This window comes from Triticum urartu, chromosome 3, assembly GCF_003073215.2.
Source record: "Triticum urartu cultivar G1812 chromosome 3, Tu2.1, whole genome shotgun sequence".
In the NCBI taxonomy this organism is placed as follows: Eukaryota; Viridiplantae; Streptophyta; class Magnoliopsida; order Poales; family Poaceae; genus Triticum; species Triticum urartu.
In genome coordinates this window covers 507,134,426-507,206,514 of record NC_053024.1, presented here as the reverse complement: position 1 = coordinate 507,206,514, position 72,089 = coordinate 507,134,426, and positions in this window count along the sequence as shown.

The following is a 72,089-nucleotide window of genomic DNA, read 5'->3' as shown; positions in this document are numbered from 1 at the left end:
GGAGCAATGAAGACTTTGGTTTTCTATATCTTCAATGGCATAAGCTTCAATGCTCAAGACTTCTTCATCAGGCAGTTGGCTGCATCTGGCTCCGACATCTTTGGTTTGAAGTTCTATGCTCCATGGGTAATGCGCCTTATCAAGCTTCACTCTGCCTTCAACTATCAGCCGTCTGCATGCAATCATCTTGTCTTCTTGCCAGAGGTTGATCTGTCCGTTGAAGCTATTTACCCAGAGCCTGCAAAGGATCCAATCTATCTTCACAATGTTGATCGTCAAAGCTTCACCCAGCCCATTGAAGGAGTTCAGGCGGTGTCTCATGTTTATCCCTTGGCTGGCAACACATGTGCCCCTCGCGCCCAAACTGAAGCCACTAGAAGCACCATTGCCCAAAGGCCTCGGAAGCGATCTTGTGTTCTCAATGACCGAGAGCTTCTCGTCGCTCTACATCAGAAACAGGATAAGCATCATGACTGTCTTAAGCATCATATGCAAAGCCTCTTGGTGGACGTCAATTGCATTCGCAATCTTGCCACCAAGAATGCCTTTGTTACACATGAAACCTGTCGGAGGTCCTGGAAGAGTTTGACATTGCTTAGTGCTGAAGCTGATCTGCAAGACGATGGCTTCACAAAAAGATTCAAGTTTGACTCAACTCCTCCAAGGAATGCTCATTTGCGTCGGACTCCCTCACTTGAAGACTCTGACTATTCTTCCTCAACTTCGACGGTGAATGCCAGAGTCATCGATGATCCAGATGATGCCACTTCACCACCTCCAACTTCAGCGCGTGTCAACACTGCACCAAATTGTTCTGCACCACCGGACCTCAACGACAACCCTGCTGCTTCGCCTACTTCTCATCGGAACGAGTAGAAAACTCTGTGTCTTCAAACCTTTTTGGTCATTACTGACAAAAGGGGGAGAAGCATATGAGTTGATAGTCTTCAAGCGGGTCCTTATGGGTGGTTGCTTTACTTTTTGCTACATTTCCCAAGTGCTTACAACTCTCGCTTTTGAAAATTTGGTTCGTCTTGAGTTGTAACACTTAAACTTGTTGGTCGTCTGCTACCTTTTCGACACTATGTGATGCGATGATAAATTCCACATGTGCGACGATAAATTCCGCACGAAGTCATCTTGCAGACGTCCATTTTTTTCATTATGCATGTCATTATCTTCGATATATCCTTTCATGCATGATGAATTGTCTTCATAAGTAGAAGAGGAGCTCCGCAAGTACAACCTGCCATGTGCATTTGCATTCAAAGGCAAAATACTTATATGCACATCTTCAGGGGGAGCCTTCCTGCTACTTACGAAGACAATACTTAAATTCTTTACAATTTCACATACTTTTATCCCCGTTGAAAACTTCAACCAGTTTGTCATCAATCACCAAAAGGGGGGAGACTATAAGTGCATCTAGTGCCACCCCTAGTTGGTTTCGGAGAATTCACGACAAACCTGGTTGATGGACTAATGTGTTTGTGAGAATTGCAGGATAACACAGGTAGTAGTCCCTCATTGATTCGGTTTACCTACCGGAGATGACCCCTAAAAATGCATGAAGACATTGAAGATAAAGGTGGTATGTGAAGGTATTCACATTGAAGACTATGACAAGAGAAGACATCGCGTGAAGGCTATGGAGCGTGAAGACTTAGTTGTTTCGTTGTTTCCTTTTCTTCTTTGTTGAGTCATAGGAACGACCGTACTGTTAAGTGGGGTCCAAGTGAACCAGTCAGAATGACTGAAGTGATGCTTAACGAAAATCCTATGTCTTCGAGCGAAGACAATGAGAGCAAATCTTATCCAGAGCTAGATAAGTCAGCTTTGCTTGTAGCTCAAGTAAAGTTGCCATGTGTGTTCGAAATCTGACCGTTGGAACACGTGTCAGTTCCTTAGTGACCTAGGGTCATTCCGGACAAATCAGGTCGGGTTGCCTAGTGGCTATAAATATCCCACCCCTTACACCATAAATTGGTTGGCTGCTCAGAGTTAGTGCACGGCTTTTGTCGTTTGAGAGCAACCCACCTCGTAGCCTTTGAGAGAGAAATCCTTGCGAGGACAAAGCCCTGAACACCCAGAGCCAAAGAGTGTTAGGCATCACTGAAGTCTTCCTGTCTGTGTGATCTGAAGACTTATTACACTTGAGGACTGTGAATCCTCAGCCGGTTAGGCGTCGCGTTCTGAGCATCCAAGAGTCATTGTGGATCGCCAGTGAACGAAGTCTGTGAAGGTTTGGAAGTCTACCTTGAAGACTTACCAGAGTGATTGGGCGAGGACTGGGTGTCCTTAGCTCAAGGGGAATAAGGTGAAGATGCGGTCTTCTGAGTTGAATCTCAGCCTCCCTAACCAGACGTACAGTTGTCACAGCAACTGGAACTGGTCCAACAAATCATTGTCTTCAACGAGCTGCTGGTTCTATCCTTCACATCTATTTATTTATAGTTGGTCCTTGTGAAGTCATTGCCTGTTTGCATTATCTTTTTGTCTTCACTGAGTAACTGCTTGTTCTGATTGGCTTCATACTATCTTCCATCCTGATCCATACTGCCTAGCTGCTATTAGTCTTTGTGCTTTCACTTCATTGAATACTTGACTATGGCTTGTCTAGTGTAGTCTATCTTCTGCTGCATGGTAATAGATTTATTTCTATCATTTCTCTTCGAAACTTCCATGTTTTGAAGACTTTCATAAAAATCGCCTATTCACCCCCCCTCTAGTCGATCACTAGCAGTTTCATGCCATCGCTCCAAAATTTTCAAACCAATCCACTAAGACATCGTCACCACACTGGATTACCACCATGTCCACCCACTGCACCCCAAAACAGAGCTCAGCGTCCACCTGCTGCACCGAAAAACATAGCTCCAAGCAGAGCTGCTGCATCAACTTCGACACTGCGACCACCAACGGTGCCTCGGTCAAAAGTCAACAGCAGGTACAAATCCTCCTCACTATTGCCGCCGCGAGATCCTCAACTACACAGATCTGCTATAACTCCGCCATGTCCAATACAACCCGGCGGGCTGCAAACACAATCGGGTGAACGACTCTACACACATGTAAGTTTATGTTCTGAAAAATAATAATAATAGTTGCAGTCCATTCAGATAACATTGTAGTGCACACTGATATTTCTTGTGAGGTTTGACCTAGCATCTAATACATTGGATTCTTCTGAAAACTTAGGAACATTGCAATGCTTTATTAAACTCGTATGCACTCCTCGTATTTAAAAAATAGAACAGAACAAATTATCTCATAGAGCATTGCACTTAATGCGGGATAAAAACATGCCGCTGAACCTCATACCTGCCGCTGGAATGAAGATCACTACGCACGACAAGGCATGGGACTTTTACAACAATTATGTAAGATGTGCAGGGTTTGGCATACGCAAGAGGGCCAAACACAGGACAAATGCCTACATTGTCTGCTCAAGAGAAGGGACGCACAAGCAGACTGTGTCAGATTATCACCGGAAATGTCAGAAGACATCAAAAAGGATTGACTGCAAGGCAAAGATTAGAGTCAAAAAGAGGAAGGATGGCAAATTTGTGATAGAAATGGTTGAACTCAACCACAATCACAAGATGCTGGAAAGCCCCAGGATGCTTTTGCACATGCGATCACACAAAAAAGACGATCCTTTGATAGACCAGTTAGTGAAAGACATGCAACTGGACAACCACACACACACTTAGATGATGTCAACACTGTCGCGTATGTCCGGTGGTCTGAAGTACATGGGACATACTAGCCGCGATGGGGTAAACAAGTAAGCACATCACAAACCATATCGCTTGAGCATCCTCTCGGTAATTATTTCCTATTTGATGAGATGAGTTTGCATTGTGTTTGAAAGTGCAGGAAACAAAAGTTTGCCAGAGAAGAGTCCCAAGATGACGTCAAGAAACTTCTGGATTTCTTCAAGAATATGCAGAAGATAAACCCAGAGTTCTTATATGATTATGACGTTGATGCAGATAACCGTGTAAGAAACGTCTTTTGGGCCAACGCAAGTTGCAAAGGATCGTATGAAGATTTTCGAGGTTGCGTTACATTTGACACGATATATCAAACTAACAAATTCCACATGCCGCTGGGAGTCTTTGTGGGAGTGAACCATCATCTACAGAGCACCATATTTGTTGTTGCACTCGTGCGATATGAAACAATACCGTCGTTCGAGTGGGTTTTCAAAACATTTCTGAGGTGTGTGAACAACAAGCATCCAATCTGCATGGTCACAGGTAAAAACAAAAAACAAACACCTGCATACTTACATTTGTTTGGTGCACTTATATTTCTTCCCTCTATCTTACACACACACACACAAACAACTTAATAAAAAAACACTATTTGTGCCCTCTCAGACCAGTGTTCTTCGATGAAGGCAGCATTAAAAACTATCCTCCCACATACTCTGCATAAGTTGTGTCGGTGGCATATCATGAAGAAGCACAAAGACCACCTCGCCTTGATGTATAAGGCGCACGAGAAACTTAAGGATGACCTCAATGCGGTGCTGAACCACCCACTAATGCCGTCAAAATTTGAACGAGCATGGAAGGACCTCATTCAGAGATACAACTTGCAAGACGATGAAGTGATGAATTCGTTGTGGGAAGACAGGCACGAGTGGATCTTGGCTTACTACAAGGAAATTTTTTGTGCTCGGATGACTTCCACACAGAGAAGCGAGAGCATGAACCGCATACTGAAGAAAAACTTTGTCAAAGAGAAGCATGATCTCCATCTGTTTGCTCAGCAGGTGGACAAGTGCATTCAGGCCCGGAAGGCCGTCGAGAACGCAGAGACAGTAGCAAATGAGGTAAACAAAATGTCACTCAAAAACTACTAAAAATATAACTACAAAAACAAACAATTTTTTCATTTATCTGGTTCGTAACAGTGCATTTCTGATCATGCAGTCAGAGGTAAAGACAACAACCCAGTTTGGGTTCAAAGTTCAACTATCAAAAGTTTATACAAGGGCAGTGTTTACAGATTTCAAAGAAACACTCTACCGTAGCACTACATCCAGAGCAGAACGGTGCCCTGAGAACCCGACAAAGTATCTTGTACACCACTACAATAGATCGGATGCATTTGACTGGGCAAGGCATAATTTCCAAGTGGTCGCCGATGAACAGAAAGGTGTCTACGAATGTGAATGCAAACTCTGGACACACACAGGTGAAACTCCTATCACAAAAAATTCTAGTTTCTGGTAGTCATGCACGAAAGCTCACTTACTAGACTTTAAAAGTCCACATGCATGACTAATTCACAAAACCAAATGAAGTTCACTTCTTTAAAAAGAAGAAATAACGAAAAAAATATGTGTTTATTAATTTCATGCAGTTCACTTGCAAAACAAAGAAATCATGTGTTGTCTGCAGGGCTCTTTTGCGTCCATGTGTTATGCATGCTTTCTCATTTGAGAGTACTCAAGATTCCTGAGGTGTACATCATGAATAGATACACCCGTAACGCAAGATCAAATGCGACGTTTGACAGAAGAGACTATGAACAAACAGCACCAGATGGAACATCGCTTTTTTGCCATAGAAAATTGCTGACAGAAATAGCAATGGACCTTGCAAACAGAGCGACAAGGTCCAACGCTGGGTGCCATAGAGCGTTGTCTGGTATGAGGGCACTGATCAAGGAAGTAGATGTGCTCAACGAAGAAGAAGAAGAAGAAGCAAAACTAAAGCAAGCAGAGAAATCCCAGCATGACAATAATGCCGAGCAAGTAGAAAATACCGAACACAGCGGAACTGGTGCTATCAAAAAAGAAACAATTCTTCCACCTCCTGTTTCAAACACAAGAGGAAGGAAGAAAGGGGGCGACGCAACCCATAAAAAGGTTGCATGCAGGGAGAAAAATGATGACAAAAACAGTAAGCCACAGCCTGAGCTGGACAGTGATGGTCACCCACTGGGAATAAGAAGGTGCAAGACATGTAATGAAATCAGAGGCCACAATTCCAGGACATGTACAAAAAGACATGAACAAGAAACACGAGGACATGGCGATGCATAAACAAACAGAAATTCCACTCACAACACTAGGAAATGGACGAAACCGAGACATTGTAGCATCTACAAAAAGAGGAAGAGGCACAATTCAAGAACCTGGCCCAAAAGAACAAGATCAGAAAATGAGGAAGACGAGGAAGATGAAATCAAAGAAGTAGATGGTGACACAACTGGAGAAGAAATGGCTTATGAAGAAGCAGATGAAGAAGAGGAGGAGGAAGAAGAGAGTGAAGAGGACGAAGAACATGAAGAAACTGAAGAAGCGGTGGCTTATGAAGAAACAGATGATGAAGATGAGGCAGAGCAAGAAGAGGAGGAAGAAGAGAGTGAAGAGGACGAAGAACATGAAGAAATAATGCCAAAAAGACCACCACAAGGGAATGCTGCTGTACAGAAACAACCGAGAACAACACCACTTTAAAAAAAACAAGGTAGGAGCACGAAAGGATGCAGTTCACAGCACTCAAAAACAAAAGCAGCCATCATCCAGCACGCGGGGACCAAAGAAGGATGCAGTTCACAGCACTAGAAAACGAAAGCAGCCATCAACAAGAACGTGGGAGCAAACAAGGATGCAGTTCACATCACTGGAAAACGAAAGCAACCATCAACAAGCACGCAGGGAGCAAAGAAGGATGCAGTTCACAGGACTCAAAAACAAAAGCCACCATCAACCAGCACGCGAGGGACTACAAACACAACGGTGCAGAGACAAGAGCCAGCAACACCGCCACGGAAAACAAAAGAAAGTGTGACATTAGATACACTCAGTCACCGCGGAGAAGCAGCTGGTTAACGACCAAAATAGATGAACTTCAATAAATTAATCATATGCATAGCAGTTTGCTTATCTGTATGACTTATGTGTCAGTTTAAATTTCATGTAAACACAAATTTCCCACTAACTATGAGTTATTCAACTAAACCATCTAAAGAAAAATGGTGTATATAGTATACCATATATATAGCAGTCTAGAGTAAAACTTTGACACATATTAATCCAAAAAGATGTAAAAAATGCAGCATGAAGTTTGGAATAATAATTGAAGCGGTTCAGATCACAAAAGTGCTTATTACAAAACACATCAAAAGGATGAAGTGTTCGATACGCAAAAGTACTTATTACAAATCAACCTCATAACCTTAACCAATCACGTCAAACGTGATTCTAACCTTATGATCCTTGAGTTCAAAGAAGTTGAGGACAACAACTTGCTCAGACTTCAGGCCACTATCAATGACAAATTCCTTCCACCCTTTCTGCAAACACAGCCGCCCATCAATGCCTACATGGTACATGGCTGGTTTAAGGTGTCCATTACCAAGAACAACTTGGAGAATTCCTTTCTTCTTGAGCCAGAGATACCTAATAGCTCATTGGGGAATTTCTGCAAAAAAAATAGTACAGATTAAACGCAATCTAATGTGCAGTGCGGAACTTGCAAACAAGAAGTACGCTTACAACTTTTATGAAGTTCTTGAGACTACCTGCATGTAGTACAAAACGTACAAGCGGGGAAAATTGTGGAAACTATTACTTCTCATCTAGTATCTAAGCAGTTCACATATTGTAACCATGCAAAATAAAACACGAGCTCCATGCACATAAGCAAAAAAATAAAAACAAGATATAAGTACGAAGTGCAGTACACTTCAATAAAACGAAATAAGTGCATTCCTAAAAAACTAGAAGTTCAGACTAGTATGGAATTATATAAAAAAAATAGAAAACACAAAGAAAAAATCAGATTAAGCAAAAAATACCATCTTGTACTGAGTCTCAACATCTGTTGGCGTAAGCTGATGGACAAAAGGACTTGTGCGGCCAAGGCCATGGCGAAGCAGGGCGGAATAGACCGCAGAAACGTTGATGTGGCCCATATCCAATCCTTCTGTGAATACTGTGCCATATGCAAGCTGCCCCGCTCGCCCAGCTCGGCCCAATACCTTCCCCCCACGACGAGCATGACGGGTCTGCGAGAAAGCTGAGAAATCGCAGTGCGTCAGCACACCACAACCATGTCCACAACAGGAGAGATTGACGCAGGGGCCTGGAGCCATCACAACAAAAACCTAGAAAATGAAAAAAATAAAGAGAGGCTAGAGAAAGGAGAGAAGTTGCGGCTAGAGGAGAAATGAACTGTAAAGGAAGGGTAGAAGTTGGCCTACATTTATAGGAGAGGAATGTAAGAAGGTCAAAACTAAAAATTAAAGGGGAGTTAATGAAAATTACGTTACCGAGAATGAAGGACAATCAATAAAGGTTTATGTTACCAAAGAAAAAAGTCTTACCAGGAAGTTCTACAAAGACTTTGACTGCAGAAATTCCCACGAACTAACCGCAAATCATTAAATAATAATTCCCTGGAAAATCATAATCCACAGACCATTTTATGTGTGCAGTTCTCCAAAGTCTTACCAGGAAGTTCACTATATGTGTGCATGAAGTACAGTACATGCTCAAAATGAAGCACAAAGAAAAGCACTTTAGCGCAGTGCACAAAAGCAGAATTAGTGCACCTGATGTAGTCCTTAACTGTAAGCCCTGCAGTCCGTAGCGTTGGCATAACCAGTCACAACTTTAGCACAAAGAAGCATGCATGCAGTGCAAAATGTGTCCACCAGCAGCACAGGGCCATGGCGAATGCAGTGCACATAGAGGCAACAAAGCAATGCACACCCGTACACTAGGAAAAATGCTACGTAAGAGGGAAAAACAATAAAGATAAATGCTACCAATGCAGTGCACAAAAATGTAGCACAAACATGTGTAGTATGGAATGCGTGCACATGCAGTACATAACCCTGATCAATGCAGTGCACGGATGATTTGCTAAGCATGCACGCCTCTACATTGAAAAAAAATACTTAAGATAGAAAATACAAAGAAAAAATTGACCACCACAGGTGCATCTGGCACCAGCCAGTCTTGTAGTAGGTCAGCGCCCACCGTAGGCAAGCCGTTCTAAGCCACAATGCATGGGGTCGGGCGCACATGGGCCCACAGGTCAGAGAGAATAGAGCAGCGAGCGCCGTGCTTAAGCGCCCAAATAAGTAACCAGAGGAGTTCGATACGGCTGCCTCTCCAGCGCTTATAAACAGGTCGGACGCGCCTTCCGCGGGCGAGGTGGGACTAAACACTGGGCCGCACACACAGTGCACCGGAAACCAGCCGCGCTCACAGGCTGACTTGGGCCCAATGCGTCTTCACTCCATGAACACAGGCCCAACAAGACCCACTAAGAAAAAACAATAACTTCAAAAAAATTGGGCCCCCAACCCCCCTACCCCTCCCGTACCAGGGACTGCAGTAAGTATAGACATCAAAACAGATGCAGTACGCAGCACTAGAAAAATGCAGTGCATTTCGTTACATGAAGCAGTATGATTTAGCAATCCAGTTCCGGATTACGTACATGAATAAATACACGGTATAGAACACTGTGAAAAACTCGTAAAATTGCGGAATACATTGTACTTTATTCAGGAGCTGCAGTAAGGACACGCAAAAAATACTATGTACTACGCACCTGTACACAGAATGTAGTTCTCCGTTGCACACGATGCAGTTCGGAACTATAATCAATGCAGTTTCATTATCACGCAAGATACATATAAACGTGACAAAATGCCCATTCGCATAGATAGTGGTGGTTAAAAAAATTACTGATCAAAAATAAAAAAACAATGTTAAAAAACACCACGTTCGCATACAACCACCCAATCGGAGCGGTTCCATCGCCACAAGCCCACGATCACAAACGCAACACCAACCCACGATCTGCACAAACCGCATCGTCAGCAAGATCGTGCAGTTCATCCGATGCGGCCATCCCACCCCGCGCCCTCCCCATAAATTCAGACCACTGCCATAGGCCTTCTCATCCACAACAACACAAGTATCCATTGCGCTGCCACAAAATCGCTCCATCACATCCATCTCCACGCAAAACACCAAGCCCTACTACCGGCCATGGTGTTCGACGATGAGTACAAGGACGTGGAGGCCCACGGCAACACCAAGTTGCACGTTATCCACACCAATGACAAGAAGCAAATGGCGATCACCCTCGCGCAGTACGAGCGCCACCTCAGCCTCCAGCGCCACAAGATCGTCGGCATTGATCTCGAGTACAACAACGAGCCTGAAGTGACCTAGAAACCCACCCTCTGCCAACTCTCCATCGGCAAGAAACACCCGGTGCTGCTCTTCCAACTGAGCACCGCTGAAAGGTGCACCGTCTTCGACAACTTCCTCGCTGACCACAGGTACACCTTTGCAGGCTTCTCCATCGACGGCGACAAAACCAGGCTAGAGCGCACCAATCTGGAGGTTGCCAACTTCGTCAACATCCAGAAGGAGTGGAGGGTGCCCGAGGCAACCAAGGAGTTGGACTCCCTTGGAGACATCTCCGGCATGCTCATCGACGACTACTACAACAACATGAAGAAGAAGATCACCGACGACGAGCACAAGCGCTGGCCCACCCTGCCTCTGTCCATGAAGCACATCAAGTACGCGGCAAAGGACGCCTATGCAGCGTACGAGATATGGAACCGCATCACCCTCACCCAGGACGGGCTTCACCGTGCAAAGCTGGAGAAGGAGGAGGCCCCCAAGAAGCGCACCAGGAGCAGCTGGGGATGGGGAGACGCTAACTCGTGAATAAGAAGATGGTGCCGGCCAAAGAGCCAACAATGCAAGTGTCCTTTTGGAATTATCATCAAATTTGCTTTATGTTGTTTGCTTACGTATCGTTAGTTTGCTTGTGATCATCGTATCGTTAGTTTGCTTGTGATCATTTGCTTTTGCTAAACTTAGTTTGCTTGCCATGTAGAATCGCTTGTAATGACGTAAACTTTGATTATGTTAGATTGCTTTCTGTTGAACTTAGTTTGCTGATGCTGAACTTTTCATACAGAATGCCTGTGATAATTTGTTTTCTCTTGTTTGCTTATGAATCATTAGATTCGAGCAGTGCACAAAACGAAAATAAGATGCAGTGTGCAAATAGAACGCATGCAGTGCAAATTGTGTATGAATGCAGTACAGCCTCTGTCAAATGAAGTTTACACACACCCAACGAAGCAGTGAACGCCCCTAAATTTGAAAAAAAAGAATAAATAAGAGCAAAAACACAAAAAGAAAACAATGCGACCTATATATGTAGTGCAGAAATATATGAACCTGCAGCAGAGAAACATAATCAATGCAGTACACGTATGATTTACTAAGCAGTGCACTCCCCTACATTGGAAAAAAGATTACATAAGAGCAAAAACATGAAAACAAAAAATGAGAACTGTGCATGTACTACGGAATGCGTGCGCATGCAGTACAGAACCCTAATCAATGCAATGCACGGATGATTTGCTAAGCAGTGCATGCTCCTACATTGAAAAAAATGTAGTGCAGAAATATACGAACCTGCAGTACAGAAGCATAATCAATGTAGTACAGTATGTTTACTAAGCAGTGCACTCCCCTACATTGGAAAAAAGATTACGTAAGAGCAAAAACATGAAAACAAAAAATGAGACCTGAACATGTAGTACGGAATGCCTGCACATGCAATACAGAACCCTGATCAATGCAGTGCAAGGATGGTTTAATAAGCAGTGCACGCCCTTACATGAAAAAAATACATGAAAGAAAAGACAAAGAAAAAAAATTGACCACCACAGGTGCACCCGTCCCCAGTCGGTCTCGTACTAGGTTTGCGCCCACCGTAGGCGAGCCGCTCTGAGCCACAATGCATGGGGCCGGCGCACATGGGCCCACAGGTCATAGAGCATAGAGTAGTGAGAGCCGTGTATAAGGGCCCAAACAAGTAACCAGAGGAGTTTGATACGGCTGCCTCGCCAACGCTTATAAACAGGTCGGGCGCGCCTTCCGCGGGCGAGGTGGGACTAAACATTAGGCCACACACAACGCACCGGGAACCAGCCGTGCTCACGGGCTGACTTGGGCCCAAATGTGTCTTCACTCCCCGAACACAGGCCCAACAAGGCCCACTAAGAAAAAAAATATCTTCAAAAATCAAACATCAAAGAAAAATGAGAAACATTTTTTAAATGAATAACAACAACAAAAGAAAATGTACGTGGGCACTGCCAGAAACTACAGTTTGCTATTAATAAATAAAATGCAGAAAGCCCGAAGTGAACGTGTAACATCCCAAATTTTCAATTTGGAATGTTATACATTAGATCATCAATGCATATCATATTTTATTTGCTTTTGGTTTTGATCCTAGAAAATTCTACGCAACTCAAGGATCCACGGAGAGAGTTGGGGATTTCGTTATTTTCATATTTGAGTTTTCTCAAATTTTGAGAATAGGATCGTTTGATTTTATTTATTTTACCATCAATTATTTCTATTACAAAAATATGAGAGAGGGAATAAAATGACTTTCCCGAAATAAAAAATATTGAGGATTTAATAAAAAATCAAATAAGATTTTATTTCGTAGTGTTTCGTTATTTTATTTGAATTAAGGAAAAATGTGCGTTTTTCAAAATTGCATTTAGGCCCCAAATAAATGTTCACCTTGTGCGACTTGATTTTAGAAGCCTGGGAAAATTTATTTCAGGATTTTTGGAGTCCGTTTAGTATTTCTTTTTATTTTTCTTCTACGCGTAATTATTAAAAAAACGAACCGACCTACGGGCCGTGTCCGACCCGGACTCCGGCCCGACTCGCCCTTATAAGCCGGGGGGGAGGCCCAGCCGAAGCCAAACCCTAGCCCGAGCCGCCCCCAGCCCTGCCCACCGCCGCCGCCACCAGCGCCGCCGCCGCCGCCTGCCACCAGCGCCGCCGCCGCCTCACCGCACGCAGCCCGAGGTTCGCCTCGAAGTCCGCAACGTTTTTTTATTTTTTTCGAAAAACCATTCGGTTTTTCCGTCTGTTTTTTTAGTTTTGTTTTTTTAAATAGATCGGTTTTTCTGATTTATTTAATTAGCGAGCGTCCGTCCGTTCGTTCGTTCTAACGAACGTTTGTCGTTTTTCTTTTTCTCGGATTTAACCCGCGATTTTTCTGATCGCGATTCCTGATCCGATTTTTGTTTTAGTATAACTTTTCGCTCATTTATCGGAATCAGGCGATTCAAGCGCCTGGAGTTTCGTCTCGAAACCCTCTATCCGTTTAACCAACTTAAACAAGTTTTTGCTACTGTAAAAATTGCTTTAGATCCAGATTAGTATAACAAAGTTGTTTTCTTTCGCCGTTTGACTTTCGTTGCTTCGTTCGATTTGATCCTTTTTGCAAACCGGAGTTCTTAAGTTGAATTTTCTGGTTATATCTCTTATTCGAGTTTTACCCGTGCATTAGATGAGTACTTATTGTGCGCTTGTTTGTTTGCGTTGGAGTACCTGGAGTGCGCCGCTTGTTACTTCGAATCACTAGGTTTCGCGGATCATCAGCAAGGCAAGTAACACTTTGATCATATTTTTTCTACTACCCAGTTTTAATGCATTAGATCAAATCCTCAAACATTGCATGGTTAGGATCTAATTAAATTGTGGGATGGGAAGTAATTGAGGTAGTACCTATTACCTGTTTATTTTCAAACCTTTGGGAGTTACTTCTACGTGTGCTTATTATGCCATGCTATGCTAGTAGACGTGGATTGGGTGAGTGATATCCATGATAGATGTGAGTTTGTTAATTAAAGGTTTATCTAAGGTGGCAACTTAAACACACATCTGGGTGGATTGAGGCACCTGGGTAATCCAGGATTTGCCTGTTTTCTTTTGGACCGCCACCCAGGCTCAAAGGGATCATGAGATTATTCATACTAGAAACTTCTGTGTGCAGCCACAAGCTATTATGGGCTCTAGCATAGTTGACTAAGTCGTGCGAACTCTTACAGTGGTAGACTAGGAGATGTAGGGGATGTAGGTGGTACGGTCTACCCGATCGTAAGGTGCGAGCGCTTCTGAAAGACTATGTCTCGGTCATCTGTCTTCTCAAACATCATGTAGTGCGAGAAACCAAACGGAGGCGATCGAGTCTTGTGGGGAAAAGTGCGCAAACCTCTGCAGAGTGTAATAAACTAATCATGGTTAGCCGTGTCCCCGGTTATGGACATCTTGAGTATCTAGTACCTGGATTATCATGTGAATCTCAACATGTTACTCTAAATTAATTTTGTTGGGTTTGTAATAATGATGATGTTTAATTGGGATTGAGAATGCTGTCAACCATTCTCAATGTTTAACAACTACCATGATAGTTAAATAAATTTATTCCTTTGGAGTAGGGAAAAATTGGCTTTACGCAAAACTATAACCATAGAGCTTTCCACCAGCCAAATATGCATATAGTATAGCTATTTCATTCCATTACTCTCTATGTGTTACATTGCCATCATATTCCATGTGCTGACCCGTTTCAGGATGCAACGTTAATGTTGCAGACTTTTCAGACGATGATTAAGGAGTTTTAGGTCGTGGTCCTATACTAAGTGATGTTGTTGGAGTTGATGGACTCACTTATCTTCCAAGCCTTCCGCTGTTATTGTTATTAGATGGCCTTAAGCCATATTTATTGTAATAAGTTCTCTATGGAGACACTCGATGTAATAAGTGTGTGATTGCTACTCTGTTATAAATCCTTCGAGTACTGTGTGGTGTCAGCATTACTGATCCAGAGATGACACCGGAGCACAGAGATCAGACTTTTTGAGGTCTGGTCGCTACAGAGATGGTATCAGAGCACACGTTGACTGTAGGACACGACCACTAAGCTAAAGACCTAGATCACTATTCACTCTCTTCTCTTCTGACTCCTCATCTTTTCTACTCTTTTAGGATGGCGGATGCAAGGAACAAGTTCACACAACCGGATGAAGATACACCCTTTGGACGTCACTTGAAGGAAGTCACTAGATACCTGAACATAGGAGTACCCAGCTTCACCGGAACCTACAACGCCACTTTACCTGAAGAAGAGCGCTGGAGGATTCAAGTTCAAGTTCCAGGAAGGACGTTCATGCCAGTCACTGAGCCCATAGAGTTTTCTTTTGATGCACCAACTTGGAATCTAGGAAAGAGCATGGCAGCTCACATTGCCATGGGACGCATTGGAGAAGTCTACCGCAATGATCTCAAGGATACTATCTACCAGATTTGTGGACGCCGAGATGAGCACTGGGAGATGATCAGCACCAGGAAGGATAGATCAATTGCAGCTTTTATCCAGGAGTTAAACCAGCACATTCGACGTTAGGAGAACCAGATGTGCGCCGACATGATAGATCTGAAGAAGGCGAGGACAAGAATCAAGGAACTGGAGGAAGAACTCAAGGCTACACGTGAAGATTATGAAGAAGAAATTGAAGTATTGGTGGACAAGAATGCCGACCTAACAATGAAGATCGGGATATTTATGGGAGGCCCTACACTAGTAGATGAAGACGAAGAACCCAAGGAGATACGCCCGGAAGACTACATCATCATTGACGACACCGATTCGGATCCAGATGATAGCGAGGATGACTATATTGATGAAGCTGGAGCAGATATCATGGATTCTGCAACCGAAGAATATTTCTAGTAGACCACCTCATCAGTAGTAGTAGTAGTCCACCATGTAAATATAGTAGTCCGAGCACTTTTGCGATAGTTAGATCGATTGTATGCCCTTGTTTGATTGAATGAAGTGAATTGTTTGATTTTGCCTCATGTGCATATGGGTAGTGTTTTCTCTATAGACCCCCCTCTATTCTTACATCTCATCTTTTCTAAAACCCTCAGATGCCTCCAAGACGTGACCCTGAATTTACCTTTCCAACGGAGCTCACCCAGTTGATCCAGCAGCAGAACACATTGATGCAGTTGCTAGTCCAGAATCAGAACCAGGGGAACAACAACAACAACCCGCCACCACCACCACTTGTTGATCATTTAGCCCATTTTCTTAGGCTGAATCCGCCGGTGTTTTACAGTAGCACCGAGCCGATAGTAGAAGATGATTGGCTCCGCAAGACAGCTAGAGAGTTGACCACAGCAGGATGCACAGATGCGGAGAAGGTGAAGTTTGCCGCACATCAGCTTGAAGGACCCGCAACATCATGGTGGGAGAATTTCACAGCCACTTTCCCTGTCGACACTGTCACATGGGACCAGTTTCAGTAGGCTTTTCGTATAGCCCATGTTTCAGCAGGAGCTATGGCCATGAAGAAGCGTGAGTTTCGCAACTTGCGCCAAGGAGGCCAGACAGTTGGCCAGTATGTGGAGGACTTCAGTAAGTTAGCACGTTATGCCCCAGATGACGTTGCTACGGATGTAGCTAAGCAGGAGAAGTTTCTGGAAGGACTGAACGATGAGTTGAGCATGCAGTTGATGGTAGCAACCTTCAACAACTACCAGGAGTTGGTACATCGTGCTCTTATGATTGAAGGGAAGCAGCAGCAAATTGAAAATCGCAAGAGGAAGTATGGACAAGGGAAGTACAATTCAGGAGGTCAGCAGAAGCCACGTTTTACCCCTAGACCGGGAGGACATTTTTAGCATACCCATGGAGGAGGTAGCTTGCACAATCACAATGGCCCCAGGAACGGTAATGGGAATGGAGGAAGCAACGGCCAGAATCACACTAACCCATCAACCCCAGCCAAGAAAGACCTGAGCCAAGTCACTTGCTTTAAATGTTCGAAGATCGGACATTATGCCAATGAATGTCCTGAATTACAAAATGGAAATAGCAAGGGAAGCTCTGGGAAGAAGCCGAACCCTTTCAACAGGGGGCAGGTGAACCACATTAGCGTGGAGGAGGTTGAAGCTCAGCCTGATGCAGTAATAGGTAAGTTTTTGGTTAAGTCACTTACTGCACTCGTTCTTTTTGATACTGGTGCATCGCATTCATACATCTCAAGGGGATTTGTGGATAAGTATAACCTGTCAACCCAAGCCCTTAGGTCACCCATGTTAGTAACCTCGCCTCGAGCAGAATATATGGCTAGTCGATGGTGTGATCAGTTACCACTAAGGATTGGTAACTATGTTTTTCCCTCAGACCTAATAGTATTGGAATCCCAAGGATTGGATGTGATATTAGGCATGGATTGGTTATCAAAGTATGAAGGGAACATTGAATGTGCCAGTAAGTCAATTTTACTTACCACCCCAAAAGGGAGAAGGATCAAGTATGTATCCTGACATGTGCCAAAGAGGACTCAAGTAAATTGCTTAACAGGAGTTGTGCAGGAGGAAGTACCAATAGTGAAGGATTTCCCTGATGTATCGGGCATGCCACCAGATAGAGACATTGAGTTCTTCATTAAGCTATTATCAGGCAAAGGGCCAATATCGAAGAGACCATACAGAATGCCTGTAAAGGATTTGGTGGAAATTAAGAAGCAGATTAAGGAGTTACTGGATAAGGGATATATTCGCCCAAGTTCTTCACCTTGGGGATCGCCAGTACTTCTAGTGGAGAAGAAGGATGGATCGTTAAGGATGGTTGTTGATTATCGTGGATTGAATGAAGTAACGATCAAGAACAAGTACCCACTACCAATGATCAATGATCTATTTGATCGATTGCAAGGAGCTAAGGTATTTTCCAAGATCGATCTGCGATCAGGATACCACCAGTTGAAGATTCGAGAACAGGATATTCCTAAGACAGCTTTTACCACCAGGTATGGGCTGTACGAGTACACCGTTATGTCATTTGGTCTGACTAACGCACCTGCATATTTCATGAACATGATGAACAAAGTGTTTATGGAGTTCTTGGATAAGTTCGTCGTAGTGTTCATTGATGATATCCTGGTTTACTTGAAAAATGAAGAGGAGCGTAAGGAGCATTTGCGTTTGGTTCTTGGAAAACTCAGAGAACATCAATTATATGCCAAGTTTAGCAAATGTGAGTTTTGGTTGAAGGAAGTAGGACTCCTCGGACACGTTATATCTGGAGAAGGTATAGCAGTTGATCCCACTAAAGTTGATACCGTGACCAAGTGGGAAGAACCAACCACCGTGGGAGAGATCCGGAGTTTTCTTGGACTCGCAGGATACTACCGGAGATTTATTGAGAATTTCTCAAAGATTGCGAAACCTATGACTAAGTTGTTGAAGAAAGATACCAAGTTCATATGGACGGAGGAATGTGAGGCTAGTTTCCAGGAGTTGAAGAAACGTTTGGTTACCTCACCAGTGTTGATTTTGCCAGACCAATCCAAGGATTATGAGGTGTATTGCGACGCTTCACGTCGAGGACTTGGAGCAGTGCTTATGCAGGAAGGGAGATTTGTTTCATATGCCTCACGACAACTTAAGCCTCATGAGTTGAATTATGCTATGCATGATTTGGAGTTAGAAGCCGTAGTGCGTGCACTGAAAACTTGGAGACATTTTCTGATTGGAAACCATTGCGAGGTGTATACAGATCATAAGAGTTTGAAGTATATTTGTCAGATTTCGGGTTCTGGCAGACCCTTGAGGTTCGAACACTGGGGTGCGCGCGGAGATTTCGCCTCCTACCTACCTGCACCCCTCCGCCTTGCAAAGATCTAAACTAAGGAAAGAACGACACAAGAGACACAGGGTTTATACTGGTTCGGGCCACCGTTGTGGTATAATACCCTACTCCAGTGTGTGGTGTGGTGGATTGCCTCTTGGGCTGATGATGATGAACAATACAAGGAAGAATAGCCTCGCGAGGGTCTGTTCTTGACTGGGGCGATGAACTGCTGGGAGGAGTTCAGTCACCCTTCTCTCTCTCTACCTGATCTTCTCTATCCTTTGATCCCTCCGGCCCGGCTCTCTTTTCCGTCTCTCTCTCTGCCTCTCTTTTGCTCTGTGGGCAGCTGGTCCTATTTATAGAGGCCCTGGTCCTCTTCCAAAGTATCGAGCGGGAAGGGAGCCAACAATGGCGGGCTAATTTGAAGGAGGACAGCTAGTATCAACTATCCTGACAAAAGTAGTCTTCGCCTGCGCAAAGCTCTGGTGATGACGCCGTCTTGGGCTCCATGGTGACCTCCGTCTCGTAGTCCTCCTGGTCTTGGTCTCGTTGCACCTAAATGGCAACCTTTGCCTGATCCCTCGGTACTCCATGGCTGCGCTTGCCCCCTTTGCGCCAAAGAGCAAGGGAGGACGCTGCGCGGGCTGGCACCCGCCTGGCGCCCCCGGTCGTCATGGCTTGCGTCACGGGCACCTCGTGAGGTACCCCGCCTTGATCTCTCCGCCTCCTCGTGAGCCAGCCTGATGAGGCCGCGCCTGAGGAAGCTCTGCATCGTCCGCCCCGCGAGGCTTGGTCCCTCGCGAGGGTCTTGGGTTCGGGTTGGTGAAGATGGGCCGCGCTGGGCCCCCCTTTGAGCCACGCCGCAGGCCACTGGCAGGCAAGTCTGGGGACCCCCGTTCCCAGAACGCCGACTGTAGCCCCCGGGCGCAAGGCGCGCCCGGACTTGGCCGTGTAGGGAGGCGGAAGGGCAAGAGCGAAGCGCCGCGGGCCCTAACAGCCTGCGGCCTTGGGCGCCGCGTGGCGGTTGATTGGACGTGGGCGGCACTGTTCCCCCACGCCCTCCTTATTTTGCGCCATGCTAGGCGGACCCATAGTCGCACACAGCCGTTCCCCTGTTTGGTTGCTCGAGCGCCCTCTGTCCTTCCTCCGCTCGAACTCTGGTTTCTGTTTCCAACTCAATCTTGAACCTTCCCCCCCCCCTTCCCATCGCCATGGCTCCGACGAAGAAGGGAAGAGGGGAGAAACCCGTGTCTCCGCCTTGCCCGCCGCCGTTGGCAGCCCCCGTCGAGGGCTTGGGCAAGGTCAGCTTGGCTCTGGCCACCATCTTCAATGAATGCGGGAGGACGACGGCCTGGCCCGCGTCCCACTTCTCCATCGGCGGGATAGCCACCGAGGTCCCGTATTTTGCCACGCCCTGTGGGCAGGTCTGGTTCCTCCCTTTTCTGATTTCTTCAATGTCGTGCTCTCCCATTATCAGATCCACATGAATCCATCGCTTCTCCATCGGCGGGATAGCCACCGAGGTCCCGTATTTTGCCACGTCCTGAATCCATCGCTCTCCTTTCGGTCTTCGCCTTTGTCTGTGAGGCTATGATGGGCATCCTTCCTTCGGTTGCCTTGCTGCGCCACTTCTTCTCGCTGCGCCTTGTTGACCCTACCCAATGCTAGGCGTGTGTGAGCTTCGTTGCCGCGCCTGAGACGGCGGCCTATGGAATTGACTTCAAGCTCCCTCCGCCCACGGCTGGGTTCCACGAGCGGTGGCTGTATGTGGATGCTGGGGGTGCCCAGTCCCTTGCTGTTGGAGCCAACTTCACCTGTTGTCCCCAATTCGGGCTGGGGCCAGGAGACGCTTGAGAGCCCCCGGCTCTCCTTCGTCTGGCATTGCTTCGCGTTCTTGAGGTTGCTTGCCGTGACAGCGCCCAAGGCGGCGAAGGAGTTCCTGCTACGCCGCGTTGCTCCTCTCCAGCGCCACTCCCGCCGGATGTGGGCCTTCAGCGGGCGTGATGGTCGTATGAGGCTCCAAGAAGAGGACCTGATGCCTGAAGTGCTGAGGGCGGTGCTCTTGACCCTGACGGGGGACCCCAACCCTGGCAGCATCCAGCAGGGAGGGGCCTTGCTGTACCTCTGCCAGAGCGGGGGCGATTTGGTGAGGTAGATGCCTATCTTCGATGAGTGGGGGCCGCGCCCTGCCGGCCTCTAGGGGCCTCGCGAGAACCCAGTGGTGGTGGACGCCCTTCCAGTTGGCCGAGGCGGCTCTTCCTCAAGTGGCGGAGCAGGGAGGCACGAGGCGCCGGAGGCCGAGGGGGCTCCCGGCGGGGTGACAGCGCCGGGCGAGGCTCATGAGGAAGCAGTTATCGGGGCCCGTGCCGCCAGGGCTGAGGGTGACAAGCAGCTGCCCTCTGCGCCTACGACCGAGGCCACCGAGGCTCCGGCGGCTTCTCTTGGCGAGGCGATTGGCGGCGCACGTCAGGCAGGCGCCCCTAACGCAGATTGTCTTGACGCTCCATCTCCGTCGCAGGTTGATCCCTGCGCCCGACTCCTAGGCCGCTTCCGCGTGGACTTTCAGGCCCTCCGGAAGAGAAGGGAGGCCCTGGGCGATGATTACCCTTGTCGCCTGCTAAAGTGTAGGAAGTACTTTGCCACTGATGAGTAAGCCTTCTCTTTTCCCAGCTCCCGATCCTTCTGTTGCTCTTACTGACTCTTGCTCCGCAGGCCCCTTCTAGCCGAGCTTGCGGAGACGGCTGAGGAGCTGTCCCTCTTGGCTTCGCCCCCTCCACCGCCCTCAAGCGCTCCAAGCAGTGGAGCCCTTGTGGTGAGGGCGACTGACGAGGCGAACCGTCCCGAGGCGTATCGTGGCCCCGCGCACCTCGTGATCCTTCGCGGGCCTTCTCGTGGCATAGCCAGCCTGCCGTGGGCTTCTCGCCTGGTCGTGGACTGCAATTGGCTGAGGCGCTTCCGGCGCTCTTCACCTGGGGACGTGCTGGCCCCCGGCCAGGCTTCTGACGCGGCGTGCCCGGCCGTCGCGAGGGTGCCAGCCCCCAGCCCAGAGGGGGAGTGCTGGCTCGCGGCCCCCGGCGCTTGCTTGGGGCAGATGATGGTGTGGAGGACGTGTTCGAGCGTGCTCGGGAGCGTCGCGCTCTCCGCCAAGGATTCCTTCGAAGGGCGGCTGACGCGGTAAGCCTGCTTGGAGAGGAGCTTGCCGATGAAGACGCGCGCCTTGAGGCCGAGGGCCTGCGCCTGGCTGTAGTGAGGCGCGAGCTGGAGGGCGCCATCGCCCTTGCACATCGTCAGCGCGATCTTGACGACGCAGAGGCCAAGGCGTCGCTGGTGGCCTCTCGGGAGGCCCGATCTTGGGCCGCTGAGGAGGCTCGGGAAGCTGACCGGCGACGAACGGCGGCGGAGGAGCGGGCTCGGGAGCTCCTGGCCTGGTGCCACTCACTGGAGGAGCAGGTGGAGCTGCGCGAGGCAGCTCTCGCGTCGATGAAGGTGGCCTCCGGCGACTCAGCAGAGCTCCAGAAGCGTGAGGAGGCGCTGACGCTGGAAGCCGCCGAACGCACCCGTGAGTACGAGCGTCTGGAGACGAGGGAGCGCTTGGTGACGCAGGCGGAGGATGATGTTGCCGCACGGGAAGCCCGCGTCCTGGAGGAGGTCGGACGTCGAGTGGCGATGGCGCATTTGAACCTCGAGCACGAGTTCGACGAGAAGCTGGGGTTGATCCGGGCCGAAGCTGAAGGCAGGACTGCTGCCTTGAGGGCCAAGCTGGAGGAGGCGACGCGGCGGGCCGACGCTTTCCGGGCCGCTCTTGAGGTGGCGCAAGGTGAGTTAACCGCTTCCCAGGCCGAGGTGCTCCTTCTTCGCCAGCAGGTGGAGGAGGCTGATGTCGTCGCGGGCCAGAACGCGGACGAGATCCGTCAGCGGTGGATCCTGGAGCATGAGCACGGCCCCATGCTTGCCACGCTCCGGGAGAGAGCCAACGCAGCCTTGGGAAACATTTGCGAGGCGGCTGTTGGTGAGCCGCATGCAGTCAACTATGCTGGCAATCTTCAGTTCTTCACTGACGTGGTGACGCAGCTGGAGGCGCAGTCGGTCAGGGCTGACAGGTTGGTGGAGGAGAGGAGCCGCGGCCTGCTTGGGCGCGCCTTTTCTCGCGTCTTCAGCCACCTCCAAGACATGGATCCCCACTTTGATTTTGACGCCGCCATCGCCCCAGTCCCCTAGGCTGTCCGAGGCGACCTGGCGCGCTGGGTGGAGGACAATGTGGACGCTCTTATCAGGGCCTTCGCTTCAGACAACGACGACGCGATCATGGCGGCCGACGAGGGCGGTGTGGTGAACGGCCCTGACGCCGCTGGCGGCGACGCGGACAGCGATGGCGAGTTCAGCGACGCTGGTACTCTTGAGAACGCATTGGGAGATTCATCCGACTGATTGTGCATCGCTCCTACTTCCTTACCCTGCATGAATAGAACTCGGGTTTTGGCCTGATTGCAGTGAGAGCATTTTGGAGGGGGAGCCCCTTATGTAAAACTTGTGTTCATCGTATCAGTAGACGCTACATTGCCCATGCGCCCGCACCAAGTGGTTGGCCCAAGCGACGCGCTAGTCGGCTAGTTTACCTTTGTCTCGTGCTGGCCCTGAGGCAGCCCGCGGGGGGTTGTGGTGTTTCGAGTGTTCCCTGATTGGGTTCGTAGGATCTGCAGTAAAACATCCTCCTGGGAGGTCACGTCGGCGGCAGTCTGGGCTGCGCGCAAGCTAGGCCTGACCTGGCTCGCGAGGGGCTCGCGAGGGGAGGAAGCTGAGGCGATGCGGTAACCAAAACGCGAGAAATTGCCCGAATGAGACTAAGCACCCCTTCCCCGAACACATGCAAATCTCAAATTCGAATCCAACTTGAATCCAACGAGGGAAAACGGCAACCAATGGGAAAAGCGACGAAAGCAAACAAAAGGCTGCGTCCGGCACCTAGTCTAGTCTTGGACGTCTTCTCACCAGCGCGGAGCTAAGTGCTGCCACTAGGCGTGGGAGGGAGCCCCAGGGCCTGAGGCCGGCACCCCTGAGACTCGGGGGCGTGTACATCCCCACTCATTATTACGTGAGAGTGTCACGGGGCGGCGAGCTTCACAGGCACTGGGCCTTCTTCACAGGTACTGGCCTTGCTTCATATCGCCAGATGAGGGCCCCGCCTTGCGCCACACTCTACTGCCATCGACGACGACCGGAAACCAGGACGCCGCCGATGGGGTAGAGCGGTCGCCAGCGGTTCCCCCGACGACCACAGGTCCTCCACCGGGGGCAGGCCCTGAGGCACCTCCCCAGCCGAGGGCCTACCTCCTGAGAGCACCTTGCTCCGAACGCCGCGGTGGTGATGTCGGAAACCGACCCCTCTCCTGCAGCCCCCTGCGCCCTCCTCCCGAGGGGCAGGAGACTGTGGGAGCGGGGCAGCTGCTCGCTGTGGCGACCTGCACCTCCTGCGATCCATGGTTAGCGTACGCCTGCTCCTGAAAAATCAGCGGTACCCGATAATCGTTGGCGCCATCGTGGCCTGTGGGACCGTCCCGGGGCTCCCGGAAAGGCTCAGCTTCTGGCGCCTCGTCCCCCCAGCTTGGGCTGAGGAGCGAGCCTTGTTCGCTCTCGTGTGGGTGTCCTCGGTCCATCATGAGGAGCACGTATTCCTCCGGTGCCGTCATCCCGAATGCCACATTGTAATGCCCCGCATGCCACGTGGTCCTGCCTGACGCGCCCACCGTGGGGTGGCAGCGCGACTGTCCACTGGGGTCGCGGGTCACGTCGAGTCCTTCTTCTTCGCGGACCGGGAGCGGGGGCAGCGCCGCCGCCGGTCCGGCGTTGATGGCTTCGCTGGCGTTGGAGTAGCCTTGGAGCCCGCGGGCGCACGCAGAGCCCCCGCGCGGGCCGCCCTGGGCCTGAGATGGGAGCTGGGTGGAGAAGGGGTGAGCCCCCGAGGCGGCAAAGCCCAGGAGCTTTGCCACTCGCTCGAGCAGCACGTCATGGCCGCCCTCCAGCAGCCTGCACTGCAGCAGCTCTCGAGCCACTGTGAGTGCGGCCCTCGAGTTCGCCTGCTCCCTGTGGGTGTACGGTGTCGTGGTCGCAGCGTGATTGGAGGCCCTTGCTGCCGACCGCGCCTGCTGCGGTGTGAGAGCTGTCGGAGCCTGTCCGCGTCGCCCACGGCCCGCAGCGCCCTGCGGACCGCGAGCTGCCTGGGGCACGGGGTCGCCCGAGGCAAGCGGCTCTGCGCGGGCGGGCCACGCCGCCCACGGATCTGGGTTGCCCGCCTGGTCGCCGGACATGGTGATGACGACGCGACGGGGCGCGAAGCGGTAGAAGGTGGATTCCGGCGCACCCCTACCTGGCGCGCCAAATGTCGGATTTCGGGTTCCGGCAGACCCTTGAGGTTCGAACACTGGGGTGCGCGCGGAGATTTCGCCTCCTACCTACCTGCACCCCTCCGCCTTGCAAAGATCTAAACTAAGGAAAGAACGACACAAGAGACACAGGGTTTATACTGGTTCGGGCCACCGTTGTGGTGTAATACCCTACTCCAGTGTGTGGTGTGGTGGATTGCCTCTTGGGCTGATGATGATGAACAATACAAGGAAGAACAGCCTTGCGAGGGTCTATTCTTGGCTGGGGCGATGAACTGCTGGGAGGAGTCCAGTCACCCTTCTCTCTCTCTCTACCTGATCTTCTCTATCCTTTGATCCCTCCGGCCCGGCTCTCTTTTCCGTCTCTCTCTCTGCCTCTCTTTTGCTCTGTGGGCGGCTGGTCCTATTAATAGAGGCCCTGGTCCTCTTCCCAAATATCGAGCGGGAAGGGAGCCAACAATGGCGGGCTAATTTGAAGGGGGACAGCTAGTATCAACTATCCTGACAAAAGTAGTCTTCGCCTGCGCAAAGCTCTGGTGATGACGCCGTCTTGGGCTCCACGGTGACCTCCATCTCGTAGTCCTCCTGGTCTTGGTCTCGTTGCACCGAAATGGCAACCTTTGCCTGATGCCTCGGTACTCCGCGGCTGCGCTTGCCCCCTTTGCACCAAAGAGGAAGGGAGGACGCTGCGCGGGCTGGCACCCGCCTGGCGCCCCCGGTCGTCATGGCTTGCGTCACGGGCACCTCGTGAGGTACCCCGCCTTGATCTCACTGCCTCCTCGTGAGCCAGCCTGACGAGGCCGCGCCTGAAGAAGCTCCGCATCGTCCGCCCCGCGAGGCTTGGCCCCTTGCGAGGGTCTTGGGTTCGTGTTGGTGAAGATGGGCCGCGCTGGGCCCCCTTTGAGCCACGCCGCAGGCCGCAGGCAGGCAAGTCTGGGGACCCCCATTCCCAGAATGCCGACAATATTTTCACACAGAAGGAGTTAAACCTCAGACAAAGGAGATGGTTGGAGCTCATCAAGGATTATGATATGAAATTGCATTATCATCCCGGGAAGGCTAATGTAGTAGCTGACGCATTAAGCCGTAAGAGCCATGTCAATACGTTAATGACGGGAGAAATACCAAGGGAGTTAGCAGAAAATCTTCGTGAGTTATGCTTAGAAATAGTCCCGAGAGACTATGTAGCATCATTGGAGATTCAGTCTACATTGATGGATAAAATTAGAGAAGCCCAAATGACTGACAAGGAGATTGCTTCTATTAAGGAGAAACTTAGCAAAGGAAAGGCTAAAGGATTTCGTGAGGATGAGCACGACACCCTATGGTTTGAAGACCGTGTTTATGTGCCCAATGACCCGGAGATCAGGAAGTTGATACTGCAAGAGGCACATGATTCACCATATTCGATTCACCCGGGAAATACCAAGATGTATTTGGATTTGAAGGATATTTTCTGGTGGACCGGAATGAAGAAGGATATTGCGGAGTACGTAGCAGTTTGTGATGTATGTCAGGGAGTGAAGGCAGAGCATCAGAAGCCAGCAGGATTGCTGCAGCCATTGCCGATACCCGAATGGAAGTGGGATAAGTTAGGCATGGATTTTATCACGGGATTACCCAGGACTCGTTCAGGCTATGACTTGATTTGGGTTGTAGTTGATCGATTGACGAAGGTAGCTCATTTCATCCCGGTAAAGACCACTTACACCAGTGCTAAGTTAGCAAAGATATACATGACCAGGATCGTATGTCTGCATGGAGTTCCGAGGAGTATCGTATCAGATAGAGGAACCCAGTTTACCTCAAAGTTCTGGAAGCAGTTGCATGAAACATTGGGAACCAGGCTAGAATTCAGTACAGCTTTTCATCCACAGACAGATGGACAGACCGAGAGAGTCAATCAGATTTTGGAGGATATGCTGAGAGCTTGTGCGCTAGATTATGGATCTAGTTGGGACGACAATTTGCCATATGCAGAGTTCTCTTACAACAACAGTTACCAAACCAGTTTAAAGATGGCCCCTTTTGAAGCCTTGTACGGAAGGAGGTGTAGGACACCGTTGTCATGGGACGAAGTTGGAGATCGCCGGTTGTTTGGACCTGACTTGATTAAAGAGTCTGAACAGAAGGTGAAATTGATTCGCGATAGGCTCAAAATAGCCCAGTCCAGACAGAAGAGTTATGCAGATTCTAAACGCAAGGAGACAGTTTACGAAGTTGGAGATAGAGCTTATCTTCGAGTATCACCACTTCGGGGAACAAAGCGTTTTGGGGTTAAAGGAAAGTTAGCACCACGATTTGTAGGACCATATCGAGTTTTGGAGCGTATGGGATAAGTGGCCTACAAGTTGGAATTGCCCGAAGAATTGTCAGGAGTTCATGATGTGTTCCACGTTTCTCAGTTGAAGAAGTGCCACGCGGAGATGGCTGACATACCGTTGAGGGATACAGTGCCATTGGAAGCAATCCAGTTGGATAACAATTTGACCTATGAGGAGAAACCAATTAAGATTCTAGAGTATGCCAGTCGAGTCACTCGCAGCAAGGTTATCAAGTTTTGCAAAGTTCAGTGGAGCCACCACACGGAGGACGAAGCCACCTAGGAACGGGAGGAAGATTTACTCAAGGACCATCCTCACCTATTTTCTAGCCAACCCGGACGCCGCCGCCTCGCCGCACGCAGCCCGAGGTTCGCCTCGAAATCCGTGCCGGTTTTTTTTTGAAAAACCGTTCGGTTTTTTTAGTTTCGGTTTTTTTAAATAGATCCGGTTTTTCTGATTTATTTAATTAGCGAGCGTTCGTCCATTCGTTCGTTCTAACGAACGTTCGTCGTTTTTGTTTTTCTCGGATTTAACCCACGATTTTTCTGATCGCGACTCCTGATCCGATTTTCGTTTTAGTATAACTTTTCGCTCGTTTATCGGAATCAGGCGATTCAAGCGCCTGGAGTTTCGTCTCGAAACCCTCTATCCGTTTAACCAACTTAAACAAGTTTTTTCTACTGTAAAAATTGTTTTAGATCCAGATTAGTAGAACGAAGTTGTTTTCTTTCGCCGTTTGACTTTCGTTGCTTCGTTCGATTTGATCCTTTTTGCAAACCGGAGTTCTTAAGTTGAATTTTCTGGTTAGATCTCTTATTCGAGTTTTACCCATGCATTAGATGAGTATTTATTGTGTGCTTGTTTGTTTGCGATAGAGTACCCGGAGTGCGCCGCTTGTTACTTCGAATCACTAGGTTTCACGGATCATCAGCAAGGCCAGTAACACTTTGATCATATTTTTTCTACTACCCAGTTTTAATGCATTAGATCAAATCCTCAAATGTTGCATTGTTAGGATCTAATTAAATTGTGGGATGGGAAGTAGTTGAGGTAGTACCTATTACCTGTTTATTTTCAAACCTTTGGGAGTTACTTCTATGTTTGCTTATTATGCCATGCTATGCTAGTAGACGTGGATTGGGTGAGTGATATCCATGACAGATGTGAGTTTGTTAATTAAAGGTTTATCTAAGGTGGCAACTTAAACACACATCTGGGAGGACTGAGGCACCTGGGTAATCCAGGATTTGCTTGTTTTCTTTTGGACCGCCACCCATGCTCAAAGGGATCATGAGATTATTCATACTAGAAACTTTCGTGTGCAACCACAAGCTATTATGGGCTCTAGCATAGTTGACTAAGTCGTGCGAACTCGTACAATGGTAGACTAGCAGATGTAGGGGATGTAGGTGGTACGGTCTACCCAATCGTAAGGTGCGAGCGCTTCTGAAAGACTATGTCTCGGTCATCCGTCTTCTCAAACACCATGTAGTGCGAGAAACCAAACGGAGGCGATCGAGTCTTGTGGGGAAAAGTGCGCAAACCTCTGCAGAGTGTAATAAACTAATCATGGTTAGCCGTGTCCCTGGTTATGGACATCTTGAGTATCTAGTACCTGGATTATCATGTGAATCTCAACATGTTACTCTAAATTAATTTTGTTGGGTTTGTAATAATGATAATGTTTAATTAGGATTGAGAATGCTGTCAACCATTCTCAATGTTTAACAACTACCATGATAGTTAAATAAATTTATTCCTTTGCAGTAGGGAAAAATTGGCTTTACGCAAAACTGTAACCATAGAGCTTTCCACTAGCCAAATATGCATATAGTATAGTTGTTTCATTCCATTACTCTCTATGTGTTACATTGCCAGCATATTCCATGTGCTGACCCGTTTCAGGCTGCAACGTTAATGTTGCAAACTTTTCAGATGATGATTAAGGAGTTTTAGGTCGTGGTCCTATACTCAGTGATGCCGTTGGAGTTGATGGACTCACTTATCTTCCAACCCTTCCGCTGTTATCATTATTAGATGGCCTTAAGCCATATTTATTGTAATAAGTTCTCTATGGAGACACTCGATGTAATAAGTGTGTGATTGCTACTCTGTTATAAATCCTCTGAGTATTGTGTGGTGTCAGCATTACTGATCCAGGGATGACACCGGAGCACAGAGATCAGACTGTTTGAGGTCTGGTCGCTACAGAGATGGTATCAGAGCACACGTTGACTGTAGGACACGACCACTAAGCTAAAGACCTAGATCACTATTCACTCTCTTCTCTTCTGACTCCTCATCTTTTCTACTCTTTTAGGATGGCGGATGCAAGGAACAAGTTCACACAACCGGATTGAGGCACCTGGGTAATCCAGGATTTTCCTGTTTTCTTTTGGACCGCCACCCAGGCTCAAAGTGATCATGAGATTATTCATACTAGAAACTTCCGTGTGCAGCCACAAGCTATTATGGGCTCTAGCATAGTTGACTAAGTCGTGCGAACTCTTACAGTGGTAGACTAGCAGATGTAGGGGATGTAGGTGGTACAGTCTACCCGATTGTAAGGTGCGAGCGCTTCTGAAAGACTATGTCTCGGTCACCCGTCTTCTCAAACACCATGTAGTGCGAGAAACCAAACGGAGGCGATCGAGTCTTGTGGGGAAAAGTGCGCAAACCTCTGCAGAGTGTAATAAACTAATCATGGTTAGCCGTGTCCCCGGTTATGGACATCTTGAGTATCTAGTACCTGGATTATCATGTGAATCTCAACATGTTACTCTAAATTAATTTTGTTGGGTTTGTAATAATGATGATGTTTAATTGGGATTGAGAATGCTGTCAACCATTCTCAATGTTTGACAACTACCATGATAATTAAATAAATTTATTCCTTTGCAGTAGGGAAAAATTGGCTTTACGTAAAACTGTAACCATAGAGCTTTCCACCAGCCAAATATGCATATAGTATAGCTATTTCAATCCATTACTCTCTATGTGTTACATTGCCACCATATTCCATGTGCTGACCCGTTTCTGGCTGCAACGTTAATGTTGCAGACTTTTCAGACGATGATTAAGGAGTTTTAGGTCGTGGTCCTATACTCAGTGATGCCGTTGGAGTTGATGGACTCACTTATCTTCCAAGCCTTCCGCTGTTATCGTTATTAGATGGCCTTAAGCCATATTTATTGTAATAAGTTCTCTATGGAGACACTCGATGTAATAAGTGTGTGATTGCTACTCTGTTATAAATCCTCCGAGTACTGTGTGGTGTCAGCATTACTGATCCTGGGATGACACCAGAGCACAGAGATCAGACTGTTTGAGGTCTGGTCGCTACAAAACGTGCAAATGCAGTCCGCGACGCCAAACAATGCAGTTCTCCACGTGGAAGCACGAAGTATTCTTTTTTCTGAAATGCAGTTCTCCTTCTACTGCATTGCAGTATGGCTAAAATGAAGAATGCAGCCCTGTTAGTTAAGCAAAGCATTCTGTTATAAAAAAAGAATTGCATGAAAGAACTCCATCAAGAAACTACATGTGCGTACATCTGTATCAATCCTAATCCGATATAATTCAGTGCACGAAGAATAAATTTCACTTCCATGCAGTACACTATGTGGATGTACGCAGTTCTGTTCTGATAGCAAAGAAGTGCACTTAATAGGAAAATTCACCGAAAACATAATCATCACATTTTCTGACAGTTGCGTGCATGCCTGAACAAGTCACGAAAAAAGAGGACACAACGTTCCGGATTTCCAACGCACTAACAGAGCCTCCTCATAGCAGAACCTCTCTATAGTTGACACGTAACTAAAAACAGAACCCCACGACGCTACCACCCCGCTCCACATCTCCCACGTCCTGTCAAGGAGAGCAGAGGAGAAAACACAACTGCTTCATACCCCAAAAAACCCCATTGCATATTCTTCTCCAAAATTCCTTTCACCAACCTCTTCTCTCCAGAACAAACACGAGAGAGCAGAGGAGAGTCATGGCGGATGCACCTCTTTACAAGCAGCGCCACACGTACACCAGGGAGCTCCACGACGTCGACCTCCGCGGCAACCACAAGCTCCACATCGTTTGCACAAGCAAGGGTGAAGACGTAGACAAGATGTTGTCCACGCTCAGGAGGAAGCTCAGCGGAATGCCGTCAAACTAGTCGGCGTTGATGTCGAGTACACGCACTACGTGAAGCCACAGCGGGCAGCAGTGCTCGAGCTATGCGTAGAAAAAGAATGCCTTGTCTACCACATCACTGCAGCTAAAGACAGGTTAGAATAACTATCAATCTGTAGTATTGATTGTCAATATTGATTTTAAATTTTCTTCACTGCAATCGCCAATATTTTAAACTTTGGTTTCATTTTTGAAAAGCATGGCATATGAATTCATTGACATTTTTCATCTGGCTCCATGTATGTCACTCATGTGTTCAATTCTTGAATTATATGATCTAGCAATACACACAGTTTTATTTTGTTTTACCAAATACAAACTATTTGACTGAACAATAGAAAACTGCAACATTACTATACAAAACATGTATGAAATTCAGTTCAAGAATACAATCATGCACAAAACATGCATTGTTTATGCAATATATTATCAGATTTACTAGTTATGCTGAACAAAGTATTAGCAACTACTCAATGCAACAGATTCAGATATTCATATTGCAGTTCAGTTTCAGAAAAAAAAACATTGGTACTTCTAAGAAAATAAACTATATTCACTCTATACAAACATCTTGCAGGCCAATGGAACTAGACAAATTCCTCATGAATGGTGAGTACACCTTCGTCGGATTCGCCATTGAAGGAGACAAAAGCAAGCTGAAGCTATCTGGTTTGGAGATCAACTCCGACAACTACATTGATATTCAGGTGGAATGGAGAGACCCGTACAATAAAAAGAAGTTTAACTCTTTGGCTGATGTTGCCGGCAGGATGATAGACATTCACTACCATGACATGAAGAAAAAAATTAACCGCAAGGAGGACCACACTCTGTGGGGATTTTGCCCACTGCCAGAAAAGCTTATCAAGTATGCAGCAATAGATGCATTCGCAACATATGAGTCATGGAGAATCATCTATGATGTCATCATGGGTCTGGACAGGGAAAAAAGAGACAAAGAAGCAAAGCAGAAGAAGAACAAGGCTGTAATCCAATACAGCAACTAGAAATAATTCAGGGCTATGTTTTAGTTTCACTTTACTATAGCCGTTGTGTTGTTCTTTGTTTCATGTATGCAAGCTTTTGATTATGTCCATTGCTTCATATCGAACTTTTCTTTTGTAAAAACAATGTCGTTTTAGAATTATCGTTAAACTTTATTTCTGTTGTTTGCTTTTGTATCATAGTTTGCTTCTGATCAATTGCTTTCGCTGAAATTAGTTTGTGTTAAAACAAGTATCCAGAAAACTTTGAAAAATTTAATGTGTGATACCAAAACATACTATTCACATACAAAACATATTCAAAAACAACGTTAAAACGATTAAGTAATCTGACTACAACTCATAGATTAATGCAATTCATAATGCTAAAAAATAAGTATTACACATTTGTACACATGCAGTCCACAAAAAGTAATTATCGAAAAAGAACATTAATATTAATATTTATAAAGAAACGTGAATACAGTTCACATAAAAAATATAAGGCAGTTCACAAAGTGTATACATGAAGTGCAGTACATGCATAAATGCAGAACGAAGGGGCTGTAGCAACTTTCGTTCAGTGCATGCCGCGTCGCCGCCTGCTCCAGATCATTTCAGGCTCGGCCTCGCAGGGGGGTGGGGAGGGGGGTTGTGCTAACGCACGCTTATGAACTTAATACTCTAGATCATGTCATCTTGCTTAATTTATCCCTCTACATCATGTCATCTTGCTTAAGGCGTTACTTTTTTCTTATGAACTTAATACTCTAGATGCATGCTAGATAGCGGTCGATGTGTGGAGTAATAGTAGTAGATGCAGGCAGGAGTCGGTCTACTTGTCTCGGACATGATGCCTATATACATGATCATACCTAGATATTCTCATAACTATGCTCAATTCTGTCAATTGCTCAACAGTAATTTGTTCACCCACCGTAGAATACTTATGCTCTTGAGAGAAGCCACTAGTGAAACCTATCGCCCCCGGGTCTCTTTCTCATTATATCAATCTCCATCACTTTATTATTGCTTTTCTTTTACTTTGGTTTTACTTTTTACTTTGCATCTCTATACCAAAAATACCAAAAATATTATTTATCATCTTTATCAGATCTCACTTTTGTAAGTGACCGTGAAGGGATTGACAACCCCTAAGAGTGTTGGTTGCGTTGAGCTATTATTTTTGTGTAGGTACGAGGGACTCGAGCGTAGCCTCCTACTGGATTGATACCTTGGTTCTCAAAAACTGAGGTAAATACTTACGCTACTTTGCTGCATCATCCCGTCCTCTTCGGGGGAATCCAACGCAGTGTTCAAGAGGTAGCAAGAAGAATTTCTAGCGCCGTTGCCGGGGAGTCTGCGCAAAAGTCAACATACCAAGTACCCATCACAATACCTATCTTCTGCATTACATTATTTGCCATTTTCCTCTCGTTTTCCTCTCCCCCACTTCACCCTTGCTATTTTATTCGCCCTCTCTCTCTATCCTCCCTCTCTCTCTATTTACCTCTTTTTGCCCGTTTACTTTTTGTTTTCTCATGTGTTAGTTGGCTAGCTTGTCGTTATGTCAAGTCCTTTACCTTCTGCCTATATGTCTAAAATTGGGGAAATTATTGTCGATATGGAAAATAATAATATCATGAAAAATTCTGATGCTCCTGCTAAAGAACCTACCATCTTTCATACAAAAATATTCCGTGTTGGTGGTGCTAATATTATTGGAAAAGGAGTTATTCAAGATTTCTTTACTTGTGCCGGTGCTTTACCTTCTATGGGTAGTTCTATCCTTCACAGAACTAGTAGTCTTGCGGACGCTATTTCCATGCTTGTAGTTGAACTTGAAAGACAATTCATGCACATGCATCCTTCCATACAAAGGATTTTTCTGGAATTTTCTAATATTGAGCATTCTTCTGTTAAGCGTGCCGCTACTATATTTTTGGCTCACGAGTTTAGATTCATAATAAAAGGAGCCAAAGGAATCTTTGCGCATTATAGGGTGGACGCTTTCCGTCCTCCCATAGAGGCTATCCTCTTTGATCAAGAAGAAATAATGCGTTTTCAATCTCTAGACTATGTTGCTTTCAATGAAAATCTTAGAAAAAGGGTTCCTACCAATGTTTTAGTTGATAGAATTTCTGAACTTAATGATGATTTTGCTATTCGAAATAATGAACTAGGATATTCTCTTGAATATAGGCACACAAAGTTCTGTCAAAAGAATGCTTATAATGATGAATTGGTGGTGCATTATGAAGGACCAAAGGAGGAACCTATACCTCCCAAGGTTAATCTTGGGGACTTTTGTCCCGTTAAATTTAGCCCTTTTGATTACTTTTGCTTGCCTCAAAGAAAACTTGTTTCTGAATGTAGAGAATAGGAAATGAGTTTTAATAATCTATCTTACTATTATGGCAATACCTAGATCTATCCTTGCTTGTTATGCCTAGCTAGGGGCGTTAAACGATAGCGCTTGTTGGGAGGCAACCCAATTTTATTTTTATTCCTTACTTTTTGATCCTATTTAGTAATAAATAAATTATTTAGCCTTTTTTTTGGTTGTGTTTTTTGTGTTTAATTAGTGTTTGTGCCAAGTAGAACCGTTGGGAAGACTTGGGGAAAGTCTTGTTGAACTTGCTGTAAAAAACAGAAACTTTAGCGCTCACGAGAACTCCTGTCATTTTTATTTGGAAAGTGATATTTAGTTAATTCTTTTTGAATATGATTAATAGATAAATTCCTCACGTCCAGCAATTTATTTTAGAATTTTTGGGGTTCAAGATATTGCGCTAGCTACAGATTACTATAGACCGTTCTGTTTTTGACAGATTCTGTTTTTCGTGTGTTGTTTGCTTATTTTGATGAATCTATGGCTAGTAAAATAGTCTATAATCCATAGAGAAGTTGGAATACAGTAGGTATAACACCAATATAAATAAATAATGAGTTCATTACAGTACCTTGAAGTAGTATTTTGTTTTTTTTCGCTAACGGAGCTCACGAGTTTTTCTACTTTAAGTTTTGTGTTGTGAAGTTTTCAAGTTTTGGGTAAATATTTGATGGATTATGGAATAATAAGTGGCAAGAGCCTAAGCTTGGGGATGCCCATGGCACCCCCAAGATAATCTAAGGACACCTAGAAGCCAAAGCTTGGGGATGCCCCTGAAGGCATCCCCTCTTTCGTCTACTTCTATCAGTAACTTTACTTGGAGCTATATTTTTATTCACCACATGATATGTGTTTTGCTTGGAGCGTCTTTTATGATTTGAGTCTTTGCTTGTTAGTCTAACACAATCATCCTTGCTGTACACACCTTTTGAGAGAGCCATACATGATTTGGAATTTGATAGAATACTCTATGTGCTTCACTTATATCTTTTGAGCTTTATAGTTTTGCTCTAGTGCTTCACTTATATCTTTTAGAGCACGGTGGTGGATTTGTTTTATAGAAACTGTTGATCTCTCATGCTTCACTTAGATTATTTTGAGAGTCTTAATATCATGGTAATTTTCTTAAAATCCTAATATGCTTGGTATGCAAGATTAATAATAAAACTTTCGTATGGGTGTGTTGAATACTAAGAAAAGTTTGATGCTTGGTGATTGTTTTGAGATATGGAGGTAATAATATCAAAGTCATGCTAGTTGAGTAGTTGTGAAATTGAGAAGTACTTGTGTTGAAGTTTGCAAGTCCCGTAGCATGCACGTATGGTAAACGTTATGCAACAAATTTGAAGCATGAGGTGTTATTTGATTGTGTTCCTTATGAGTGGTGGTCGGGGACGAGCGATGGTCTTTTCCTACCAATCTATCCCCCTAGGAGCACGAACGTAGTGCCAAGGTTTTTGATGACTTGTAGATTTTTGCAATAAGTATGTGAGTTCTTTATGACTAATGTTGAGTCCATGGATTATACGCACTCTCACCCTTCCATCCTTGCTAGCCTCTTCGGTACCGTGCATTGCTCTTTCTCACATTGAGAGTTGGCGCAAATTTCACCGGTGCATCCAAACCCCGTGATATGATACACTCTTTCACACATAAACCTCCTTATATCTTCCTCAAAACAGCCACCATACCTACCTATTATGGCATTTCCATAGCCATTCCGAGATATATTGCCATGCAACTTTCCATCATTCCGTTTATCATGACACATTCATCATTGTCATATTGCTTAGCATGATCGTGTAGTTGACATAGTATTTGTGGCAAAGCCACCGTTCATAATTCTTTCATACATGTCACTCTTGGTTCATTGCATATCCCGGTACACCACCGGACGCATTCATATAGAGTCATCTTTGTTCTAGTATCGAGTTGTGATCATTGAGTTGTAAATAAATAGAAGTGTGATGATCATCATTATTAGAGCATTGTCCCAAGTGAGGTATAAAAAAAGGCCATAAAAAAGAGAAGGCCCCAAAAAAGAAAGTCCATAAAAAAGAGAAGGCCCAAAAAAATGAGAGAAAAAGAGAGAAGGGACAATGTTACTATCCTTTTACCACACTTGTGCTTCAAAGTAGCACCATGATCTTCGTAGTAGAGAGTCTCTCATATTATCACTTTCATATACTAGTGGGAATTTTTCATTATAGAACTTGGCTTGTATATTCCAACAATGGGCCTCCTCAAGTGCCCTAGGTCTTCGTGAGCAAGCAAGTTGGATGCACACCCACTAGTTTCTTTTGTTGAGCTTTCATACATTTATAGCTCTAGTGCATCCGTTGCATGGCAATCCCAACTCCTTGCATTAACATCAATCAGTGGGCATCTCCATAGCCCATTGATTAGCCTCGTTGATGTGAGACCTTCTCCTTTTTTGTCTTCTCCACATAACCCCCCTCATTATATTCTATTCCACCCATGTGTTATGTCCATGGCTCGCACTCATATATTGCGTGAAAGTTTATATGTTTGAGATTACTAAAGTATGAAACAATTGCTTGGCTTGTCATCGGGGTTGTGCATGATGAGAGCATTCTTGTGTGACGAAAATGAAACATGACTAAACTATATGATTTTGTAGGGATGAACTTTCTTTGGCCATGTTATTTTGAGAAGACATAATTGCTTAGTCAGTATGCTTGAAATATTATCATTTTTATGTCAATATGAACTTTTGTATTGAATCTTTCGGATTTGAATATTCATACCACAATTAAGAAGAATTACATTAAAATTATGCCAAGTAGCACTCCACATCAAAAAATCTGTTTTTATCATTTACCTACTTGAGGACGAGCAGGAATTAAGCTTGGGGATGCTTGATACGTCTCCAATGTATCTATAATTTTTTGATTGCTCCATGCTATATTATCTACTGTTTTAAACATTATTGGGCTTTATTTTACACTTTTATATTATTTTTGGGACTAACCTATTAACCGGTGGCCTAGCCCAGAATTGCTGTTTTTTGCCTGTTTTAGGGTTTCGAAGAAAAGGAATATCAAACGGAATGAAACCTTCGGAAACGTGATTTTCTCATCAGATAAGATCCAGGAGACTTGGACCCTCTGTCAAGAAAGCCACGAGGTGGTCACAAGGGTGGAGGGCGCCCCCTAGGGCGCGCCCCCTGCCTCGTGGGCCCCTCGAAGCTCCACCGACGTACTTCTTCCTCCTATATAATCCACGTACCCCCAAACGATCGGGGACGGAGCCAAAAACCTAATTCCACCGCCGCAACTTTCTATATCCACGAGATCCCATCTTGGGGCCTATTCCGGAGCTCCGCCGGAGGGCGCATCGATCACGGAGGGCTTCTACATCATCATCCAAGCCCCTCCGATGAAGTGTGAGTAGTTTACTTTAGACCTACGGGTCCATAGCTAGTAGCTAGGTGGCTTATTCTCTCTTTTTGGATCTCAATACAATGTTCTCCCCCTCTCTCGTGGAGATCTATTCGATGTAATCTTCTTTTTGTGGTGTGTTTGTTGAGACCGATGAATTGTGGGTTTATGATCAAGTCTATCTATGAATAATATTTGAATCTTCTCTGAATTCTTTTATGTATGATTAATTATCTTTGCAAGTCTCTTCGAATTATTAGTTTGGTTTGGCCTACTAGATTGGTTTTTCTTGCCATGGGAGAAGTGCTTAGCTTTGGGTTCAATCTTGCGGTGTCCTTTCCCAGTGATAGAAGGGGCAGCAATGCACGTATTGTATTGTTGCCATCGAGGATAACAAGCTGGGTTTTTTTATCATATTGCCTGAAACTATCCCTCTACATCATGTCATCTTGCTTAAGGCGTTACTCTATTTTTAACTTAATACTCTAGATGCATGCTGGATAGCGGTCGATGAGTGGAGTAATAGTAGTAGATGCAGAATCGTTTCGGTCTACTTGTCTCGGACGTGATGCCTATATACATGATCATACCTAGATATTCTCATAACTATGCTCAATTCTGTCAATTGCTCAATAGTAATTTGTTCACCCACCGTAGAATACTTATGCTCTTGAGAGAAGCCACTAGTGAAACCTATGGCCCCCGGGTCTCTTTCTCATTATATCAATCTCCATCACTTTATTATTGCTTTGCTTTTACTTTGGTTTTACTTTTTACTTTGCATCTCTATACCAAAATTACCAAAAATATTATTTATCATCTTTATCAGATCTCACTTTCGTAAGTGACTGTGAAGGGATTGACAACCCCTAAGCGTGTTGGTTGCATTGAGCTATTGTTTTTGTGTAGGTACGAGGGACTCGAGTGTAGCCTCCTACTGGATTGATACCTTGGTTCTCAAAAACTGGGGGAAATACTTACGCTACTTTGCTGCATCATCCCTTCCTCTTCGGGGAAATCCAACGCAGTGCTCAAGAGGTAGCAGTCCCATGTGTGCTAACATTGCATGTGCACTTTATAAAAAATGCAGTAGGAGAAACACAAAAAAGCTTTGCACTTGGCGAGAAAAAATGACATACCACTTCAGTGCAATCTGAGTGGTAATCACTCCTGCGCCACTTTGTCGTGACATCAGCATGACCAGTGTACTTCCTAGTGTCATGGATATCAAACGTCTGGCGATGCTGGTTCATCGTGTATAAGGAATAATGACCATCCTTGGAGTGCGGCATCATAATCTGTTCACATGAAAAACAAAAAATGGGATGAAAACTTATTTCGACACGTAGCGCTAGAACCACTATTCCAAAAATTAATTATAAAAAGAAATGCAACAAACCAAAAAATAACGACGGGAAACAATGAACTTACCAGTTTTGCATCCAACAGGTTTACATCGTCACTCACAAAAACCTTGAACCGGTTAACTGCATCTTGTAAAACAAACGAGCTATGCACCTAGCAACACAAGGTTTCCTTCGTCATCTCTCGTCACAAAGGTTTCCATCTGAAGAACATACTGCAAAGAAAAAAGAACAAAGAAAGGACATGAAAAAAATAATAAACAATGCATGCAGGCATGGACATAAAAAAACCAGTACAATAGAAAAAAATTACAGCACACGTTTACCGTGATAAATAAACTAAACCCATTTCAGGGTCTTGCTTCCAGTATTTGATGACAAAATCCATGAGATATGAATCCATTAAAGCTCCTTTGCCAAATGTATTATAGATATAGGCAACAGTGTAAGTATCAAGATCACCAAAAGGACTGTTCACCATAAAGAACGCATTCCTGCAGTAAACATACAGAGATGGGATCAATAAAATTAAAATTAAAAACAAAACACACAAAAAGGATCAAAGGGCACACACATGAAACTTACTTGTGGTATTTGGTTACAAAATCTTTGCTGGGAACAAGATCCTTTATTTTCCTCGCCTCATCAATATATTTGAACCTCGGAGGCTTCAATTTCTCTATAGAGCATCTCAACTTAAAAGCCCTCTCACCTGCCCTCTTGTTCGAAAAAACTTCAACGTCAACCACAGGAGGACGATTAATTGCTGCACTCTGAGTCCTCGTGATGCGAGTCCTCGTGGAGAGCTAGGTCGAGAAAAACTTCCACCATCAGGTCCAGACGCCACAACTGTGTTCAAACCATCTCCAGCCAAAGAACCAGAATTATCTGGAGAGATTTCAATGGTGCAATCAATCATAACCACATTAGAACCCTGGGACTCGAAAAGTGACGTACAACCTTCATGAACCCCCCATCAAAACCTAAAAACGTGTAGAAAAAACATGGAAACACTCAGCACAAAATACAAAACCAAAAACATGTAATACATCTCATTAAAATAAAAAAATGTAGTTCACTAATGAATAGAATGCAGCACAATTGTCTACAGCAATGCAGTCCACTTGTCTATAGCAATGCAGAATAAAAAAATGTATACAACAATGCAGCCCACTTGTATACAATAATGCAGCCCACTTATAAAGAACAATGCAGCTCGCTTGCCCAAAAAATAAAACACATCTCATTAACACAACAAATAAATATACACATACATTCTAAATCACGAACTTAACTAAACAAACTATTAAAAAAAGCTCGTAAGAACCGGAAGCAAGCAGTAAACAAAAAATAAAGGAAGGAAGGATAAAGAAGTTCAGTAAAACAACCTTTATCTGCAAAAATTAAAAGTGATGTTAAATCAAGGGAACACTTTCTCGATGTAGAGCATGGCCTTTCTGATGTAGCCAATGTGCTCCACCCCAAACTGAGCAACTCAAACACCATCCCAAGTCAGCAGGAATTGAAATACATAGAATCCACAATCATGCCTGCAATAAAAGAATAAAAAACATCAGTTTCACAAAAATGAAAATTAAAAAAAACTTGAGCAGTATGGTGAAGAGGGGTTGTACGGAACACACCCATTAGGCTGCATTGGGACAATGACATGTTTCAACACAAATCCATCAAGTGTAGGAGGATTTAGCGGCTCATCAGAACATGAGCTTCCTTCTTTCCATGCACACTTGATATTTTTAACCATCCTCCTAAAAACCCTGATCGCATCAGGGCTGCCAGGTTTATTGAGTGAGTCAAGAAATTCAAACCGCCTTTCTTTCACATTTAACACAACTACACAATAATGACCAACGCCATCCCTCGTATCTGGCGGATCAAAAGTTGCAAAAAGGACCTGTTCGAAGCACGGTAATAAATAAAATTATTATAAGAAGAAGAAACAGAACACTGTAAAAACAAACGCGCAAAATATAGTTTTCGACACATAAAAACGTTACTCACCATATCCTTTTTATCAACACGCTCCTCGGCTTTTGAAGAGAACATCATTTTAACACTCCTACCTACAGTACCACCATTCCAATTATTTGTCTGCCAATACAAAACTCAAAATCAAATAGTGCTCAAGAAAACATGTCGTCGCACGAAATCAGAAAAGAAAATCAAAAAAATAAAACAAAAATTTCTGCATTGTTACACAAATATGGTATGAGACAACCATTGTCGGAGACCCCTTAAACTTATCTACCAGCAAAGAAACCCCAAGATCTACAAGTCTTGTAGTGAGCATCCCTTTATCCCAAAAGGATTGACCAACTTCACCAATTGTAATATCACCCATCTTAGTTTTAAAAGCAATCATGTCCCTGAATTTTTCATGAAAAACTGAAACATAAGATACTAAAAAAATAACAACAAAGAAAAAGGGCTAAAAACCAAAATTAGAAAATACATATGAACAAAACAATTTCTAAAACACCATACTTCTTCTTGTTGTCCTTCCGAACCCTCGTAACAGCAGCATACAACTCATTGTATCTTTTCAGAAGAGCTGAATCAATGCTCGACGGTGTCACAACTGGAAGTTCCTCATCTGTAATAAAAAGATGAAGTTCACTTATCCAAGATAATGAAGTTCAAATATTAAGATAAAGAAATTCTGCTAGCTATTTTGAAAATCATAAACAAAATATCAAGTTCCACTTATCATTAAACATCTAATACAGATACCATAGTAATTAAACAAAATGAAATGAGAAAAACTTCAATTGCACTGTTCGAAACAAAATTCTTGCCTTCAGTGTCAGAGTCTTCATGCTGTTGTTCTTCAGAGCTGACCAAAGAAATTTCTTGGATAGGTTGCGACGAATCCACCACAACCTCACTGGACTGCCCTTCTGCAGCAACATCAGTATTCTCTGGATTTACAACAGTCTAGTCAACCGCAACGTCCTTAGATACTTCAGCTACATGAGGCTCCACTCTCAATACTTCAGGAACATCATTGGTCGCTAGACAAAGAGGGGAAGCAACAACACTAACAGCAGGGACGACATTCTCCAACGGCTTTTCAATGCCAAAATCAGGATCTTCATGACGACTAGGGGAAACAGCATCATGGGATTCTTGAGCTAAAGAAGGGCCTGCACAGTCGACGGCAACTGATGCAGAAGCATCAACACTGCCACCACCATCAACAGCACAACCACCCTGATTCAGATCAATGTGAACATCCACGTTTTCTTCTCCAGGCTGTGGAAATTTTAAAACACACACAATAACACAAAATGAGCATGGGGATAATTAAGACAACAACACACGGGACACTTATGTCAAAGACTGCTGACAAGATACATAGAACAACTGCAGTCCACATATGCAAAACAACTGCAACCCACGTGTATCAAAACAACTACAACTTCAACCCACATATACATAAAAAAAGAACCGCAGTTCACTTTGTCAAATGCTGCAGTTCAGTGATGTTAAATACTGAAGCTTACGTATGTAAAACATTATGGACCACGCATGCGAAATGGAATGCAGTTCACTTATGTCAAAGACTAAAGCTCACACGTGTAAAACTATTGCAGCTAACATATGTAAATGAAAATGCATATGGTGAACATAACAGCGTACATCAAGTTTACAACAAAAAAATTAGATTACAACACACTAACAGAACAAGTAATACAACTATACCTTATCAGCTACAACATCCGGAGGGGACGATGCATCAGCCAAGACCTCATCCTTCCCAGAGCCATCATAGGTCTCTTTGTGTAAACCACAAGCAGAAACACCAGTCTACATGCATAGAACAAACCAAAAACAAAAATAAGATGATAACGACCAAAAAAGAGAAAAACTTCAACTATGCACAAGCAGTACACACTTTACAACCGTGAAGTACACAAAAAATACAATAAAAATGGAAAGCAACAAATGCAAGTTTAAGAAGAGGGACACATGGCAGAAGTACTTGTACCTGACCAATTCCATCGTCCCTAGTTCCATGGACGCCAGAAGATTCCACTCCAGCCTATCACAAAAAACAAAAATAGTGACAAGCAGTCCACATAATACACAAAAGAGGTTCAGAGCCACAAAAAACCTAGAACATACATTATCAGTGCCAATGCCAGTGTCCTGATGGTTCATTTCATCCAAAATATGCCCAGCACCCTTCTCATACCGACCGCATTTTTCCTCTTGTGAATGTCTCAATTGAGCATAAGAATATCGAACATTCATCACTACAATCTTCAGGCTTTGAATCACGCCACAATCAAAATTGTGAGCAGCAACAATATCTTCATCTCGTGGGCAATGGCCAACATGGAAAAAACCACCAACTGTCCTCAACCTGTCACCAGAGGTTGGCAAATCTCCAGTCAACTTCAAAACCTTCAGAAGAAGCTCATCAATCTCCTCGTGTTTTTTGCCGCCAACAAATGACTGTTTAGAAGAGCTTATATTATCAAACATCTATAGAGCCATGAAACCACGAGTACGCGACACCTCATCATCACAGGCAGGAAGCTGGCTACATATAGGCTCATGAAACCTAGCATGAGTGCTAGGTCCTGCATCAGAACTGCCGCATGCAACTGCAACAGGACGGTTGTACACAATATCACCTAACGCCTTCCACTGCAAAAAAAGACAAGAGGCAAAGAGAAGTACACATGTGAGTACTAGAAAAGTTCAGATTTATAATGGCTGCACCTTTTAAAAAACTGATATTAAAAACTCAGATGAACTAACCGGCAGCTTCCCAAATTTGTAAGTTTCCAAGTAAATATTTCCCTTCACAAGCACATCCTCATTGTATAACTTCATCGGGTCCTTGGTCGTCAGGTATGATGCACGTGTGCATGACTGAAAATTTGCGAAGCTTCAAGCAGTCAAGATACATAATCAGGGGGCAATGGCACAACCCTCTGCACAATTCTGCTTGCTACCTTCTGTTTGCCACCTCACCACAGCTGCCTGCAACTCATCAACAACAAGCTGGCAAAAGTCCATCTGAGCCATAGCCGCATAATCCATGTTCTCTACCATTGCAGCAACTCTACCCAAATGAACTGTAGGCTCGGGGCACAGCAAATTCTGGTAGAGTATCAGGAAGAACACCTTCACAGCAAGGTCAACAGTCACATGATCATCTTCCTCCACTAACACCTTCAACTTCTCAAGCAAGTCCTTGACTCCTATACTTTTTGAACGGTCAAAGCGAAGCTCATCCTTGAGGGCACTCAACGAGTCATCATGGCCGCTGGCAGCAGGCATGGGTGCAGTGTGACGTCTCATGGGTAAATCAAAAATGTGATGAACTGCATCACGATTGATTTGAAGAGCCCTGCCATTCCCAAAGTCCATTATCATGGTGGTAGGATCAATCACTCCCATCAAATAGCACATAAGAATGCGTGACACATTTTTCTTTACTGTCAGTTCAAAGACAACACCAAATCTAGCATCCCGAACACGACTACAGTGTGCCTCTTTCAACAAGGCAGTAGCCTTGCAAATAGTGGGAAGCGACAAATGTACGGTCTTGTTAAATCAAGAATCATCCCCCTCAGCATCATCTTCAGCTGCATTGCTCTTACTAGACTTCTTCCTCTGTGTAAAGGGAAATGCAATCCACATTAGAAGACTAGCCATAAAAAAGAGATAGAGAAAACACAGATAGAATAACAATGAAGGAAACAAATGCAGTCCACTTCAACAAACCTTTGGAACAACATCCACCTCCTCGCCAGAGTCACCACAAACATCTTCATCGACATCATCACAGGAACGCTTGGGTAGACTCTTAGATGAACCACAGTCTTCGCGTCTACCACTATGAACATCCCTCACAAAATCAGCAAGCACAAAGTCGTCATCATCAGAGTTGGGACCTTTGGTGACATGTAGTCTCTTGCACTGAGGATCATCCTTTCCACCAGCTTCAGCAGTTCTCTTGCCAAGATTCTTGTTCATGCCAGCAACACGTGGACTCCGCCGAGGTGTACCACCTTCCTCAGCAACAGTACTTGGACTCTTCTTATGCAAAGAAGGCTTCTTCACCTTGGCAAATTTGGCATCCTTGGCACCATCTGCAGCTCTCCTTTGCTTCTCCTTCCGCGCAAACTCTTTTGAGTCACTTTCAAACCTCAACTTCTTCTTGCTTTGCTTCAACTCATATTCACGAAGCTGTTCCGAGACCATCCAATCCTGTGTAACTTCCTCTGTACCATCAACAGACTGCGATTGTGTCTCAGAAAAAACGGGACGTCTCTGGTCAAAGCTCACACCAACATTACCCTCTGCAAAATAATGGTCAATCAATTGAGTAACCTCCTCCAACCCAGGCGCCCCAGCATGGAAAACAGACACTGCGTTAAAATGAAGTTTGACTATGGTCGTTAAAAGGTGCACAAAAAGAACAAATGCAGTACACTTAGACATATAAAATGCAGTGCTCCAACCATAAGCTAAAAATAAAAGATAATGCATTGCACAACAACAATGCAGTTCACACATACATATAGTGGAGTTCACATATACAAAATAAATACAGTGCTGCATACACTAACTTCATGTTTGTTCCCAACAAAATGCCGGACTAGATACAACAAGGCAAATGGTACAACATCAAAAGTAAACCAGCATACACAAAATAAACAAATCAATCACATACTAGAAGGAGGAGCCACACTTATGGGAGAAGTTTCAATCGGCGAATTCAATTGATGTCCTCCCTCGACACCATGATCCTTACCACCAGGACAACGAGAGCCAATTGGTGTATCATTATGAGAACTGCAATCACCTGCTTGATTCAAAAAGAACCAGAAACAGAAATTACAAAACATCACATGACAAAATAATGCAAACGAACGCTGACAACTAACAGAGCATAAACCAATATGCATGATGATTTAGGAAACTAGATAAACATCAAACAAAATAAACAAAAGCCTAAAATAAGCACTCCACATACCCTGAACTCCTCCTCCCATTCTGCTCGGCGAAGACATGGCGTTTGCCTGCAGCACAATGACGAAGTGACAGATATAAGCAACAAAATTGGCAAAAATCTCACGAAACCCTAGATCCACCTTGCTACACACGAGTATCGACTCTAAATCGAGATAAAATCGGCTGCCTACAGAAAAATTACACAAGCAAAAATAGGCAACAGCAACTACGAGAATAACATAACAAGACGAGGGGACGATCAACAACGAGGACAAGTGGAACGTACCACAAAAAAGTTGCGGCGACGGCGGCGGTGGCGACGATGCGGAGGGGGGGAGGGTGCGGCGACGGGAATGGACAGGAAAGGGCTGCGGGAGCACAGCGGTAAGGGCTCGCGGAGCGGATGACAACGCGGAACGCAGGAATAAGAACCTCTTGAGGGCGGTGGTTCCTCGGGCGACGACGGTTGCTGCGGGCGACAGCGGTTTTGCTCGAGGAAGGAACTGCAAGAGAGGAGAGGGCATTCTTCTCGGTCTCTCTCCCTGTCAGCGGAGCGGTGGGATCACCTGGAACAGACACGTAGGAGGCCCGCTTGTGGCAAAGGGCAACATAAAACGGGCCGGCCCAAAAACGGCCCGGCTAAAATAAAAAAGACCACATCAAAACGCACATGATGTAGTTTGCTGTGAAGAACAATGAAGTTCGATGGGTAAAACAAAATATAATAAACGCAGTTCATAAAAAAAAGTTAAAATAAAAAACAGCACGCATGTTAAGAAAACGCATCCGAAAAGAAAAAGTCTACCTTAAAATACACTACAAAAAAAGACACATCCGTGACATTTTGGGCCGAACGAATTTTTTTTCTGTCATACATATGACACTTCTACAACAATAATTGTGACAAAACCTAGTATCATCATAGATGTGGTGGGCTCCTACTTCTATGACAAAAAATCATCACAGAAAATGGGCTTTTCGTCCTGGGCGGGCCGGAGACGCAGCTGCATGACATTCTTTGGGCCGTCCATGACGGAAAAAACCATGGTAGAAGCGAGGGGGAGGAAAATTTCGGGGAGTTCCCGGTTACGGTGGGAGGTCGGGGGCCGAGCGATGCGCGTTTCTCTCTTAGGCGTTGGCTCTAACTGAGCCCGAGCGAGGCGTTGGGCTCTAACTGAACCCGAGCGATTGCACTACAGACTACGCGTTACTGAACCCGAGCGATCGATCAATGGCTGTTAACTGAACCCGATCGAGCGATTCCTTCGCTACTGCTACTAACTGAAGCCGATCGATTGGATGAACAGTGAGCGTTGCCGGGGGGGTGGATGAACAGTGAAGCGGTGGCGTTGCCTCTGGATGAACAGGACCCCGTGGTGTGGAGGGCTGGATGAACATTAGACGGTGGAGGGGTGCCCGTGGAGGGGTGGTTGAACAGGACCCCGTGGTGTGGAGGGATGGATGAACAGTAGACGGTGGAGGGGTGCCCGTGGAGGGGTGGTTGAATAGTAGCCGGTGGAGTAGCACGTGGTGGAGGCTGGATGAACAGGAGCCCGTGGAGGCTGGAGGAGGTCGACGGTAGCCCATGGAGGCTGGAGGAGGTCGACGGTAGCCCATGGAGGCTGGAGGAGGTCGACGGTGGAGATGAACAGTATCCCGTGGAGTCCCGTTTTGCGGTACGCCACACCCCTCCCGATGAACAGGACCCCCGTTTCGACCGTAGGAGGTCTGTTTTGTCCGTTTTGCGGTACGCCACACCCCTCCCGATGAACAGGACCCCCGTTTCGACCGTAGGAGGTCCGTTTCGTCCGTTTTGCGGTACGCCACACCCCTCCCGATCAACAAGACCCCCGTTTCAACTGCAGGAGGTCCGTTTCCTCCGTTTTGCGGTACGCCACACCCCTCCCGATCAACAGGACCCTGTTCCGAACGTAGGAGGTTCGTTTCCTCCATTTTGCGATACGCCAGGCCTCGTTTCCATCGCCTGTTCCGTCCAAGCCCTCCCGATGAACACGACCATGCGTTCTGTTCCGACCCAGCCGGTTGGCTCCCACGCGTTCCGTTGCCTCACGATGAACACGACGCCTTCCGTTGCCTCCCCATGAACACAACGCATTCTGTTGCCTCCCCATGAACACGACGTATTCCGTTGCTTCCCCATGAACACGACGACGACGCTGTTTCTCCATTCCGACCCAGCCATGTAGACGAGCCCTGGCCGTACATATGCGCGAGTAGGCGTTCGAGACCCCGCCCGTATGTACACGTGATCGTATTTTCTTTCCTGCACCCTGGCCGTTGTACGTACGTGTACATGCTACGTGCGCGCCTCTACTACGACACGTGTGCGCCTCTACTTCCACCAGTATATATGTACGTACACGTTCACGACCAGAATGGCAACGCTATGTACGCATCAACCAGGTGGGTCCCGACTGTCAGGCACTTCCTTGCGTGCGAAGATGTAGCTGGTGGGTCCCAGCAGTCAGGGGGGAAATGTTTTTTCACGAAATACGGTGGCCCGTCCGGTGGGTCCCTGCTGTCAGGTGGAGAAATAATTATTTTACACGTAATAAGGAGGCACTTCCTTGCTGCGGCCGTGGACCCAGCTGTCAGCCTCTCCACGTACAGTCCACGTCCGATGGAAGCCGTTCCTTAACCATGTTGACCACGCCGCGCCGAGAGCACCAGGGCAGTGGATGACGGCGAGGCCTAGGAAGGGGACGACGCGGAGCCTGGGAAGACGCGGCAGTGGATGCCCACACGTCGAGGAGTACGAGGGTTCACTGGTTCGCTGCGGTGTGAGGCTGCCATCTCCGCAGAATAACAGGGGGTGTGGGTGAGTAGAGGGATGGCCTGGCCAGCGGTGAGAGTAGTAGGGGGCGGTGACGCCTCCGCCACATCGCAGCCAGCCACGGGAGGCAGGAGCACGAGGCACGACTGGCGCTGGTTTGGGCGGCTGGAACAAGAAGACCAGAGGTTGAAGAAGCACTACGGCCGTTGGATGGACATCGTACGGTCACTCGAGCTAGAATCGTGGATATTGACTAAGTTAACAAAGCCCTCCGTCCCCATCAACTTAGTAGGCCCACAAGTCAGCCTGCCACTATACTGGGTCCCAGCTAACAGGGGGAGTGTTCATTTTTTTGTGCGTAATAAGGAGGCACTTCCTTGCATGCGAAGATAGTTGGTGGGTCCGAGCTGTCAGCGGCGGCAACGTTTTTTTCGCGAAATACAGAGGCCCTTTCGGTGGGTCCCTGATGTCAGCAGGAGGAATCATTATTTTACGCGTATTAAGGAGGCATTTCCTTGCGTGCGGCCGTGGACCCAGCTGTCGGCCTCTCCACGTACAGTCCACTTCAGATGCATGTAGGTCGTTGACCACGTTGACCAGGCCGCGCCGAGAGCACCAGGGCGGTGGACGACGGCGAGGCCTAGGAAGGGAACGACACGGAGGCAGGGAAGACTCGGCAGTTGTTTCCCACACGGAGGGGAATATGACTGTACGAGGGTTTACTGGTTCGTCTGCCGTCGCCGGAGAATAACAGCAGGTGTGGGTGAGTAGAGGGATGGCTAGGCCAGCGATGGGAGTACGGTGGGGCGGTGAGGCCTGCGCGGAAGCAGAGCCGGTCGCGGGGAGGAGGGAGCAGGCAGTCCCGTCGGCGCTTGTTTGAGCGGCTGGAGTAGGAAGAGCAGAGATTGAAGAAGCACGACGGTCGTTGGATGGCCATCCAACAGTCACTGCTTGTGCGTCAACCTTTTTTAGGAAAGCCTCAAATCTGTGGAAAACAACATACATCCCATTTGCCATTATTTCTAATAATTTACAGCCCATTTGCTAATTATTAAGGTTTTTTTGGAGCCCATATTCTTTTTGTTAGCATTACAGCCCATATTGTGGCCACGGTTAAAAAATTATACGAAATTTTGCATATTTCGGTGTGGTGCGAACTATTTTTAATCCTGAAATTTCGACTAACATTCAAACTGATTTTAAAAATAAATGTATATCAATATAAAATCCAACAAATTCTCCACGCATAAAAATTAATGTAATTTAAAATCTCGAAATGAAAAAAAAGATATTTGAAACTAATTGCCGGTTTGATGTGTTTTAAATATGTACAACCCATTTCTCATTACTGATGGGCCATTTTCTCGGCCAGCCGAATGAAAGCTCTCCTCGTCTTGAAAGATTTGCAGCCCAACAGGCCTGACAAAGTGACTTACTTGCAAATCACAAAAAAAACTGGGCTGTGGCCATGGACCCAGCTGTCAGCCTCTCCACATACAGTACTCTTCCGATGGAATGTCGTTGACCACGCCGCGCCGAGAACACCAAGGCGGTGGACGACGGCGAGGCCTAGGAAGGGGACAACGCGGAGCCGGGGAAGACGCGGCAGTGGATACCCACGCGGCGAGGAGTATGAGGGTTCACTGGTTCGGCTGCGGTGTGAGGCTGTCGTTGCCGCAGGGCCTGGCTAGCGGTGAGAGTAGTAGAGGGCGATGAGGCCTCAACGGCCGCACAACCGGCCACTGGAGGCAGGAGCAGGCGGTCTCCCCGGTGCTGGTTTGGGCGGCTGGTGCAAGAAGAGCAGCGATTGAAGAAGCAGCATGACCGTTCGATTCAAATCCAACGGTTACTGCTGCTAGAATCGTTTGTTGACTAAGTTGACAAGCCCTGCGTACGCGTCAACTTAGTAGGCCCACAGGTCAGCCTCCCAACCGGTGCGCCCCTGATGTCAGTGGGAGGAATCATTTTTTCGCGTAATAAGGAGGCAGTTGATTGCATGCGGCCAGGCCAGCGGAGGGAGTAGGGTGGGCCAGGGAAGCCTGTGCGGCATCACAGAGGGCCACAAGAGGAGGGAGCAGGCAGTCCCGCTGGTGCTAGTTTAGGCGGCTGGAGCAGGAAGATCAGAGATTGAAGAAGCACGTCGGCCGTTGGATGGACATCCAACATTCACTGCTGCTAGAATCGTGTGTTCACTGACAAAGCCTTGCGTAAACAAGTCAGCCTCGAAATATGTGGCGTGTACAGCCCATTTTCTATTATTTTTTATAATTTTTACTCATTTTCTAATTCATATGGAATTTATTGCAGCCCATTTTCCATTTTTAGAACTACTGGCCATTTTCTGGTCAGTACCGGGGTAAAAAAATTGGGCCAATTCCAGTTCTGCCCCTAACTCGAACCCACTACTCAGTTTTGCCCCTAATTTTCAGGTATGCTCAGTTTTGCCCCTCCGCCGTTAGTGTCACTTATAGAAATGCCCTTTTGCACCGTTACCGTCCGGTAAAAGTACTTTGACCATCCAGAAAAAAATAGCAAAAAAAATCAAAAACATATGAAATTTGGTGGGATCGAAGATAGTCATGTCCGCAAGGCGCGTGCACATTTTTGTGTTGGTTGGACACTCCGGGAGCTCGTGGCAAAGGAAAACAAAAATAATTTATGCCTATGAACAGTAAATTCGAAAAAAAATAGCAAAAAAGTTCAAAAAAAATTGAATTTATTTGGCGGAAAAGAGGCTTGAGTGCACAAAGTGCTTGCAAGTTTTGGTGATCAAATGACGTACGGGGCGCTCTAGAGAAAAAAACAAAATAGTGTATTTTTTGAAAGTTTTTTTGAGCTAAAATTTGTTTTTTTTCTCCATGAGCTCCTACAATGTCCAAACACAACAAAAACGTGCACACATCTTGCGCACCTGAATATCTTGAGTCCCACGAAATTTCATATTTTTTTGATTTTTTTTCTATTTTTTTTGAATTTACTGCTCGCATGCGTACAAAATTTATGTTTTCCTTTGACCCGAGCTCCCGGAGTGTCCGAACGGCATGAAAATGTGCACGCGCCTTGCGGACATGACTATCTTCGATCCCACCAAATTTCATATTTTTTTGATTTTTTTTGCTATTTTTTCAGGACGGTCAAAGACCTTTGACCGGACGGTAACGGCAGAGAAGGGCATTTCTATAAGTGAAACTAACGGCGGAGGGGCAAGACTGAGCATACCTAAAAATTAGGGGCAAAACTGAGTAGTGGGTTCGAGTTAAGGGCATAGATGTAAATGTCCCAAAAAAATTAACTAAATATGTGGGAAATTTTGAAAATTCGCAATTTTTTGCTAGGGAACAAAATATTCTTAATCCAAAAATTAATAGCCATACTAAAACAAATTTAAAAATAAATTAGTACTATGTCATGTTAAATCCAATGAAATACGTATAAGATATCAGTGAAGAACAAAAACAAAAAAAGAAACTTATATCCCATTTGCTATAATTTTTTTGGAATTTTCAACCCCTTTTGATATTACTTTTAACAGACATTGACCATACTCTTAAGCCAGGCCAGAATGCATCCCTCCCTGTCTTGAAAGATTTACAGCCTAGTAATTCGGAGAAAACAAATAGGCCTAGCTTGGGTATTCTTCAAAAAGAAATACTGGGCTACCTATTTTCCCAAAGAACTGGTGCATAAGCATTTAGCTTTATTTATTTATTTACTTATTTATGTTTAGGGGACCATGAGCATGTACCTGGGCCAGATTCATGTGAGAGCCTCCCCTCCAGTTAATTATGGGCTTCTCTATTGGGCCTTCATCAGTGGGCTGCATGTTATCAACAAGTGGAAAATGTGTTCCGTACGAAAAATAGTATGCGCTACGAACGGTATGGGGCACTAAAGGATCAAACCGTGCAACGGCTTCCAAAACATTGTGTTTGTCGTTCTAACAACACATTTATTCAACCAACAGACGAAATATACTACTGATGTACATTGAAAACAGCAGCAGCAACCAGGGCTGGGGGTGCAACAGAAGCAGTAAGCAGGCCAGAAGAGTGAAGACGAAGCTCTCTCTTCCAAACCAAACATCAGCCATCATTACAAAAGGGCTACCTAAAAAGAACAAGTCTATGCATCAAACTAAATAAAGATCCTACTACACCAAGTGTACGCATCTAACTAACTGGCTTAGTTAGACGTTACTATTTATTAAGTTGTGGAGATTGGCTGACGGCTTGAACCAGATGGGTGCTTGACGGGGGAAACTCCAGCCAGCAGGTCGAAGTCTGATACTTGCGACCCTCTCTCCTACTTTGGGCTGCAGAGCATGGCGGCACATATCAGGGTATGGTGCATGTAGAGACGCATGGTACGTTGTGTACACATAGTTTTTCCTGATGAACGAAACCGCGCTGCCCTCATGATCCTTGCCGTCGGTTATCTCCTGGTTAATCGGATAATTCAGTCTGACAAACAGAGAGCATGTACAAAGGCTACTTACCAGCCTCTAGTCAAAAATTCCTGAAGGCCCAGAGAAGCTGGGATCCTGCTCAAAGAGCTTGCAGTGACTGTGATTGTATTCCGCAAAACAACATGTCCTATACGTGCGAACGATCATCAATCTTTCGTCATTGTCTGATCGAGCCAGGAACCACCTACAACTGCCATGCCGCTTTTCTTTGAAAGGTTCTGGGATTAGGAAGGGTAGGGACACCAGGCGGCCTACAACATCATATCAAGTTGGAGTCAAATAAAAAAGGGCTCTTGATTTAGTCAATCTTAAGAACAGCATGTTATAAGCATGAATATTTTTTTCAGCAAATGTTGACAGTAATATAAGCAAGCCATCATGATATCATAGGAAAGTAACATACTGCTGTAACAGCCGTTTGTAGCGATGACTGGAGTAGGCCAGCAATACGTCCAGCCATAGAAGGAGTCGACAACGTAAATAAAGCCCTTGTGTTCAATGGCATCAGAGAACCATGGAGGATGTATGATCCTGCGATGGACGTGCAGATTTATCCACTTACCTCAGTGACCTGTTAGATAGGTGAGACCGCGGTTGAAGAACACAATTAGCCTGAAATCTTTATAATTCACAGATCTTGTGGGCACTTGGCAGATTACAACCTTGAGCATATCAAACTTGGTATCATGTTGGCTACTGTAAGATTCCGAGTATTCTGGGCCGCGGTGCCAAAGCAGTGCAGTGATAATCGAAGGAAGGGGGATCAATCGCCGGGTGTAGACCTCCACGAGCATCCAGCTGCCGCGACCATCGACGAGCACCATCCAAGATGTGTTCATGCCGACCCAGTACATACCGTTAATGTAGTTGAGGCTGACGGGGATCTGATCGTAGTCAAGAGGGTTGATGCTCGCCACCCTATGATCGTTATGCTGCGTGACACGCCATTTCTGAAGATCAGGCGACATTAGCAAGCAAGGAGCTGGCTTAAAAAGCTCCGGCCCGAGGGCTTTGAGTAAATGTTATATCCCCGACGAGCATGCGGTGAGCGGCATGGTACTGAGATTGTCCACACGCAAAACAACGAGCTTGATTACCTCTATGGGGAGCGAATTCCAGCCACTCTTTCGGCGAACGCTGCTCGATTCTGCCATTGTTAGTGCTTGGGTTTCGGACGAGGGGGGGAGGCGCCTTAGCGGGGATGGAAGATTGGACGAGATTATGTGCGAACAAAGATGGAGAAGTGAATATGTGCTGCGGGAAGTGGACAGGTGATGATGACTACAACACGCCGCTTGACTTACGAGACACATACCAGCAGCGTAGGGTCATGTCAATGCCAGACAACTTGCTTGAGTGATCACAGTACTGGTACTCCCTACAGTGCTATGCCCTAACTTGCTTGAGTAGAGTAGTAGAGTAGGACTCTACTCTACTACTAGCACCGGAGGAGTAGTATAGTCTAATCTAAAATAGTTAAAAACTTCAATGCCCGAGCGTGGAACGACCACGAACCGTGCTCAAAGACTGTGTCTACGTGGTGTTTGGACATGGGTGACAACCTCAACGCCAACGGTGCTGCTCTCGTTGCACCGTATGTGTTTCTGTCCTTCCTGTTCGAAATCGTGGTAGAATTCATGTTTCTACTCTGTATCCTACTACTATGCTAGTCCACATGATTAGTTTCATCTCTGCTATAGCTGTCATGATTTATTTTGTGCTTATTCAAATTAAATCTCGTAGTAACTTGCTCATATATTCAACTGGCGCAACGTCCCCTACAGCCACTCCCGTTTCATGGACGGCCTAGTCGATACCTCCAAGGAGCCCTTCGTCCACTGCTATGCATGCCCGATGCCGTTTTGTGGCTCGCTGGCGGACATGGTGCATCACCTCACGGATGCGTGCAACGGTCACTACTGGCCCTTGGCAGAGAACATCAAGTACGAGACGTGCTACCCGTTCACCATGCCGGAGTCGCTAGAGGATCACCGCTGCCTGCTAGTCTCGGAGGAGGACGGCAACGTCTTCCTCTTGATCGTGGGCACCGGCGAGGCCCGCGCAGGCCGCCGCCCCGTCTCTGCAATGTGCGTCAGGGGCGACGCCGCTGACACTGGCACTGACACGAGGCCGATGTACGGGTGCGTGGTCAGTGTTACTACCCCTCCAGGTCGCGTGGGCGGCGACACCGGCCTCATCGAACGGACTTGGACTCTGGGGAGCTGGGACTATCCCGCCAATGTGGACTTGGAAAACCCATGGCATCCTTTACCCCCCGACGCGGTGCACGGGGACTCCAAGGAGGTTCACCTGGACATACGCGTTATCAAGTTAAATGTTGATCATTAGTCTTCGCTCAATGTAATCCGCTGTCTAAGCATGTGGAGACTTCCATGCAGGATCTTGCTCTATTGGAGTATCACGCATGAATAAACGTGTATCCGTTTATGGTTTAGTCTAGAATCTTCCATGTATGAATTTTTACTACAGTACTGGTGAAAGACTTACGATGAACCATTTCTTACATCTCCTCTACCCGCTTGCAAGTCATCCTGATTTAATCCCTCTGTCTAGGTGTATAAGGGCATGGTTAATATTACTTAATAGCATAGCCAACTGTTGACTATAAGAAAGTGCCATGTCATCTGTAGCCAACATGTATAACAATCGATACTCAAAAACTAATTCTTAAAGATCATTTCTTGCAAAGCACAATAAGTGTTATTTCTTCAGAAGTTTTGGATGCATGTTGAACAGTTGAACGCTTTTGTTTGCAAAAGATACCTTTTTATCTATTTCACCCAGATGTTTGTGAGCTCTAGAGATGAAATAATATCCAAAGAAACCTATCGATACCCGTTACACATGAGATGACCCCCACATCCTTTGTCAAAATAAACAACTCCCCGATCAATGCATTTCACTCTTCGGTGCAACGCACGGGCACCTTCTACTATAGATTAGTACGACCAAAAATTGAACTAACATTATATATAGTACGATAAATGATGATGCATGTCACCTAAAATTATATCATTCAAAACTATGTTCAAATACGAATCCAACGATATAGCTTTTGTTGACATGCACTAACATTTTGTCAGTTAAATCTTCAGTCAAATTCAATGGGGGACTAATAAACCACGACTGATGTAGTACAAGTGTAGAGGGCGGCGCTGCACAGGAGTCTCACCTCTCACCCCGCTCGTGGCACGGCAGTAAAGCCGTCATATCACAAACCCAACCACACCCAGTAATAAGTGGCCTGGTAAAATAAACGGACAAGCAACCATTACATCCCTCCGTCTTTTTTGCATTTCATCTCTCTGCATTTACTTTCTCTGGTTCATCTCGCACACTCGATCCCTAGCTACTACTCCTAGGGCCAGTTCTTTTGGTGGCTTCCCCAGCTTTTCCCACAAGACTAGTCACAGTGGAGAGTAACAATAAGGTGCCTCACTCATTTATTTGGGCTTCTAAACTACTACTCCGTCCTGGTTTATTCCTCACCTTTGTAATTTGTGCTAAATTTTGACCAAAGATTTAACTTGTTTATTCCTCACCATTGTAATCCCTCCGTCTAGGTGTGTAAGTCATATTACGAAAACCAAATAATCCCAAAACACTTAGGCGCGGTGCATTAACTTCTACCTCGTTTCTTGTTTCTTGACATACCAACCAATAAGAGATAAAGAGTGTGCATGCTTTTAATGACTTGAGATATCAAACACGACATGTGGTGGTTAGTTCATTGCATGCAATACTATTAATTAGCAAATAAACATTAACGTTTCTCGTTTTCTCCTCCTCCTTGGTCACGGTGCACAGCCTTAGATGACGTACTCACCTAGACGGATGGAGTAGTGCATGTGACATGCACTAACATTTCATTAGTTAAATTTATGATCAAAATTTGACACAGATTACAATGGGGACCAATAAACCAGGACGGAGGTAGTAGTTATGGGATTACTAATCTAGAAGCCTAAAAGAACTGGCCCCTGGTACTCTACTAGTATTAGTACTCAAGTTGGAATTCGAAATGCATGGCACAACTTGTTAGGCAAAAAATTCGATACAGGGTGTAGGAAGCGGTTTGGGAATTTGCATGCCTTTCCAACCAGTGAGATACTCCGTACAAAGTACGACAGAGAAATAACCACAGAGAAGGAAGCTAAAAGTAAACAATCAAACGAGCATTTTTGCATTTGTTTTGCATTGAATCATTTCACAAGCTTGACTAGTGTTGTTTTTATACTTTTACAAAAACCGCATCCTAATGTTAAAACGTGCATTTTCACGTACATAAGTAATAGTAGTACTCCCCCCATCTAGGTGTATAAGTCTTCCCTCCTTCTTGGTCACGGTGCACGACCAAAGATGACTTATTGACCTGGACGGAGGGAGTAGCACAGTCTGCAAGCATATATCAAGAGAGACGTGTAGTGCGATAGTATATAGTAAAGTTTGTGTTATATGCACATACTTGCAAAATGCGTACGAATACAATAGGTTTCCAAACTTTCCCTTTTACATACTTAATTAAGGACGCTAAAAATTCCTGAACGTTCGGGATTTATCATTTGCGTCCCAAAACTAATGAGATCGCCTTACGAAACAAAATTATACTCCTCCTAAAAGCCACGGCGCTCGCAGGAGCGCTTGCGGCGCGCCACGAGTGCCCTGGTGCACGGCCGTTTCCCAGCGCGCCGACACAACGCCTCTTCCTCAGCCTCGCAACTTGCGAGGTGTTGATTGACGGCTTGCCGGCGGGCGAGCGCGATCTCACCGGTGTGGTGATCCGGCACCAACAGGTACTCCTCCTCGATGGAAGCGTGCACCCGGTCCACGTACCGCCAAGCGTAGATGAGGTGCTTGGGCCCGACTGCACTCAAGGCGTCGGCACGAGCGTCCTCCGCCGCCCTCACGGCCCTCGCACGAGCCTTCTGCTGAAGAGCCAATTGCCTAACGCTCTCGGACGCGACATAGGCCTCCCAGGCAGCTTGTTCCGCGGTGCGCTTCTCTTCCTCGGCCTTCTTCTCCGCCTCTATTTTGGCGCGCTCTGCTGGAGGCAAAGCCTCCCACAAGGCGACATCCATTTCTTTCCAAAGCTCCTCAAGGCTGGGGGGGCTCGGCGGGCAGCGCGGCGTTCTCCTCGTAGCGGGGAGCCGACGCGTCCTCCAGCGCGCCTGCTGGCGAGATTGGGAACGCCGACGCGTCCACCTCAACGCGTCACGGCAAGGAGCGGAACACCGATGCGTCCTCCTCGACTAGTGGCGGCGAGGAACGGAACGGCGACGCGTCGCGTCCTGGCGAGGAGCGGAACACCGACGCGTCCTCCTCGACTAATGGCGGCGAGGAATGGAACGGCGACGCGTCGCGTAGCGGCGAGGAGCGGAACACCGACGCGTCCTCCTCGACTAGTGGCGGCGAGGAACGGAACAGCGACGCGTGACCGTCCGCGCGGTGCAGCGAGGGGCTCCTAGGGCTTGGGAGGGGCGATGCCATGGTGGTCGACGTGAGGGGGAGGGGGAGGAGATAGTGATGAACGTGAACGTGAGGGGGAGGAGATAGCGATGTCGTGGGAGGCATAGTATTTATAGCGAGCAATGGCACACCTACATAAGATATGGACTGAGCTGCACTGACTTAACTGCAGGTCCAGTTGTTTCACTGACATGTGGGCCAGACCCCTGTTGGGCCCATATGTCAGTGACCCAATGCACCTGCAGTTAAGTAACAACTACGTGGGCATATTTGTTGGAGTAAATTACGGGGGAGCGAAGGGGTGGAAATATTGCTGGTCACAACGGATTGGACAAGCGTGGGGGAGGAGAGTCATGCATGCAGATTTTTTCACACGGGGTGGAGTGGTGGGACCGCCGGAGGAAGAAGGAGAGTTTGGCAGGCATATTGTTTCCACACATGGAGAGGAAAAGATTCGGAGACGAACGGGCTTCCTGCAGGTATGGGGAACGGTGCATAATAAGTCATCTTGCATGCTGGGCTAGGTATAGTCTCAAGTCATTAAAAACATACACGTCCCACACATGTTCATATTTCAAGGTGCACTAAATTATTGCATGCTATGATTAAGGCTGGCCATAATGGTGGTATCTTAGCTGGTATCATGCACACGAGAATAGCAAACATGCTGATGTGGCAAAGAATTAAAGAAGAGAGGGGGGTTAGAGTAACTAGTGTTCATGCATGCATTGGTAAACACATTTTTTTGTGAAGAACGGCAACACTAGTTGAGTACTTTTGCAGACTTTAAAAACTATTCCACCGCCTCTACTATCTTGCTAAGAGTAGGTGAAATTTTTGAATCGAGCCCTTTAAACTACAAGGGAGGTAGTAGTACTCTAATAGCTAACCTTGTTGTGATGACAAGATAGGACATGGCACGCACCTGGACGGAGGAACTAGTCTGCATTGTGCATTTAAGTTTTGTCTGAAGTCAATGTACCTCTACTTTCACCAGACTTATAGAAAAATGTGTCAACATTCACAATGTCAAATCAATATTTTTACACTCATTATAAAACGTAGTTCTTATACTCATTATAATCAGTATTGTAGATATTGATATTTTTATTATAAATTTGGTCGTGGGTTTTCATTGATGCCTGTCAAAACGTGGAGGAAGCGGAGCTTAGGGCTTGCATTGCCGGTATCTACATAGGTATTTCTCTTCATAATCCTGTAATTTAAGAGACTGATTGCGCTTTTGTGGTAGCGTCTCTTGCATCGGGGGACTATGACAGGTCTGCTATGTGTGACTTGAAGATGAAAGTGTTGAGCATCTCGAAGTTGATCAACAATCTTCAATTGTCAAAGATTAGCCGTTTGGCCAATAAGGTGGCACACTTAATCGCTAAGTATAGCTTTGACAATAGATTAGATGGTATTCTTGTAAATAACGTACCGCCCTGTGTGGTGAATATTGTATCAAATGAGTGTACTGGTGTGGCTGGTTAATTAATATAAGGTGGTGTTCAAAAAAGTATAAATTTGGTCAAACACTTTGCAAACGGTTGACGAGAGTAAAAAGGACCAGAGGGAGTATCATGCATGCGAAGTAGGAAAAAAATTGCTTGTCTAAAAAAAGGCAAAAAAATTGCTCATTTATAGCCGGTCGAAGTCTCAAAGGGCGCGACCGCGTGAGGGAGGCGAAGGTCCTGGGAGGCGTGACGTTTGACGGAATTAAGTGAAGTTACATCCACACGCCGGCATGGCGTGCGAACAGGCAGAATCTATACCGACAGGCCTACGATATGGGTCTAGTAGACATAACATCTAGTGGGTCCCGCATAGTTCTCAAGAACTCTTTGGGGGCTTGCAGCCATTTATCCACCAGGCAAGCCAGCAACCCCACGCCGTTCGCACGCCCTACTCGTCCCCGTCTTCTACCTTACAACAGTTCGCTCCCAGTCATCCCGTCTTTTCACATTAGTTCGCTCCCAGTTTTTTCGCGGGGTACAACAGTTCAACTTCTCCTAACCCTCCTCCAAAATCCATGGCCTCCCAAATCTCCATGGTCGCCACTGAGTACCAGGTTAGAGCCATCACCGGCGATCAGTTCATCGTCATCTACACAAGTGGATCCGAGACGGTGAAAGCATGGCTTGCTCGCTTCCTACACATGTTCAACAGTTCAACGGATGAGTGGGTCCCTGGGCTAGATGTTGAGTACACCATAGTCCTGGGACGAGAGAAGGATCTAAAGGACGAAGAGAGGAAGAAGCCCGCCGTGATCCAGGTTTGCATACATAACGTTTGCTTGGTCTACCACATATGCCATGCCGACGTTGAGTGCCAGGATTTTAAGAACTTCCTCAAGGACAAAAGAGTGAAATTCGTTACTGTAGGCTTTAAGAACGACAGGGATGTCCTGCATCGGATAGGTCTCGTTGTAGGCCAGCCCTTCGATCTCCAGAAGGCAAGCCTGGTGTCCTCCTCTCAACCTTCAATGCTGACCCTGGCAGCAGCCATGATTGATCCTTCATACGCTAAACTGAACAAACTTCATCACGAGTTTCATCATGCATGGGAGTCGAAGACATTAGATGAAGATCACATCCTGTATGCAGCAATGGATGCCTACCTTTGTTTAAATATCTATAAGGGTTGGATGAAGAAGCAGAGCCCAGTGCCCGGTTCAAGCAAAGAAGCGTCGGCGAAGAGGAAGAGGAAGAGGGACGAGGATGAAGTCGAGGACGTAGACTCGGACTCCGAGTAGGTGGCAGTGCCGTCGCTCATCCTGGTTCTACTGTAGTGTCAAGCGGACTAGTTGCTTAGTTTATTTTCAAGGGTGTGTTATGCTGAGGCCCCAGCAGAACTATGTTTATGTTCTTTCTCGTTATTTGAACTCTTTAGTACATACAGTAGTACTAGTACTATGTCTTACTACTGTTCTTCTTGCAGTTGGTACTACTGCTCGTATCTTCGTGTTCCTACTGTACTTAATACGTTCGTACTAGAAGTATAATTTGGGTCAGTCGATTTGTGAAAGAAGTTCGACGGAGCGAAGGAAGAAGACGGCAGAAGAGGTGGAAGAAGCCCTTCTAGCCATCCATGTTGCATCAAACGGCTCACACGAGTCGATTGACCCAAATTGCTCCTTCAGATTACAGGATCCACATGGCATTCAAGGTCTCGAAGGTAGATTCCGCGTCCGCACCCGGTTTGCGGGCTCGACACGCGCGCGACCGGCTTCCGCCGCGACAGCCACCATGCGCGCCTCCTCCGTGCGGGCGGAGACGACAATGACACGCTAGTTCCTTCTCGCCGGCGTGCTGGAGCACGCGCTCGTCCTCCTATTCGTAGGCTACGTGCATAGACGTGGCTCCACCAGCTGTTCGCGTGCTTGGCAGCGCGGCGGCATCGCAAGAAGGGACTGCAGACGACGTGAGTGGGCGAGCCTTCGGCTTCATGGCACAGGGATGGCAGCGACACGGCGGTGATGGCCGAGAAATTGTTGGCCCGAGCAGGCGGGCGCTGGCATGCGCAACGGCGGCGGCGGCATATTAATGAGTGCGTGTGTTGGAGCTTACTTTAGTTTCATATATAAGGTTGGTCAAACTTAAAAGAAAACTGTACTAGTACACGTAAACATTAGACTTAGGCAGCGCTTTTATTAGTTAGTACCACAGCCACAATACGGAATCCTGTGTAAGCGCGTGAACCGCGGCCGCGCGGTCGATCGAACGGTGCGTTACCATGTCGCCCTCGAAGGACATCCACCGAACCTTTTTGTGTGTGTGAAAACAATCCTCAAATATTACTCAACTTTTTTTCCTATGAAAATTCTTGACGCTGCAATATTTCCATATATTTGAATTTAGCTCTAGTTCGTGTTTATTTGGATTTGGACGTTTTAGGTGCGCCCTAGTTTTTTTAATATTGATTTTGTGTGTGTGACTGAGAGAGAACGTGTGTATGTGTCCATATGTGTGTTGTGGCGGAAGGGCAATGTGGAGACGGTGTGCGTGTGATATAGACATAGATCCTGTTTGGTTCGGCTATGGATTTCTAAAAGCAGCTATGAAAAATCTGCTGTGGAAAAACAGCGGTGGAAAATCTGATGTCAAAAAGATGTAGGTCATTTGGCAAACCAGATGATACAACTTTTTCAGATTTTGACCCGCAGCGGAATTAGATTTTGGAAAGCATGTCCTGGCCTGCTTCCGCTTTTGGTTCAGATTTTGGCAGCGGATTTCTGGAATCGGATTTTGCTGGGTTTGCCCTTTGGTTCAGATTCTGCTGCGTGACAGCGGAATCCGTTGATAAAAGCTGAACCAAACAGGGCCATAGAGAGGTGTGAATGTGCAAATGATCATGCATGAGTGAGACATAGACAGATGCCGATACATTGTGTATACATGAGATAACGGTCTTCTAGTTTACTTGTGTGTGTGTGAGAGAGAGAGAGGGAGAGAGAGACAGAGAGAGGAGCATCCGTAAAACAACAACCATCTCTCTCGATTCGTCCGTCCCTCGCATGGTCGCATGCAGCACATGCATCAACGCGCACATTTTGACACCCTCACTCGGCCCCTGCCCACCTCAAGGCTCGCACAATCTCTTCGTGAATACCCATTTCTCTCCTTAGGTTTGTTTTCTCTCAATATCTGACACACACACACACACAGAGAGAGACACACGTAGCACAACACACACACACACTCCCCCGAGCACACAATTCATCCCCATCCAAGGTTATACGGCGACCACTCTCGCTTGTGCTTCTTTGCACCCCAACATGCACAACACCTCAATCTTCAAAGAGGGCATCAAGCAGATCAAAGACGGTGACCACACCGCGCTAGAGAATGCGGGGTCATTTGGAAGCAGGGTGATGTGACGACGGCTGACTGACTGCTCCCCCACCCTCTCTCTCTCTTGCACAAAATTACCAATCCCTCTCTCCCCGCACAAAATTGTCAATCCCTCAACCCACGAGATCCTTCCCCTCTCGTACATGTTTTTCCAGCTCTCTCATCAAACATGTTGTCTCTTCTCCTTCCACGTATACAGAATCCTGATGCACACGCATCTCATGTATCCATCTTTCTCACAGACCTAACTTCTTCCTCTCTCTCTCTCTATCTCTCTCTGCCTCATTAGGTTTGTCTCCTACTCTCTCGTCCACATACATACAATCTTTCCCTCGCTATCTGCTCCATCTTCAAAAGCTCTCTCTGCATGTTTCATTCACACATTGGGATATGTCAAAATGTTGCTTCTATAATGGCTGATGTAGAGTTATGGTTGTTTTTGTTGCATCCTACAAAGTAATAACTATGAAATGCATTTAGATTCTCATTGACTGGGATTATGTGAGTTTGAGCATGTTGTGAAGTACTATAGACCTTGTATACATCTTGGGATTCGACAATGATCGTAACTATTGAATTGTATAGACCATTACATTCGAAGTCAATAGCCTAATATATTTATTTCACAATTTCAACAAATGATTAGTTCACTACAAACTAAGAAAACAACTGTGTACTCCCTCCCTTTTTATTTAAGTCCACGTATTAGCATTGGTCAAAGTCAAGTTTTGTAAACTCTCAGAAAGCTTATAACAAAAAATATTAACATATACAATAACAAATAAATACCATTAGATTCATTATTGAATGTACTTTCACATCATACATATTTGTTATGGTAAATGTTTATATTTTTCTATAAACTTGGTCAAACTTCAGGAAGTTTGACTTCGGTCAAACCTAATATGCAGAGTTTACTACTACTGCTCGCTAGTTGCTTAGCCGAATCACTCAACACGCCACACAGGGAGTCCAGTGTCACAAAATTTTGAGGTCGGCGGGAAAATCTCCCGCGGCCCTGATTCGAGCAGTGGGAAGTTACCATCATAGCCTTCGAAATAGGCCTACGGATGACGCTTGGTAGGGGGCTGTTTTCGTAACTTCAGGTTCACCCTACCCAGCCAACCCCACCCCGGCACCCAGAGTAGTACCCCTGAATACTCCCCATTTTCTATCCCCACCGCAAAATAGACTTCTCCATGGCACCGCAGCCTTCGTGCTCCTCCCCTTTACATCGGCGCACTCGTCCACCGTAGCGCATCTGCCTCATCGACGACCTCGTACGCCGCACTGGAGCCGGTCCACCGTCGTCGTCGTACACGGAGCCTCTTCCCCGGCATCGTATTCCACGGTCTCGGATCTGCTTCCCGGAAGCCAACGCCAAGCGCAGAAGTACCACCATCGTGGACAATGAACTGACTCCCGTTGCTGACCATGACTCACAGAGGCCGCCGCGACCATCATTCTCCTCCTCGATTGGTAATGTGTGTATTGAATCACTTAGCAGTACATGTGCAGCTCCAATTTTGTTCATACCTACCCTTCAAATTTCCTGGGTGCTATTGTTCCCGTAAAAGTAATTGGTTATAGCCTCCATTGTCCAACAGAATATCATCTTGTAATTGTGTGTCGCTTTTGTATCGCGTTGTGCTTGGGTAGGTTTTTCATCTGCAACCAGTAGTGTGGCAAATGATGGAAAGGTTTTTAGAACTAGCAAGATGCCCATGCGTTGCACGCATCAAGATGCATTTGTATGAGTAGTTTATCTTGTGGGAGAAAAGGATGAACGAGGGAAGGCCTTATTTGCAAATCTAGAGAGGGGTATGGGTATCTTTTTGCAAAATTCCCATTTGTTTCCTTCCTATATGTCAGATATAAATCGGGCGGCCTATATTGCAAGAAAAAAGTATAGAGAAAAAAAGTAGACAGTAAAGGAAGTAGAGATAAATATTAAATATAAAATGTAAAATAAATATAGCAGTAGAGAAGAGAGTAGAGATAGCATGTTGAGATTTTTAAAGCGCCGCGCGTTGCGATTCTGTTGGAGATGCTCTAACATGGCAGACGAGTGCTTTAATGTTGCCCACAAGATGCGTGAGTATTACTAGTAGTATATTTTTCTTGCCATGTTGAGATTTTAAAACCACGAGTGCGAACATGCAGAGGAGCAATGAAGACCAAACACGGGATATTTGGGACATCTTCAAGGAGCGTGGCAAGTTAAAGAGGAGCTGCACCGAACATGTAAAACGAGCTTTGGTAAGTAACACCCTTTCAATTACTTTCGCGTAGCCTCGTGTTCTTCGATGTGTATATGTTGTAGTTTCTGTTTCTCTTAAGCGTGGTGTTCTTCGATGTTTAATAAGAAGAGTCTTAATCATCCTAATGCTTTCATTTTTAGCTTGATGTAGGAAGTGGGTGTTCTCACCTTGTAGTCTATTTTTTTTCTTTTGAATTCACTTCTCCGAGTTCTGTTTATCTCGCTTCTACTAAATGGATCTAGGTTGCTCTGAGTATTGATCTAAAAAAGAAGTAACTTCATGTCAGGATGCAATTCCTGCGAGGAGGGAAGTATGATCAACCTCGAGATCATGTTTCCAAAATGAGGCTGGATTACACACAAGGTGCCAGTTCCCTAATGATGCTGGATTAGACACAAGGTGCAAATTCCCAAATGATGTTGGATTACACACAAGCCAGGTGGAGTCATCAGCTGTTCGCGTCCTCGTGGCATTAGTAAAGGCTGAAAGAAAGCGTGCAGCAGCCCTTGAGAATGTAGCTGAGTTCCTGAAGAAGCGAAAAGAGCAATCAGATGCTCTCTTCACCCAAGCCAAAGAAGAGATGGAAGAAGCCAGAAATAAGCTAGCAGAGGCAGAGCAGGCTAGGCGTCTCCTGCTATCTAAAACTATTGTCAATACAAAATTTCCTTCATAATAGCTAGGTTCAAATGTTTATCCAGTCAGCATGCCTGTTGTGATGTCCGTGCATCTACTGACGTGGCACAAAATGTATTTTTTTGGGTCATGTAATAACATAAATTACTTTCCAAACAATAACAAACGAAGCATTGGACATGGTATAGTTCACGCGCAAGCCCGACATTCCAAGTTCAACTTCCACATCAAACTCATGTTCACAGATATCTGCACATTCATACATAATGTCCACGACCATGATTCACTTCAAAGCCAAAAAAATGTGAGGAGAGTTATAAATAAAGAAAATCCTCTACTAGTTCCTGCTACCAGTGCGAGCACAACAAGTCAAGACCATGCGTAAATTAATTATATTTTAGTCATTTTTTGTGTTCTAAAATGCCTACAGGCGGGGCAGTCTTAAGCTGGTTGCACGTGGCGAGGACGCGTGCTTAGCCGGGCCTGCAGTGAGTGCGGCCCTCTTGGACGGCGCGTCAGTTCAATGCCTGCGCTATGAGAGGTCGCGCCCCTGTTAGAGCAATTACGCGGCGAGGAGGCGTGCTCAGCTGACTATTGCTACAAAGGTGCTCCACCACGTACCCGGTACCCGTGAATGCAGCAATCGTGCACCTAGGGTTTTAGGGTTTATTTGTTAACGTCGCCTTTACGTAACACTCATGTGTGTGAGACAGCGAGAGGCCGACTGTGTGCGTGCGCCTCTTCTCTTTGTATATGTACTCCACCGTTTGTCTGGTGTCCAAAAAATTATAATAACTACTAGCAATGTGCCAATGCGTTGCCACACGATCAAAGTAGATTAATACATATTCACCGATTTGATAGAAAAAAAGTCTAGTTTTGAAATACGTATATCACTAAAAATATGTTATGTTTCACTCAAAATATATTCCTTTGGCGGTTTTGATGATATAAGGGAGGAATGTTGTTGGTTTCAAGATTCGAGAAGTGGTATATGTCTAATTTCTACTCTTACTAGCAAGATTCCCGTGCGTTGCACGGAACATCAATATCTTGTGGGAGAAAAGGATGAACGAGGGAACGCCTTATCTGTAAATATGGTGAAGAGTGTGGGTAAATTGCCATATTTTCCTTCCTATCCGTCAGATATAAATCGGACGACCTACATTGCAGGATGGCAGGCCCACCATCATCACCAACTCTATTTTTTATCCCTACTCTTATAAAAAGCATTGTCGGTGATGATCGTGTGCCTGCCATCCTGCAATATAGGCTGTCCGATCTATATCTGACAGATAGGAAGGAAACTATGGCAATTTTGCAAAAAAGATACCCACACCCCTCTCCACATTTGCAAATAAGGCCTTCCCTCGTTCATCCTTTTCCCCCACAAGATAAACTACTCATACAAATGCATCTTGATGTTCCGTGCAACGCATGGACATCTTGCTAGTTGTTGCAAAAGCCCATGTGTGTGTGAGAGAGAGGGAGAGTTGAGGAGGACGGAGTGCATGTGTGACAAACACACAAGGAGTGTGTGTGCGATAGGTATCAGCTTAAAATGAGGCGATAGTGTGTGTGCATGATAGAGAGGGCGTGTCTGAAGAAGGGAAGAAAAATCTACATAGATACAAGGAGCGGGAGAGAGACATGTATGCGATGGTGGAAGCACGAGTGTGCGGGTGTATAAACCTATCTAGAGGCTAGCTAGTCGATAAATGTTTGTGAGAGAAATATGAGTCGGTGTGCGAAAGCGAGAGTTTTGTGTGTGTGAGAGAGAGACGGTAGTCGGGAAGGGGAGTGGAAGCAGGAGTTGTGTGTGTGTGTCTGTGTGAGAGAGAGAGGAGACGGTAGTCGGGGTTGTCTGATCGGTGAACAAATGAATAATGTCAGTCTGGGATGGAGACGAAAAGGAGACCGCAACAAATGTAGTGTCTACAAGAGAGAGAGAGAGAGTAATTTTAGTGGTATGAGTCATATATAGAGACATATAGGGTGTGTGAGAGAATCCCATAGAGAGAAAGACAAAGTGAAAGACGAGTGGAGACTGTGTGTGTGGCGGTGAAAAAGAAAGCTTAGGTACCGAGTGATACCAGAGAATAGCAAAGACGTGAGAGATAATGAAAACCGTGTAATGTATAATGATAGGGAGAGTGTGACACTTCTCAAGGGAGACGTCGAGAGACCATGTTTGCGAGGATAGGAGAAACATGAAGTGAGCGTGCGGGTGAGCTGGAGAAAAGAGAGTGATGGCTACCTAAAGGAGCATGCATGCGAGAGAGCTGGGCGTGAAAGGGGTGAACAAAAAAGGGATTCAAATATTTGAATTCGAGATGATGATACTTGTAATCCATACTCGAACCAAAATTGATGTATCAAACATGCATACTCATATGAATTCACGCACATCTATGTTATTTAATATGTAGATATTACTGATCCATACATTTTAGTAGAACATAATTTGGTTAAATTTTTTTGAATTCAAACTTCAGATTTCGAGATCGTTGTATTTGTAAATCATATTATACATATAAAGGAGCAGAAATCTTTGTTGTGCTTTTGAAAGTATATATAAAAAATGATGTATATAGAATGTAATTCCAATTGAAAATGGATCCCGCCCGAAAAAAATAGAATACAAACGGGATTCGAATTGAGTTGGCACGGTAAACATGCACTCTGCAAAATTTGAATGAAGCGGGGAAAGTCGCAGTAACTGCCCGAAACCAAAATCTGCGAGATGGAAATCACTACTGCCTATCCCTGCCACGCAAATCATAACTGCTGGATTTCTATAGGTTTCGATAGGGGTAGGTTTGTAATTTCACCCAAAAGTGGCGTAACCGCCTCTCACCCGGATTCATACACGGTGGGCGCCAAAACACAGTGTGTCCTCGGCCGAAATCGACTCCCTCCCCGATTCATATTCATACACGGTGGGCGCCAAAAACAAACTCTCGTCAGCAAATATTCGGTGTATGCAAGATTACCGTCCTATCCCCAACCGACTAATGTTGCTGTGATGTAGTAGAAATTTGAAATGGGGGCTAAGTTTGTAAATTTCCTCGCATTTGAGACAAGCGCGCCCTGAATACATGGTTCCCCCCATCCTCTCTACCTCCCTTTTCCACATTCGTACTCCGTGGGCACCAAAACACCCTCTCCACCCCACCCTCCTCCGTCCGCCACCCCATCCACCGCCGTCCTCCTCCACCATGCTGGAGCTTATACCCCGACGCCGCCGTCCATTACAAGAGATCGAACTCTCTCATCCACGGCTTCGGATCGGGATCCTTGCATCCCGTCCTCTCGCTTCATCCCCACCGTCGTCCACCATGCCGGCGCCGCTCCTACGACCGTCTCGTCCACCGCGCCCCGCCGCCACCGTCTACCCTCCTAGATCTGCTTCCACGCCGCCGACAGCCATCGCTACCGCAGCACCGTCAAATTCTCAGCAGATGCGTACACGACGCCGCACCAGAGGCGGTACTCTTTCGTATCTGCTCAACTTATTTATCGCAGCAAGAAAATAGATCGCCACTGCTTTACTCTGATTTCTTGTCTTGGTTGCGAAGTTGCCTTTGTCCGGTTTGCACCTTCAGATCCGCCATGGCACGCTCAACACTATACTCCCAATGCTTATGGTTTTCCCCTTTTATATTCCACACTATTTAAATCACAGTAGACTAAATTTCAAAATTGGGTCAGTCGATTTTTTAGAGCTCGCCGAAGTTCTCCGGTGCGATCGAAGGGGCTCGGGTAGTTGTGGGGCCTCGCCGAATGAAGAAAACTCGACGCAGGTGGGGTTGGGGCGGGGGTGGGGGTGGCGGAGGAACACAGACGGTGGGGGCCGGTGGTCCGGCCGGCGACCCGTGCGGTGTTCTCTATGGGAAGAATCAGGGACGAGGAAGAAGAAGGGTTAGGAGACGTAGGATCTTCATCCAACCGCCTGAAATGGTCGAGAGACAGCTGGGAGTTGCATTCTTAATGCGCTCTGGTTCATCATGTGTGGGCACTATGCAACCAACATTTTATTATCCAAAATCTGCTTGCTCTTCTTTACCATGTTCCTCTTCCATTCTTCTTTAATATGTACTCTCTCCGTTCCTAAATACAAGTCTTTGTATAGATTCCACCATGGACTACATATGGATCAAAATGAGTGAATCTACACTCTAAAATGTATCTGGATACATCTGTATGTGATCCATAGTGGAAATCTCTACCAAGACTTATATTTTGGAACGGAGGGAGTATGATAGTAGTACAGTATGTTCCTTGTACTGAAGATGAGCAGGGACATTTGCAGTGTAGAGGTCTATACGGTCGGTTGTGATGGACACTTTGAGCCTCTTTGATTTGTAGGATCTTGTAAACATAGGAATAGGATTTGTAGTGGCCTGCCCACTTGAATCCTATAAGAATAGCAAGGAAATGCGGGAAGCTGTGTCGCCTTTGAGAGTTACACTGATATTAACAGTACCGCACCTTCACTTGAAGAGGGCTAGTATCCGAAGCCTTTCTAGCCGTACCGGCAATACTAGCACATATATTCCAGCAAGTTCCACTTTGCTGATTTTACTCTGATGCTTAAGGTTTTCCCGTTATATCTACACTATGACCTGTGTAGCTGCTTTGTGTCGCACTAGCAGCAGTCCACTCTTGAAGCTAAACACTGCAATGACTTGCAAAATTGGCACCAAGGCATTGAGTGCCATTCTGGATGCAATGAAACTCATACGCTCCCCACCTGTTGATTCTTGTTCAGAATATGATCCTAATGACTATTCTAACCTCGAGGAGTCAAAGGCAGATGGCCTGTCCTGTTCACCCATCAAGGTGCCTGTTCTAATTTGGCAATGTTTTATTGATTGTGGGTATCTAGCATATGTTGTCTTGCATTTCTTCTACTTTGTTGCACCGCCATCTGCTTAGTTTACTCATCATATATGTCGAGATGCCATGCCCATCCATTATCAATACATATTCCATTTGTCATCATACCATGTTTTTCCACTCAAATGTTGTTCTTGTGCAT